The sequence below is a fragment of the Dasypus novemcinctus genome, chromosome 30 (assembly GCF_030445035.2).
Source record: "Dasypus novemcinctus isolate mDasNov1 chromosome 30, mDasNov1.1.hap2, whole genome shotgun sequence".
Lineage (NCBI taxonomy): Eukaryota > Metazoa > Chordata > Mammalia > Cingulata > Dasypodidae > Dasypus > Dasypus novemcinctus.
The window spans coordinates 45,406,084-45,478,172 of record NC_080702.1 but is presented as its reverse complement, the minus strand read 5'-3'; the positions used below and the strand labels follow the sequence as shown (position 1 = coordinate 45,478,172).

The following is a 72,089-nucleotide window of genomic DNA, read 5'->3' as shown; positions in this document are numbered from 1 at the left end:
GTCCATCTTTGGCTCTTAAAATACTTTTGCATTTAATGTGTATCTTGTCCAAAATTTGTATAGCTACTCCCACCTTATTTCAGTTTTTCTTTACTTGTAAGATATTTTCCGTCCATTCAGTTTCAGACTCCTTGAATCCCTGGGTCTAAGGTGTGTTTCTTGTATAAATCATATTGATGAGTTATATTTCCTTATCCATTCTTCCAATTTTTTCTCTTGACTGCTGAGTTAATCCATTAATAGTAAGTGTCATTACTGTCAGTAAATTTATGTATATTAAACATATTTTCTTTGGTTTTATCTATGTAATATATTGTTTTATTTTTATTTTTCCCTTATTTTTTTTCTTACACTCTCCTCCAATTCTCTCTCTCCCCTGTTTTCCCTTTCAATCTTCAGCATTCCCTTTATTATTATTTTTAAGGGCAGCTTCCTTATTGTTACACTCACTTAATTTCTGTTTGCTTTATACAGACTTTTTTATTGATATAGACAATCAGTGTTACAACCCAGAACATATTTATTGAATGGTGCATGCACAATATTGATTTTATTCAAAATAAAACAGTACTATCCTTGCTGTATTTAATTTAACTTGCTAAAACGGAATTAAAATATTAAAAGCAGAACTTACTTAAAGGATAGTGAAAATGATATAATGATAAAACTTGAAAACTAAATAACATATATTATACAGTGTTATTTGCTAATATGGACTTGCAATGTATGTCAAAACAATAAATTCATTTATTGACCTCTGAAAACAATAGATTACTAGAGTTAAAAGCTAAAGAACATATTTCCTTTATTCAGTGTTATTTGATTAAATGGACTTATAATCAGTGTTCAAGCATAGAACTTTCAATGAACTGTGCAAACACTATTGATGAGTTTTGAAAACTATATAATATTGCTTTAAGTTTTATCTACTAATACGGCCTTACAATCAATGTTATAACACACAGAAACATAATTAATAGTGAATACACTACAATGTTTACATCTGAAAAATAAATGATACTTAGTTTTTTCGTGTTTTCTTGAAAAGTGCTTACATTTTTAAAAGACAGAGCTCAGAGAACAGTGAACGCATCATCATTAGTGCTGCTAATTCAGTAAGCCATTTCCTTTACTCTGTTATCTGGTACTATGAATTTATAATTAATGTTTCCTTTCAAGTGTAACTATTTTATTTGAAATATGTTTGTCATTATTGCATGCATATATTTTAATTGCAATAATTTTGAATTTTATTTGTGTTATTAATTTTATATACCAATAGAAATATATAAATAATTGTACTAATAGAAAATTGTCCTAATTGCATTATTGGAAATTGTATTAACTATTTTATTGTCTATTTTTAAAGATACATAGACCACACAAAATGTTTCATAACCCATATACCCCACTCCCTATCCCCCAATCCTTCCACATCAACAACTTCTTTCATCCTTATAACGCATTCATTGCATTTGATGAATACATTTTCCAGCATTAATACACTGAATGTATTATAGTTCACATTGTCATTTCCACTCTCCCCCAGTCCATTCAATGGATTATGGTGGAGTATATTATGTCCTCCATCACCTGTCCCTGTAATATCATTGAGGACCATTCCAAGTCCTGAAAATGCCCCCATATCACACCTCTTTTTCACTCCCCCTGCCCTCAGCCTCTTCCATGGCCACCGTCTTCACATTAATGATACAATTTTTTCCATTGCTAGAGTCACAATAATTCTATAGTAGAATACCAGGAAGTCCCCTCCAATCCATATTTTAATCCTTCATCCTGAAGACATTGGAATCGTGATGTCCATCAGAATTAAGGGCCCATCACTGGGCTTTCCTTGTTCACTGCTCTTTGTGCTTTTGCTTGTGGGATTGTTGTTGTAACAGGGATTCATGGAGAGGGAGTACAACATTTCCTTAGTTGCCGTGTGAATCTCTACCCCTTATGTCAATACCCAAAGAACATCTAAACATATCTATATACCCTATATGCATGCCCTGGGGAACTCCCTCCCAATCATGGACTCCCCATAAATGACACCCCACTTCAGTGCTCCTCCCCTGCCATGGATGAACCTCTGTGTGATTCAAAATTTTTAAAAAATAGTATCTAATATATTGTAAAATTCAGTTAATAGGAAAATGCAATGGTAGTGGTAGGTATGAAGATTAGAATAGTATATATAACTATTTCAATAAAATAAAATAAAATAAAAAATAATTTGGAGTAGCAAATAATGAAAAATATCATAAGAAAATATTTTAGATGTTTTGCCTTACATCACTGTAATAGGTATTGCTCTGTATGTACGGTGACAAGATAATCTCTGTCATTTATTCCTCAGTGTCTGCATGCTTTTTTAAATTTTTAAATATTTTTGCTTTTTAATTTTTTTGTTATTAGTTGTTTTTTAATTTATTCCCCACCCCCCTAGGGACTTGCTTGCTGTCTGCTCTCTGTGTCCATTCGCTGTGCATTCTTCTGTGTTTTTTTGCTTGACTCCCTTTTGTTTTGTCACCTTGCTAACCTGGCTATCCATAGCACTTGCAGGCCGATGGCACTCTGCAGTGCAGGGAAAAATCTACCTTCAGAAGGAGGCCCTGGGATGTGAACCTATATGGGAGGTAGATGGGAGCCCAACTGATTAGCCACAGCTGCTTCCCATGTGCATGCTTTTTTTTTATCATGTCTTCTAAAACGTTTTAGGTCATAGTAAAGTAATATATCAAACAAAGAGAACTCACATATACTCAACATGAAACCCTTTTCCACCTTTCCAAGCAATGAATTCTTTACATGTGGATGTTATATTTTCTGCAACTGATGTACCATTATTGGAACATAACTACTAACCATGTTTCCATTATGGTTTACACTATAGTTGACATTTTAGACTGTATACTTTTATAAGTTTTTGATTATAGTGTAATTTACATCATGGCTTGCATTTTAGACTATACACCTTTATAAGTTTTGGTGATATTTATTTATTTATTTTTATTTTTTATGTTATTATTTTTAAAGTTACATGAATCTACCAAAATGGTACATAAAAAAAAAAGAGAGGTTCCTATATACCCTGCTCCCCACAACCTCCACTCCTCCCACAATGACAAATTATTTGATTAGTGTGGTACATTCATTACTTTTGATGAATACATTTTGGAGTATTGCTGTACAGCATGGATTATATTTTATGTTGTAGTTTACTTCACTCCCACTCCACTCAGTGAGTTATGAAGGATAAACAATGTCCTGCAACTGTCCCTGCACTATTATTCAGGACAACTCCAAGCCCTGAAAATACCCCCATATCACACATCCTTTTCCCTCTCTCTGAGCTCAGCAAACACCCAAGGCCACTCTCTCCACATCAATGATATAATTTCTTCCATTGCTAGAGTCACAATAATTCTATAGTAGTACACCAGTAAGTGTACTCTTATCTATATCTTTTTACTCCATCCTGCAGACCTTGGGATCCAATGCCCACTCCACCTCTCAATTGAGAGGGAACTTTAATAATCATGACCAGTGGATGGGACTATCATGCCCACAACTGTAAACTCAGTTCCTTGGTGTGTTGGTTGTCCATCCTCACCTCCCAGACAGTTTACCTGGGTAAGTCCAGTGAACTGGTTTCTTTCCAGTTTCATCACCAGCTTGTGCTTGGAAGTAATCCCTCAGTGTCAGGAAGGCTTATCTCCAGTTGTCCTATTCCCATACTGGGGGAAAGGAAATGCCTTTATATGCTGAGTTTGGCTTAAAGAGTGGTCACATTTGAGTATCATGGGGGCTCTCAGGATGTAAATCTTAGGCATCCTGCAACACTAGGCCAAGTTGAAATTTCAAGTGAAACAGGCCCCTAAGCAAAATCATCAGCATCAAGGACCTATCATTGGGGCTTCCTTCTTCACTGGTCATTGCCCTTGCACTTGGGTGATAATTCCTCTTCCATTTGGGATTGTTGCAGAGCTCCCCAGGATGGGAACCTGGCACTCTCATTGTCATGTGAATCTCTACCCACTGTGTCAATACCCAACAAACATCTGAACATATCTATAGACCCGATATGCATGCCCAGGCCAACCACCTCCCATGCATACCCCATCCATGACACCCCACACCAATGCTACTTCCCTGTCATAGTTGAACACCTCTCTGAAACAAATTTTCAAAAATGAAGCCTAATATATTACCAAATGTAATTAAGAGGAAAATGAAATAGTAATGATAGGTTTAAACATTAGAAATAAAATACATAGTGATTTATAAAAATAAAAATAAAGTAAAAATTTCAGGTATTTAAAATGAAAATTTTTATTTTTTTTTAAGTTTTGTCTTCCATCAATGTAATAGGTGTTGTCCTGTATATACAGTGGTAAGGCAATATCTTCCATTTCTTCCTCAGTGTATTACTCTTTGTTTTGCTTTTTTTTATATGTCTTCAAAAAAGTTTTCAGTCACAGTAAAGTCACATACAGAATATAGGTATCTCCCATATACACAACATCATGTCCCTTCCCCACTAATGATGTTTTTATATGTGGATTTTACTTTTGCTACAACTGATGTACAACTTTTGAAACACAGCTGCCAACCAAGAGAAGTTTACATTATGGTTTACATTTTAGACTGTATACGTTTATAAATTTTTCATGAAATTTAATATGGCCTGTATCCACCATTACAAGATCATGCAGAACACTTCCATTAACCCGCAATTACCCCCTCTTCCATCTATTCTATCTCTCTCTTCCCCTCCCCTTAGGTCCCACAGTGACAACCAAGTTTCATTGCTTGAAGGACAAGATTCATAAATACTTGCTACAATGCTGAGGGCTTGACACACAGGACTGTCCTCCCCCATTAGGAGCCACCCATGCTCTTGAGAGAACCCTCCCTTCTAACTGAGAACATCTATGAGTCCTTTCCATTATGGGTTTACAATTCCTGCTCATTGTATTGGCCTTCACCCACTGATATAACACACTGGGTTGGATGGTCCATGGAGTTGTGGCTGTATTGGGGGTGGAACAAGTGAACATGGAGGATTGGTGGGTATGTGGTTGAAATTACAATCTTGAGAAAACACTTTAGACAATATCATAAGGAAGAGTTATTGGTTTAGGGTATTAGATGGGGGGGCAGATGACACAGGGTGTATCTGGGGCATACTTCTAGGGAATGTGCATGTACTCATTTCTAGATATTTTAAAACTGTGAACAGTTTGAGAGGAAACACAGTACCTTTGTCTTCTCTTCATTCCCAGCATTTAGTTTAGGATTTACCATACAGAATTTCTCAAAAAGTATTCATTGAATGACTGAAAAACCAAATGGTTGTGTGGGTTGAACAGATATTTCTAACTATGGGAGAGAAAGGAGAAGCAGTGGGACAAGAGGAAATTCTCCTGAGAGTGGTGGCTCCATTCATGAGAATCCACTCCAGAGGAGAAAAATTGGGAAAAAAGGATAATTTAGTGTATCCAGAATCTTTCTCCAGAATCGGCAAGAGTGAAATTGGTGCAGAAAACCTGGCAATACTAGAGCCCACACCTTAGTAGAAGTGACCTCCTCCTGAGGTAGGTGTCCACAAGTATTAGAGATGAACATGGAGCTCCAAAGCTGTCACAAGGGACAAAACTGGAACAAGTTTGCATTGTTCTTTCCTTTCATATCTCCAGAGAATTAATTATCTCAGGGAATGTTGAGACAAAAGAATACTTCATTAATGTGAATCATGAGAATGGAATCCCTAATTGCTCAGAGACTCTATGTGCTTCCCCTTCACTATATGAAATCTACTACGCTAATCTCTGGTGAAGAGAAAACACAATTTATCTTCTGCAGACCTTATGACTGGTTCCGTCTCACTTTACTTCCTGGGAGTACTACTTCCACCTTCTTCCATCATTCAAGGAAGAACCTGAGTTGGTGAATGTAGACAATGTCTAGATAATTTCAGTGTGAGTGACAGAATCTTCACAGGTACTGGGGGGATGTATTTTGCCTCCATGGATACCTTTTATTGATAGAAGTTTATGACCATAGAGAAAGCTTAAAACACAAACCCCTGCCTTATTCAAAAGCCTGAGTGGAAATAACAGATAACACTAAATTTATTTTTCTATTCTGTCTCCTCTGACCTCTCACTATTGGGTCTTCCCTCTCTCAGAAGAATTTTTCCTTTTGATGGGGTTCAGAAGTGGGAAGAGTCTTGTACAGCAAGACTCAGACACATGAAGAAAGCACACATACACAGCAGTTGTATGCTTAAAGAAGAAGCCCCTTTTATTAGTTTTTCCCTCAGTATATATTTCTCTTGATTCTAACCTTGCTACAGAATTAATAATGAATTCATAACTCATGTATCTATTTTCCTGGTTATTCATATACATGTCTAACCTAGCACAGCTCATGATAAACATCTCATTTTGTGTTTCAAGCAGGCTATGTTCGAATCGTTAGAGTTGCTTTCATCAACTTGCATACTCAATAAATTTTCTGTGTACTACATAACTTACAAGGCTTCCTAGGATGGTGCCTGTATGCTCTAGGCTTTTCTGACAGCCAGGATTAGCTGTCTCAACCAAGTTGTTAGTACCTTGCAGAGGCAGCCTGGTTTGCCACTCGTTGTTTCACTCACTCTTCTTTCTCTACAATTGTTGAAAGTATTTGTTATCTGCATTAATTCAATTTTTTTTTCTTTTATCATTCAACAAATATTTAGTCACCAATTACTTCATGATGATCTGTAAATATTATTTTGGGCATAAAGAAATGAGTAAGAGTTTGTTCCTCATATTAAGGAGATTACATCCAAATGGGGTAATAGACACTGAAAAGAGTATGTCCGATATCCTGAGGTGGCTCTGGAATCCTGGTGAAATGGATCCTAAAGTACAGGCTCATCCTGTGGAGGTTAGGGGAGGTACTGCAAGGGAGATTTTAATTGTAATAAGACTTGAAGAAGGATTTACAGTAATTTCAGAAAGAGAAAGGGATAGAAGTACACCAAGAAGAAATGACATGGACACAAATGTGCAATTAATATGAGTATAAGGTGGTGAGGTTTAAAAAACAGTTCTTTAAAATAAAACAAATGAACTTTATATACATATTAATAAAGCATACAATTCCTCCAAAGTGTACAATCCATTGTATTTGGCATAATGACATAATTTTGCATTCACTACTTCAGTCATCATTAGAAAATTTTACTGAAAATTAAAAATTTTCCTTGCTTGTTTTTATAAATGGGCTATGAGGTTTTCTTTTAGAAAAAAAATGTATTGCCTTCTTTTATAAAGGTATGTAGAACACAAAAAAAGTACATTAAAAAATAAAAGAGGTTCCCCTATACCCCATGTCCCAATCTCCAATCCTCAACATCAACAACCTCTTTCATCAGTGTGACACTTTCCTTGTACTTGATGAATACATTTTGGAGCATTGCTACACAGTTTGGGGTATACTTTACATGGTAGTTTTCACTCTCTTCCAGGCCATTCAGTGTGTTATGGCAGCATATATAATGTCCTGCATCATTCCCTGCAATATCATTCAGGATAATTCCAAGTCCCATAAAAGCCCACATATCACACCCTCTTCTTCCCTCTTCCTGAACTCAGCAATTCCAATGGCCACTGTCTCCACTTCAGTGGTATAGTATTTTCCATTGCCAGAGTCACATAAGTGTGTAGTAGAAAACCATTAAGTCCACTCTAATCCATATATTTTTCCTCCATCCTTGAGGACCCTGAGATGGTGATGCCCATTCCACCTCTAAATTGAGAGAGGCCTTAGGTCCCTTATGGCTAATGGGTGGAATTTTTCTGCTTGCAGGTGTAGATTCTCTCTGTCCCCTGGTGTGGTGGTTGATCAACATTTTGTTTGCTTTCAGATGTGGAGATTACAAATACAGCTGCTGTAAACATTCATGTGTGGGGTTTTGTGTGGACTCCAGTTTTCATATCACACACATAAACATCTAAATGTACACTTGCTGGATTGCATGGTAAGACAATGTTTATTTTAACAAGTAACTGCTAAACTATCTTCTGGCAGAACTATTTTGTGTTTTCACTAGCAATGAATGAGAGATTTATTGCCCCACTTACTCAACAGCAATTGGTATTCTTAGGTTTTAGGTTTTTATCTCTTCTAAAAATCACATGGGCATTTGTCACTGTAGATTTAGTCTTGCAATTCCCTAATGACCAATGATGTTTAACGTTTTAGGATTTTAATGTATTTACTTATTCATTTATTTTTTAAAATTTTTAAAGTAAGTTTCAATTACATAAATGATACATACAATATAAGGGGGGAGGGAGGAGGCAAGATGGTCACTGAGTGAACTTGCCTTTGCGGTCTGTCCCGGGAGGAGATGGCTGGGCACGGCTGCAGGTTCTCCAAGGTGGGGCTTTTTTGGGATTTTTGCAGGGCAGAAGTGCCTGGACATCGATTGGGTGGAAAGGTCATGGAGAGGATTGGTCTAGTAGATATAATTTGGGTTCTATTGACCCATGCATGGGCTCCTCCCTATTGGGGGTGGGGGGAACCACGGTCCTGCCCGGCGGCTCCGCTTTTAGATGACTCTGAGGTGCTAAGGAGTTTGCGAGTTCTGGGCGAGCTGTTGGCGGGTTTATGTGACGGGTCGCCTTTGCAGATCTATTTGGGAAGATAGACGGTGTTTTGTTGTGAAGCGGGAGAAACTTTTGATTGCAAATACAAACAATAGCGCTTCTGCCTGAAGCCCCGCCCCCAAAAGGCGGGCAGCCGATCTCCAACTCAAATAGGCTGTAGGCAATAAAGAGACGTAAATGGAAAATTGTTTTAGGCTGCAGCAAGGGAGGGGGACACGTCTGGAAGCCGATTAGGGAATATTCTGGGAAGCTTGGGAATTCTGGTTTTGGAATCTGTTTTCGGCGTCACAGGCCGGGTTTTGGATCTGTACTAGTAAAGTGGCTGCGGTGTATAGGCGCCCTCTAGTGGCAGTGGTTTGGAATCACAGGACGGGAGCTGTCCAAAAGCTGAAGTGAGAGATACCCATACCAATGAGGCCAGCTAAGTAAGTGAATTGCAGGGTTCAGTCATAATATAGAGTTTGCGGATCTGACTTCCCCCATAGGGCTGGCACCCAGCTGTGGGGATCCCTGAGGGCTGTGTTAACTGCGGGGCTCCCAGGCTTCCTGTTGACCAGATTGGAGGTTGCCAGGTCTGAATTCCCTAAACTCTGGTGACCCAAACCACAGAGACTCACACCTCTTGAGTTCTCAATATCTCAGACTTTCCATCCCTGAATCCATCACGCACTGAGGACAATCTGAGGTCCTTAAATGCCCTAGCCTTCAACGTTGGTGTTTTTTCTTTATCGTTTCATTTTGTTTTGTTTTTATTTTCATTTTGACTTATTCTTTACTTTTTTCAATTTCCTGATTGCTAACACCACATTGTACCCTAGTCTTCTCTCACAGCGTATCCCCCAAAGTCTTTTTTTACTCAGTTATTTAAGGTTTTTTTTTGTGGTAGGTGCTGTGTAGTGGGTGTGTTAATTCTGGTTCGTGTATATCTGTTTTTTTTTTCTTTCCCCTACCTGTTCCCCACCTTTTGCCCACCCTCTTTTCCTTTCTTCCTCTCGTCCCTTCACCCCCCCTTTTTTTTTCTTTTTTTCTGTTGTCTCTCTCCCTCTTCTCCCTCATATTCTACTTAGTTTATTTTAACTCAATTATACAATAGGTGCGGCAGGAAACACCTCACATTCCCTAGGTTTTCTCATCCTCCACTGCCTCATTTCTGTGTGAACTGATTTAGGCTACCTACACTATCCTCTTTCCCCTACATCTTGATATCTGCCACCATCTACTGTCTCTCCTATATTCCACCTCCCACCTCCCTTTCTTCGATCCATGAAGGGTCTAAGTCTTAATTCCTAATACCTTTGTTTTGTTTTCTGTCTGTTATACACTCTTGAAACTATTACCTTTCTTTTCTCTTTCCCTTTCTCACGAAAACAATAGCTTTTTAGCTCATACCATATTCCCCCCATATTCAATCATCTACCTCATAATAAGTACTCTACCTACTGCTATAACTCCACACAATTTACATGAATCTAACCTCCATCCTCCCAGATCTCATATTCTTGCTTTGTTAACCTATATCACCAATACTACTTTACACTTTTCCCTTGCTTACACAATTGCCTTTCCCCAACACTAATACTTTCCTTTAACGTGAACTTAACCAACAACAAGAAATTAGAATAAGAAGAAAAAAGTGACAAAGAGAAGATATAACACCTATGCAGAAATAACAGCTAATTAACCTCCAAGAGTAGACAAAGAAGCTAAGGAACTGATTAAATCCGTCAAGATAAAGAGATGACCAGAAAGGAATAAAAATCCACAAACCAAACCAGTAAGTAGGAAAACATGGCTGAATCCATTCAACAAACCAAAAATCACGAAGGGGAGCAAAACTTTGCAAAAGCAATAAAAGATCTCAGAACATTTATCACCGACAAATTTGACGAAGTAATGAAAGAGGTAAACAACGTGAAGACATCACTTGGAGGGGAAATTGCAGACATACGCAAAAACATAACAGATATGATGGGAATGAACACCACAGTTCAAGAAATCAAAAATACACTTCCAGCAAATATCAGCAGACTAGAAGAGACAGAGCAGAGAATTAGTGATGTGGAAGACAGTACATCAGAAATCAAACAGTTAGTAGAAGTGGTCAATAAGAAGATAGAAAAATTCCAGTTAGGACTTAGGGACCTGAATGACAATGCAAAATGCTCAAACATACGTATTATAGGCATTCCAGAAGGTGAAGAGAAGGGAAAGTGGTCAGAAGGAGTGTTGCAGGAAATAATGACTGAAAACTTCCAAAATCTACTGAAAGAGACAGATGTGCATATCCAAGAAGCACAGCGCACTCCACAAGTCATAAACCCCAACAGGCCCACCACAAGACATATACTTGTCAAATTATCCAATGCTCAAGACAAAGAGAAAATCCTAAAAGCAGCAAGAGAAAAGAAAACCATCACATACAAGGGAAGCTCAATTAGATTAAGTGCTGATTTCTCATCTGAAACGATGGATGCAAGAAGGCAGTGGTATGATATAGTCAAGGTACTAAAGGAAAAAAATTTCCAACCAAGAATACTCTATCCAGCTAAACTAGCATTCAAACATGATGGAGAGTTCAAAATATTCGCAAACAGAAACTGAAAGATTATAGCAACAAGAAACCTCCCCTTCAAGAAATTCCAAAGGGAGTTCTGCAGGAAGAAAGGAAAAAACAGGAAAAGCAGAGTTGGAGAAGAGTATAAGAGCAACAACAACAACAAAAAAGACAAAAAAATACAAACAAAATATGACAAACACAAATCGAATCAAAATATGGCTAACACAAATAATTCCTTGAAAGTAATAACAATGAATGTTAATGGATTAAACTCATCTATCAAAAGATTCAGACTGGGACATTGGATAAGGAAATATGACCCATCCATATGCTGTCTACAAGAGACACATCTTAGACCCAGAGACGCATAGAGATTGAAAGTGAATGGCTGGAAAACAATCATACAAGCTAACAATAACCAAAAAAAGGCAGGAGTAGCTATATTAATATCAGGCAAAATAGACTTTAAATGTGAAACAATTGTGAGAGACAAAGAAGGATACTACATTTTAGTGAAAGTGAAAATCTGTCAAGAAGATCAAACAATCATAAATATTTATGCCCCTAATAAGGGTGCCTCTAAATACGTGAGGAAAACGCTGGAAAAACTAAGTGAAAAAATAGATACATCTACAATTATAGTGGGGGATTTTAATACACCACTATCAACTCTGGACAGAACATCTCAAAAGAGAATCACCAAAGAAACAAAATATCTGAACAGTATATTAGAGGAGCTGGATCTAATAAACATATATAGATCACTACACCCAAAGACAGCAGGATATACTTTTTTCTCAAGTGCACAGGGATCATTCTCCAAGATAGATCATAGGGTAGGCCACAAAGAAAGGCTGAATGAATTCAGAAAGATTGAAATCATACAAAACAATATCCCTGACCACAGTGGAGTCAAGCTGGAAATTTGCAAGGGACAGAAGACCAGATTTCACACCACGATTTAGAAATTAAACAGCACACTCTTAGAAAAACAGTGGGTCAAAGAGGAAATCTCAAAAGAAATCAATGACTACCTTGAATCAAATGATAATGATAACACAACATACCAAAACTTATAGGATGCAGCAAAAGCAGTACTTAGAGGGAAATTTATAACCATAAATCCAAAAATCAAAAAAGAAGAAAGAGCAAAAATTGAAGAGTTAACTGCACATTTGAAGGAATTAGAAAAACAAGAACAAAGTAACCCAACAGGAAAAAGAAGAAGGAAGGAAATAACAAAGATAAGAGCAGAACTAAATGAAATAGAAAATAAGAAAGCACTTGAAAAGATAAACAAGACCAAGAGCAGGTTTTTTGAGAAGATCAACAAAATTGACAAACCTTTAGCAAGACTAACAAAGAAAAAAAGAGAGAAAATGCAAATACACAAAATAAGAAATGAGAAAGGCAATATCACCACTGACCCCACAGAAATAAAGACTATCATAAGAGGATACTTTGAAAAACTATAATCCAACAAAAATGACAATCTAGAGGAAATGGACAAATTCCTTGAAACACATAAGCAGCCCATATTGACAAAAGAAGAAATTGTTGATCTTAACGAACCAATCACAAGCAGAGAGATAGAATCAGTTATTAAAAATCTCCCAACTAAGAAGAGCCCAGGGCCAGATGGCTTCACAGGTGAATTCTACAAAACATTCCAGAAAGAACTGACACCAATCCTGCTGAAACTATTCCAAGAAATCAAAACAGAAAGAACATTACCCAACTCCTTCTATGATGCCAACATTACCCTAGTACCAAAGCCAAACAAAGACATCACATGAAAGGAAAATTACAGACCAATTTCTCTAATGAAACTAGATGCAAAAATACTTAACAAAATACTTGCTATTCATATTCAACAAAACATTAAATGAATTATACACCACGACCAAGTGGGATTCATCCCAGGTATGCAAGGATGGTTCAACATAAGAAAATCAATCAACGTAATACACCATATAAACAGATTGAAGGAAAAAAATCACATGATTATATCTATTGATGCAGAAAAAGCATTTGACAAAATACAGCACCCTTTCTTGATAAAAACACTCCAAAAGATTGGAATACAAGGAAATTTTTTGAACATGATAAAGAGTATATATGAAAAACCTAAAGCCAATATTGTTTATAATGGAGAAATCCTAGACTCCTTCCCTCTAAACTCAGAAACAAGACAAGGATGTCCACTGTCTAAACCCCTATTTAACATTGTCTTAGAAGTACTTGCTCGAGCACTGAGGCAAGAACCAGAAATAAAAGGCATTCAAATTGGAAAGGAAGAAGTCAAAATTTCATTATTTGCAGCTGACATGATCCTATACATAGAAAACCCTGAGAGATCTACAACAAAGTTTCTAGAACTCATAAATGAGTTTAGTAAAGTCGCAGGTTATAAGATCAATGCGCAAAAATCAGTAGCATTTCTGTACACCGATAATGAGCAAGATCAGGAGGAAATTGAGAAACAAATACCATTCACAATAGTAAATAAAAAAATCAAGTACTTAGGAATAAATTTACCTAAAGAGATAAAGAACTTAATCACAGAGAACTATACAAGATTGTTCAAGGAAATCAAAGAAGAACTAAATAAATGGAAGACTACTCCTTGTTCATGGATAGGAAGTCTGAACATTATTAAGATGTCTATCCTACCAAAACTGATCTACACATTCAATGCAATCCCAATAAAAATCAACACAGCCTTCTTTAAGGAACTAGAAAAACTAACTATGAAATTAATTTGGAAAGGAAAGAGACCCCAAATAGCCAAAGACATACTGAAAAAGAAAAACGAAATTGGAGGAATCACACTACCTGACTTCAAAACATACTACAAAGCTATGGTGGTGAAAACAGCATGGTATTGGCATAAGGAGAGACACATAGACCAATGGAATCGAATTGAAAGCTCTGATATAGAACCTTACATATACAGCCACATAATATTCGATAAAGCCACCAAACCCTCTCAACTGGGAGAGAGTGGCCTATTCAACAAATGGTGTCTGGAGAACTGGATAGCCATATGTAGAAGAATGAAAGAGGATTACCATCTCACACCTTATACAAAGATCAACTCAAGATGGATCAAAGACCTAAATATAAGAGCCAAGACCATAAAAACCTTAGAAAGCAGTGTAGGGAAACATCTACAGGACCTTGTAATAGGAAATGGATTTATGAATATCTCAGCAAAAGCACGAGCAGCAAAAGAACTAATAGATAAATGGGACTTCCTCAAAATTAAAGCCTTCTGCACCTCAAAGGAGTTTGTCAAGAAAGTAAAAAGGGAGCCCACACAGTGGGAGAAAATATTTGGCAACCATATATCTGATAAGAAACTTATAACTTGCATATATAAAGAACGCCTATATCTTGAAAATAAAAAGATAAACAACCCATTTAAAAAATGGGAAAAAGACTTAAACAGACACTTCTCCAAAGAAGAAATACAAACGGCAAAAAAGCACATGAAAAAATGTTCCAAATCTCTAGCTATCAGGGAAATGCAAATCAAAACCACAATGAGATACCATCTTACACCCATAAGATTGGCAGCTACGAATAAAACAGAAGAATACAAATGCTGGAGAGGATGTGAAGAAAGGGGAACACTCATCCACTGCTGGTGGGAATGCAGAAGGATCCAACCATTCTGGAGGACAGTATGGCGGTTTCTCAAAAAACTAGCCATAGACTTGCCCTATGACCAACAATACCACTGCTGGGTATATACCCAGCAGAACTGAAAACAAGGACACAAACCGATATATGTACACCAATGTTCATAGTAGCATTGTTCACTATTGCCAAAAGTTGGAATCAACCCAAATGCCCATCAACAGATGAGTGGATCAATAAAATGTGGTATATACACACAATGGAATACTACTCGGCTGTAAGAACAAACACACTACAAACACATGTGATAACATGGATGAATCTTGAGAACCTTATGTTGAGTGAAGCAACCCAGACATTGAAGGACAAATACTACATGACCTCAATGATATGAAATAACCTAGCTGCCGTAGATAGCAAGAGACTGAACGATAGGCTTACAGGAAATCGGAGGGTGGAGGAAGGATGTGAGCCGATGTCTGCAGGGGTGGAATTTAAGATGAGATGGTGGTAAGTATGAACACAAAGAAGAGATAAAAGGGGGGCAAGGGGTTGCCTTTGGTTGGGGTTTTGCGGGTTTGAGGGTGCCTGGTGAGGGGCGGATGGGTAACATTGCCCAAAAGTGGGGGAGGGAGGGGTAGCATACGAACACAGGAGAGGGTCAGGTGTTGGTGGAGAGTAAAATGCTGAGAAAATCATATCAAAATATAATAAAGAGGGCTACCTGTTTAGAACGCTCGGAGGGGAGGGTCTGATGCAGGACGGGCCCCTGGGGAATGTCTAAATGCTCATTCTGCCAGAGTGGGTGACACCATGGGGTAGAAACCCAAGTAGTGAGAGTGGGGGTGGGCCCACATCCTGGGGAGGACTAATGCCATCAAATAGAGGGAACTGTATCCCTCGAGAGAAAGGGTGGCTTCCAGGGCATTGGGGCAGTTGAGGAAGTTAGGCCATGAACATTATTCCATCTATCTCTGGAAGTGGCTCCGTGGGAAACGGAGGTTGGCTGTCACAGTGGGCACCAAGGTGGAAGGGAAAATGGACGTTAAATGTGTGGAACCAAGGTAAATGGGGGTAAGAGAGGAGTTTTGTGAGAGTACACAAGGATGGATATAAAACATGTAATATTACACCATAACATATAGGAGATGACAGAATGATAATGTAAACCATAATGTAAAACAAAGGATAACTAAGAATGTAAAAAACTGTGTATCCTAAAGTATGCACCACAATGTAAGCACAGATGTCACCTTGTTAGAGCTATTGTCTCAGATTCTGTACATCACGTTAAGTAAATATGATGTGAATAGGGTGTAAGGGTATTGCTGTGGAAGGAGAAAGGTTTTGTGGTGGATGTATAGGAGTGCTGTATATTATATATATGCATTGCTGTGGTCTAGGGCTCCTGTGAAGAGAAGCTCAATAATTAGGGGGGAAAAAAAGAAGAAAAAGATAGGATGTAGAATTTTTTCCAAGTCAACACGTATTCTTTATCTAACCTTTAAACCCATCGCTATATGCCATTTCCTAGTAAGGGACCCTGACATTATATTGGGCTTCAAATTCCAGGGAGTTCTGGATCACAGAGTTGTTCAACAATGGAAATGGTGGGATACTGGTATAGGATACCATTGACAGGTGATATATGGCTGACAGGGAGCTGTACAGAACATAAGTCCAGGGTGCATGGTAATGTTTGTATATACTCATAGTGGCAACAATTAAAAACCACATCAAGGGGGGTACTGGGTTCTTGGCCAGTGGTGCTCTGTCGTGGTCCCTAGGGAAGCAGCGACAGTCTCCCAGGTGCAGCAGCGGGGACCGGGAGGAAGTGAGTGTTTAACAGTGAGCCCCTGACGCTAATGACTGCTTGTGAGCTGATAAGCCTAAAATAAGAACAAGGCCTAGAACAGCATTGTGCCTGGGAATTTTCTCCTGTCAGCCTTCATGTTACTCAAATGTGGCCAGTCTCGAAGCCAAATTCAGCATGTAAATGCAATGCCTTCCCCCCAGCGTGGGGCATGACACCCGGGGATGAGCCTCCCTGGCACCGAGGGAACACTATCAACTACCAACTGATGATGCAACTGGAAAATGACCTTATACAGAAGGTTCAATGCGGATCAGCAGAATATCCCTGTCTACATAAAATAACATGACTTTAAAATGATGTTTGACCTAATGTAAGGGGGAAATGGAAAGGAGAAATGAGTTTATATGGCTACGAGTCTCTAAAAAAGAGTCTGGAGGCTGGCAGAAGGATTGCCCTTATGCACAACAGAGCAGAGTCTGAGAGACAGATAAAGCAGATACAACCCCCAGGTATTGGTTCCTTTGAGGGCTAAAGAGACCCATGGGAGTTATGGTCATGGCTGATGGGGTTAACTACCAGGTCAAATGGCCCCTCTTTGGAAATGGTGTTTATGTGTGATGAATCTGGACTCAGATGGGATCTCTCTTCATAAGACTTTCATGCTAATGTGCTGGAGGTGCAGTTAGTGTTGGGGTTTAAGATATATTTAGGGGATTTGAATCTCTGAACTGACAATGTGATAGCCAGGTCCTGAGCCTCAACAGACTCCAGCACCTACAATCTGATTCATTGGACTCACCACACTCAGCTAAGATGGAGTTGAAGAAGGACAACCACCACACCATGGAGCCTAGGGTGATTACAACTGAAAGTGGGAGGATTGCATCCAGCATCCATGTGGAATCTGAGCCTCCTCTTGACATAGAGGTGCAATGGACACAACCAATCCAATGTCCACATAGAAAAGGTGGCATTGGATTGGGAAAAGTGGACATGGTGGCTGATGGGTATTGGGAAAGGCAGGAAGAGATGAGAGGTGGAGGCGTCTTTGGGACATGGAGCTGCCCTGGATGGTGCTTTAGGGGCAATCACCGGACATTGTAAATCCTCACAGGGCCCACTGGATGGAATGGGGGAGACTATGGGCCATGATGTGGACCACTGACCATGAGGTGCAGAGGTGCCCAAATATGTACTTACCAAATGCAATGGATGTGTCATGATGATGGGAATGAATGTTGCTGGGGGGAGAGAGGTGGGGTGGGGGTGGTGGGTTTGAATGGGACCTCATATATATATATATATATATATATTTTTAATGTAATATTATTACAATGTCAATAAAAAAATTAAAAAAATATATATAAGGGGGTTCCATATACCCCACCTTTTTTCTCTCCCATTCTTTCCCATAGTAACAACATTTTTTATTAGTATGGTATATTTGCTACAAATGATGAACACATGTTGAAGCAGTGCTACTAACCGTGGACTATAGTTTACCTTAAAATTAACAGTCTGTCCTGCACAATTTTAGGTATTGACAAAACTTTAATGGCCTATGTTCATCATTGCAATGTCATGCAGAACAATCTCAATGTCCTGAACATGCCCCATTGTTACACGTATTCTTCCCTCTCCCTCTCAGAAGCTCTGGTGGCCATGGCCTTTGACTCAATGATAAACATTCTTCCATTGCTTAAACAATGATAAGTCTACTTTAGTCCACTGTTCATTCTCCAGTCTTGAGGATTTTGTGATGGGGCTGCCCATTCTGTTTCTAATTGAGAGGGGGCTTAGATCCTCTTAGAGGGGTCTTAGATTATCATGCTTGCAGTTGTAGACACTCTTTGTTCCTTGGGGTGGATGTTGTCCATTATCATCTCCTTTTTATTTGTTCTGGGTAGGTCCAATGAAATGTAGAGTAGGTATTGAAACTCTGTTTAGATTCACAAGTCAACTGGCCCATAAACAGATCAAAGATTTAAAGCTCTGGGACACATATTTAACAAGTGTAGTGCCAACACATGGCTCCTATATAAATAAAATGTACAGAAGTATCACATGTTGGCGATCTACAAATGAGTCTCTTTTACAATGGGGAGCATAAATTCCAAAGTAAGATCCATTGAAGTGTGTCAAATTCTGGAGATTCCCTGCACTGCTTACAGCGTCTAGATGTCTCCAGAACCATCAGGAGCACCGCTATTTGAGGTACTGTTTACTGCAGCCCTCAGATACTGCTGAGAGGTTCATAAGTATAACCTGTGGAATGACCTTCACACTCACTTTGCAATATCTGAGTCATAAAACCCATCCGTATTTAATATTTCCCCCTTTTGGCCAAGATCTTTTTCCAATTGCATTGCTTGCTAGCACTTGGTAATAATACCTAGGTGCCAGAGAGGTTGAATTTCTTTTTGTATGCTTGTTTGGGAAATGTATATATTCTTATGGCAAGATTTTGTTCAGTTTTTTTGCCCATTTTTTAATTCAGCGTTTGCTTTCTTATTATGTGATGTTAACAGTAATTTTTACATTTGTATACAAATCATTTAACACTTATGTTTTGTAAATATTTTTTCCAAAACTATAAATTTTATTCACAAATTCTCATCATTGTCTTTTACTGAGAAGAAAATTTACATTTGAATAAAAACTAACATAAATTTTAATCTCTCATGGATTATGCTTTCATTGCTATATCAAAAAATTCAATACTATATACTGCAAGATCCTAGATTTTCATTTGGTTTTAGTGTAGCACTTTTTAAATGCATTTTACTTTAAGGTGGTATAATTCATTTTCATTTAATTTTAGTGAAATGAATACAATCAATGCCTAAGTTCCTTTTTGATTGTCATGAATGTATCCTATTTTTTCACCACCACTTTTTGAGAAAACCATACTTTCTAAATCAAATTGCCCTTTTGCTCTGTGAATCATCAATGGATCCATTTGTGGGGGTTCATTTGTTCATTTCATCAATAAGATTCCTTTTAATTACTGTGTTCTAATACTAAGTGTTGCAACCAGGTAATATGGTTGCTACAACTTTGTTTTACTTTACTATTTGGTTACATGGTACAAAACACTGGTTGTAATGTTTGTTGTTTAAAATAAAATCTGAGAGAATTTGTAATTGCAAATATTGCCTTGGAAAAGTTTTTTCTATTATGGATAAGAATATCTATTCAACAAAGTCATCAAGGAGAAGTAAGAATGTATGTTTTTCTTGATATTTTTGGATAATGGTATATATATATATATATATAATCCATAAAAATATTAATGTATTTATAATAAAACCATACCGTTTATTATATTTTTCTGATCATTACTTATGGCTAAAATTGCATGTCTTTGATATCTCTTCCAGGAAAATAATCATCTACATGGAAACAGAAAACCAAACTTATGTTTTAGAATTTATCCTCCTAGGGTTCTCCGAAGATACAGACGTGCAGTCCCTCCTCTTTGGGCTGTTTCTGTCCATGTACCTGGTCACCTTAATTGGAAATCTGCTCATCATCCTGGCTATCATCTTGGACTCCCACCTCCACACACCCATGTACTTTTTCCTCTCCAACTTGTCTTTTACAGATATTTGTTTCACCTCCACCACAATACCAAAGATGCTGCTGAACATCCAGACAGAGAGCAAAACCATAACTTATGAAAACTGTCTCAGCCAGATGTATTTTTTCATGCTTTTTGGACTAGTAGATAACTTCTTCTTAGCTGTGATGACCTATGACCGTTTTGTGGCCATCTGTCACCCCCTGCACTAAACGGTCATCATGAACCCCCAGGTCTGTGTCCCCCTGCTACTGGCATGCTGGTTGTTGGGTGTTTTGACTCCCCTTTTGCATGATTTAATGGTTTTGCGATTGTCTTTTTGTAGAGAGTTGGAAATCCCTCACTTATTCTGTGAACTTAGTCAGGTAGTCAGGCATGCTTGTTCTGACAACTTCCTCAATGACCTAGTGATGAATTTTGGAGCCGGAATTCTGGGTGTTATACCACTCATTGGGATCGTTTTCTCTTACTATAAGATTATATCCTCCATTTTGAGAATTTCTACAGCTGGAGGTAAATGTAAAGCATTTTCTACTTGTGGGTCTCACCTTTCAGTAGTAATCTTCTTTTATGGTACAAGTCTTGGAGTATATCTTAGCTCTGCTGCTACCCAAAATTCAAGGGCAAATGCAATAGCCTCAGTGATGTACACGGTGGTCACTCCCATGCTGAACCCCTTTATCTACAGCCTAAGAAACAAGGACATAAAGCAGGCCTTTAAAAACCTGAGAAACATTCTGTCTAAAAAAGGATACATTGTCTCAAGTTTACAAAAGTGCCCGTGATTAGCAGAGGTCAAACACTAGGAGATCATAATCTAGGGACTTTATAAGTGTATTGGGAGATAATCTGTTATTTGCCTAATAAAATATTACATTTCTTTAATTTTTGTATAATAAGGATACCTGTATTTTTGTATTATTTTACAACATGTGATCTCATTTTATTACCTGGAATCAGGATTGAACACAGAAACTACTGCCTGGATTTTCAGCAGTAAATTCTTTCATCAGGTTGTTCCATATAAATAAAATTATAGCATGTGTTGGAAGGATAAAGGTGTACTGCAGTCTCTGTCAGATCAAAGAAATTGCTTGTGCTTTATGGTTTTAGTAAAAAGTAAGCTTTCATACCAAAAGCTGTGTACCAGCTACCAAGATTTTTGTTCCTTGGTTCCTGAAAGAGGTCACATCCTGAACTGGAGATATCATCTGATGAATTTACAATAATCCAATTCCATCTCTAATGTGCCTTTTTCTTGCACAGTCCAAATAATAAGTCCAGTGACGTTGTAATCAATAACACAATGCCTGATTCTTTAAACAATGATGGTAGCAATAATTTCTATCATTCTTCCAGTGATGTAAGATTGACCTTTAAAAATTATTTTCATAGTTAAGGATATAACCTGGAAGTTTCTTTCAGCATTTCCTACAATAATAGCCCACATTTACAGATCATAAAATCAATGTTGTGTTTTCCCCATCTTCTACTATATCTTATTCTACTATTAAACACATTTATTAGGACATAATTTCAGATTTTTATGTAGACATACTGTTTTATTGCTGATGTAGACTAAGGTGAATTCTTCATTCAATAACTGATTTCTGTGCCATCACTACAAATGGGAAACCAGAGTGGCTTTTTGGAATTGATGATTTCTCTGAGCTAATGATCATTCTTGAAAATTTTAATAATTGGCTATGTATTTGTATTCACTTCATGTTCTTTGGGAAATCTGTGAATTCATTTAAGGATCCAGCCATTCTGGAGGACAGTTTAATGGTTTCTCAAAAAACTAGCTATAAATTTGACGTATGACCAAACAATTCCACTTCTGGGTATATGCCCAGCAGAACTGAAAACAAGGACACAAACTGATATATGCATTTCAATTGTAATTTTTTTATGCAAAGGTTCAAAATCTGATGTGAGCCATACACACATCAGAACTGGAATTTTGAGAGAAATTTCATTTATGGGGTATTTTTTTAAATGTCTGTATTTTGATTGCACCATAATCTGAGAATTAAAATATCCTTACCTTGTCATTTCATTCTGAAATTCTCTCCAGTGCAAGTAAATGTCCCATCCTAGTACACATTACTTGAATTAGGATTCTCATTAAAATGAGAATCACATAAACCAGTCAGTTGGTCAAAATTTTCCTAAGTATTGTCTTTAGATATTCCTGCAACAATATATTGTTAATCTTTTTTTTTGAAGGTTCACAGACACAATTGTGTACACTTATCCAGTGGAAATAGTGTCATTGGTCTTCTCACTCCCAGGAATTTGATGTATCAATTCCCAGACTGCTTCCTTGCAAGACTGTTCTTTTGCAATCAGCTCTTGTACAAAATACTTTATAGGGAAAGATTATTTTCAAGCAGAAATCTATTTTCAAATAAAAGCTTTTCAAGAATTTTGCCCTTAGTCCACTTTTCCTTATAAATAAGTAAGGTTATGATTACTTTATTATAGGCATTATTCTAGCAAAGGAAATAATTTATCACTGACATAAAGGCAGTGGCCACCAGAGGATCTGTGTGGAGGGAGATGGGAGAATAGGCATAATATGAGGACATTTTGGAGATATGGGAATTCTGCATTACATTGCAATGATGGAAACAAGCCATTATACATTTTGTCATAACCTATAAAATTGTGTGAGACAGGGTAAACTATAATCTAGACTATATTCCATGGTTAGTAGTAATGCTTAAATATGTGCTCATCAACTGTAACAAATGTACCACACTAATGCAACATGTTAGTGTGGTAAAGTGTGGGATGGTGAGGGGGTGGAGCATATGGGAATGCCCTATATTTTTTATGTAACATTTATGTAATCTAAAGCTTCTTTAAAAATAAGAAGTTAAAAAACAAACAGAATTTTCATAAAAAACAATAAGTATGCATACTCATCTTCTTGAAAAAGATAGAATTATGTCTTTCAATAATTGGAAGTATAGAAAACACTGAAAAACAGGCCAGATAGAAAGTTGATATTTCTGTCATAATGAGGAACACTGTATAATCAAGAAGACTCCACTGAAATTTTTGGCTCCACAAATATGTCCCCTTTCTGCATTCAGGTAGAAGGAGGCTCATGCCATTATTATTGGTTAATAGGCACCATCCCTGCAATGTCCCATCTTCTGGAGGACAGAAACACAGGTCAGAAAGAGGGAGAAAAGGCTACTAAGAGCCATGTACCCTACTAACTTCACACCATACCATGGAGACTCCAAGGTGGATGACATTCTTACTTAGAGTTTGAGTGTAATTATGGAGAGAGGGTGAGCATATATCTTTAAAAATCCCTTACGACCTTCTCTGATGCTTTTCTAAATCCTTAGCTAGTACATTGATTCAAAAGATAAGATTTTTATTAAGCACAAGTGATGGAGACTTTTCAACTCTGTTATGTTATCTCTGAAGAGACAACTCTTATATTCTCCTACATTCTTACCAAGATCTTTTCTTACTCCCCCATTCCTGCATCTTCTATTTTTCTCTCAAAAAAAAGTTTTCTTCTCTAGGACCCTAAAATATTTGGAAACAATATGTATGATATTAAGCATGTTTGTTTTGTAAGTTCACAACTTTTACTACACACTTACTGTTTATGTATATTCATGTATGAACAATATACTTCAATTGTTTTTAAAATGAAAAAAAAATCACTTTATATTTTTAATAAAAGAAACAGTAATGATTCACTCTAAACTGAGGATATAAATTTGTTCTCATGGAAAACTAAATTTATTCCTTAAGAATCTCTAAATGGCTAAAATAAAAAGAAAACATCATATTATCGGTTATCGGTGAAACTTAAGTGCAGTGTAGGGTATTTTTTTTTTTAAGGGAAAACTTGAGGAGAGAATGTAAAAAGATTTCAGTTAAAGACACTTCCATAAATTCACTGAGAGATAAGCACCAGATTACAGAAGGAAATACTTGTTTGTTTTTTTCCTGAAGAAGAGAGAAACTTAATTACTACCTGTACACCGTGAAATGTATGTTATATAGAAGGAGGACAAGGCTCATTTTGAGTGAGCTCAGTTCTGTTCACTTGTATTATGTTATGTGAGTTGAATCATTATTTTGCGACCCTGTCATGAGAAATTCAGAAAAGATGAACATTGTCAATTGATGATTAACTGTCCAGAGTGGGGGAAGTTAGAATAAATGCTCTCAGTTTCAAGGAACTTCATTTAAACTAAGACTCAGTAGAAAATAGTAACAGAGCCCTTACCTGTTATAATGCATCATAACAATGTAGCCAGTGTCTAAGTGAGTATATTACAAACATAGGTGCAATGATTCATTCCTCCACTTTCCAAGGGCCGAGTTTCCAATAGAAGCAAATTCTAGAGTAACAATATTAAATAAGGAGGTCCTGGACTTCTGGACATCTAAAAAAAGTATTGAATAAGGAGATACTGGACATGTAAAAAAAAAAAACAACCACACTAACACACGGGATAACATGAATGAATCTTGAGACCTTTATGTTGAGTGAAGCAAGCCAGGCATTGAAGGACAAATACTACATGACCTGTATGATATAAATTAAGCAAATCCAGCTGTCTCAGAGAGTTAGAAGTTGGAAGATAGGCTTATTGGAAAGAGGGGGTGAGAGGAAGGTTGTGAGTCATCACCCACAGTGGTGAAATATATGATAAAATGGAGGTGAGTTTCATGATCTTGTGGTGATGGATGTACGCCATGTTAAATTTTACCAAAAATGTGTAGAAGTGTATGGTCTAAAATGTTAACCATAATGTAAAGTAAAAAATTTATGAAAGGTGCAATCTAAAATGCAAACCTTAATGTAAACCATAATGTAACCATGGTTGGTAGCTAAGTTTCAATAGTTGTACATCAACTGTAGCAACTATGTCATCCATATGTAGAAAGATCATTGCTGAGGAGGGAGGAGGAGGGGGAAGATGTTGGGTATGTGGGAGCCCCCTGTATTCTATATGTTACTCTGCTGTGACCTAAAACTTTCTTGAAGACAAAATTTAAAAAAAAGATGCAAGACACTGAGGAAAAATGGAAGAGATTGCCATGCCACTGTACATATAGGGCAACACATATTACAGTATTAAAAGGTAAAACATCAAGAAAATTTTTATGGTATTTTTCATTTTCTCAATACCCCGATTTATTTTTTTACTTTATTTTAGTTTTTCCAAATTAATAGGTATTTTATTTCTAATCTTAAAACCTAACATTAATATTACATTTCTTATTAATTGAATTTAGCAATATATTAAGCTTCATTTTTGAGGAAGTTTGGGATCTCAGAGGGGTTCAACTATGGCAGGGGAGTAGCAGTGGTGCTGGGTGTCACTGATGGCAGATGCATGGGTGGGAGGGAGTTTGCCAGGACAAACATACAGGGTATATAGACTTGTTTGGATGTTCATTGGGTATTTTCATAGTAGGTAGAGTGACACATGACAGCTGAGGGAGTGCTGATTTCCCATCTTGGGGAGCTCTAATGCATTCCCCAATTTAACAGCAACAAACCTCCAAGTACAAAACCAAAAATCAGTGAAAAAAGAAGGTCCAATTATGGGCCCTTGATAATAATGACAGTGTTTATGAGCCTTTGTGCTTAAAATTTCAACCTCGCCTAGAGATGCAGAGTGCCGAAGAATAACTTGCTGAGAGCCTGCATGTTGCTCAAATGTGGCCACTCTCTAAGCCAAACTCAGCACGTATATACATTACCTTCTGCTCAGCGTGGGACGTGGATCCCAGGGATGAGCCTCCCTGGTGTGGAGGGATTACTACTAATCACTAACTGGTAATGCAACTCAAAAAAGACCTTGAATAAAAGGGACACATGAGTTATTTGGCAAAGAGTCTTCAAAATTAGTCGGGAGGCCATCAGAGAGGTTACACTTATGTATGTCTCAGCAGGAACTCAGAGACATCTAAAGTAGATACAACCCCAGGCAGTGGGACTCCTGAGGGCTACAGAGACACCCAGGTCCTATGGTCATGGCAGATAGTTATGGAGTTCCGAGTATTGCCAGTGGGGCTTACTTTGGAATTTGTGCCCCTGAATATGATGGAGTTGGACTCAAATGTGACTTCTCTACAAATGCCTCTTCTGTCACTTTAATGAACCTGTGGTTAATGCTGGGGTTCTTGTATGCCCATGAGACTTGAATCTCTGGACTGTCCACGAGCCAGTTGGGACTTGACCCTCAATAGAGTTGCAACACTTATTCTCCAGTTCTTTGCAATAACCCATGTCAGCTACCAAGGAGGTGAGGATGGTAAACTACAACACCAAGGAACCGAGAGAGTCTACAACCACAAGCAGGAAAATCCCATCCATCAGCCACATGGAATCTAAGTCCCCTTGTGATCGAGAGGTGAAATGGACATCACCACACCAGTGTGCTCAGGATGGAGGAATAAAATATGGATTAGAGTGGACTTACTGGAATTTTTCTATAGAATTATTGTGACTCTCACAATGGAAGACATTATATCACTGTTCTGGAGACAGTGGTAACAGGAGTTGCTGAAGGCAGGGAGTTGGAAAAAGAGGTGATATGGGGACATTTTTGGGAATTGGAGTTGTCCTGAATGGTATTGCATGGATAAATGCAGGAAATTATATATCCTGCCATAACCCATTGAATGGACTGGGAGAGTGTAAACTGCAATGCAAACTGTAATCTATACTGAGTAGCAGTGTTCCAAAATGTGTTCAACAAATGCAATTAATACATTTGGAACAGGGACAAAATGAAAATGTTAAATGTAGGAAAGGCCACAGATATAAATTGTTTACTTGCAATTTCTGCTTGTGCCATTTTATGTAATTTTATTTAATTGCAATATTATTTTTAATTTTCTAAAATTCATTGTAAAGTATTGTTTCATATTCTCTGAATAATTTAAAATCTGAAACATTTAAGGCCTTTTATTTCACTGTCTGCTTTTTTTAAAGATTTATTTATTTATTTCTCTCCCCTTCCTCCCCGACCCCGTTGTCTACTCTCTGTGTTCATTTGCTCTGTTTTATTCTGTGACTGCTTCTATCCTTATCAGCTGCACCGGGAATCTGTGTTTCTTTTTGTTGTGTCATCTTGTTGTGTCAGCTCTCTGTGTGTGCAGCCCATTCCTGGGCACATTGCACTTTCTTTTGCACTGGGCGTCTTTCCTTACAGGGTGCATTCCTTGCGTGTGGGGCTCCCCTACGTGGGGACACCCCTCCGTTGCAGGGCACTCCTATGCACATCAGCACTGCACATGGGCCAGCTCCACATGGGTCACAGACCTCCCATGTGGCAGGCGGACACCCTATCCACTGGGCCAAGTCCACTTCCCAGCACTGACTGCTTTTCTCTGGCTCTTAGTCATGGTAACATGTTTTCTTACTGCCTATACTGATTTATTTTAATTAAAAAAAATACTTAGATTGCACAAATGTCACATCAAAAAGATGGTGGATTCTCATATGACACGCTCCCCATGCCTCCACATTTTACTACAATAACAACATCTTTCATTGGTGTGGTATATTCATTAAAATTGATGAACACATTTTGGAGCATTGCCACTAAGTATGGGTTAAAATTTACATTTAGTTTACACTCTCTCCCACCCATTTCTGTAGGTTATGACAAGATATATAATGAACTGCATCTGTCACTGCAATGTCTTTCAGGGCAATTCCCAATTCCTGAAAATGCCCCCGTATTACCCCTGTTTTTCCCTCTCGCTGATCTCATAATATAATATTCAGTGATCACTAACTCCACATTCCCTATACACAGCTTTTCTGTACTTATAGTTGAACCCATAATTAGCAGTAGAGTTGGTGTATGTACATCCAAGAGACTCAAATCTTTGGGCTGTCCATGTACCAGCTGGGGACTGAGCCTCAGCAGGGTTGCAAAAACCACTCTCCTGTCCATTGTCCTCACCCAGGACAACAGGGAAGAGGTGATGTTGGACAACTTCCACACCAAGGAATCGAGAGTCTACAACTGAAAACAAGAGAGTCCCATCCATCAGCCCTAATGGATCACAGCCCCCTATCAATTAGAGTTGGAGTAGACATCACGATTCCAGAATCCCCAGGATTGGGGAATGAACTATGGACTGAAGGAGATTTACTGGTATCTTACTATAGACTTATTGTGATTCTAGCAATGGAAGAAATTATAGCATTGATATGTTGATTTTTAAAATTGTGATCTGTTTAATTTGTTGAGCCCATATTTGTGTGAATTCATGGAGGTCTCAGTGGAAAAGAGAGGATTCACATTTTACATTATTTTGAATTTGGCAAGCTAAAACCATTTAATGTTAAATTGTGTACCTAGAGCCTTTAAGGCCACACAGGTGCTGTGATTACAGACAGCATGCTGGATCCTCATTCAGAGGGCTTTCCCACCTGTAGCTCCATGATCATGAGCAGTGTGCCTTTGATACCTGTAATTGATTAAATTTTTGTTTACTGTTAACATTTACAATGCCACTATATTTCCAAGGATCTGTCTTTTATACAGGAATCTTTTACAAAAGTTTCCACTTATGAGAAATTTTTAGTACATTTTCTTATGAAACCTATTCATTAATATAGAATCTCAAATTCTTCAATGATGGCAGTCTCTCAAAACTGCAGCTGGCATTTGAAATCCAGTACATATCACACTCCATATTATTATATTGTAGATAAAACAATTCATTCTACTAGGCCACATTTGGAATATATTTAAAAGATTCAGTGAAATTTAAATGTGTGAATCCTCAGTTTAAAAAATAACACATCAATAGTCTACAGATTTTTGGGAAATAGAAAAAGAAGGGCAAACTGGACTTAAATCTTGTGTAAGGAAGGAAATAATGTAGATTTAAGTGATGAGAAATGAAATAGAGTATAGAATAAGACAATTAAGTGAACCAATGAAGTTGTTTCTAGGAAAAGATCAATAAAATAATAAAGGTTCATTTAAATTGAAAAAGAAAAAATGAAGAGGATAGATATTACCAAAATCAAAAATGAAATCGGGGATGTTGCTAGATCTTGCTGACATTAAAGAGATTATGAATAACAACTGTGAACAATTGTCTCTAACAATCTAGAAAATGTAGAAGAAACGGAACAATTCCTAGAAACATGCAATATATTTAAGTTGACTGAAAAGAAATAGATCTCAACAAAGATATAACAAGTAAAGAAATTCAATTAGCTATCAGTAACCTCCCAAAATAAGAAGTCAAGGATCAGACAGCTTCCATAATGAAATCTATGAAATATTCAAAGATGTATCTACAATATTTCTCAAAACTTCCAACTTGAAGTCAAGATAAATATAGCTTCCAAAGTCATTCTATTAGGCAAAAGTTATTGTGATACCAAAACTGCATAAGAGATAACAAATTAAAAAAGAAAAATGAAATATCACTTTCTCTTATAAATATAGAAGCAAAAACCCTCAAAAAAACTAGCATGTAAAATTCAAGAGAATATTAAAAGAATTTGCCCACCAAGACAAAATGTGATTTATCTCAGCATACAAGGATGTTGGACTTAAGAAAATCAATGTAACATAACCCATTAAACCAATGAAGATGAAAATCACGTAAAAATCTAAATTGATACTGAAAGTGTGAGTGATAAATTCCATCACATTTTCATGATATATACACTTATAAAAATAAGAATAGAAATCACCTCCTAAGCAGGATAAATCAAACCTGTAAAAAGACATGTAATCTTATCCTCAAAGCTGAAAGGTGAAAGCCATCCCCTTGAGGTCTGGAACAAGACAAAGATGACTGCTTTCAACATTGCTATTCAGTATTGTACTGGAAATTAATAAATTAGGCCATAAAACTAAATAAAATGTACCCAAGTTAGAAAGGAAGAAGTAAAACGATCTCTTTTAAGAGATGTGATGATACTTTATATAGAACATGACAAAGCTTCCCCAAGAAAACTCTAGAGCTCATAAATCAATGGATCCAAATGAAACCTAAGAGATCAAAGTGCAAAAATTTCTTGTGTTTCATATACCAGAAAGAACATTCTTAAATGGGCAATTAAAAAATCCATTTACCATATCATCAAAAAGAACAAAATACCTAGGAATAATTTCAACTAAACGGGTTGCACAATGAAAACTTTAGAAAAATGGTACAAGAAATTAGAAAAGAGCTAAGTAAATGACAAGGCAATCTGTGTTAATGATTAGAGAATTAAAATTGCTAAAATGTCTGTACAAATTAAAGTTATCTATAGCATCAATGTAATTCCCATCTACATCCTAAGAGCCTTTTTAGCATAAATGGAAAAGCTGATCCTGATTTATATGGAAATGCATTTCAGGAGAACTCCACTTCCATCTCATGGTGTTGCATTTATTTATTTGCTTGTCTTGCCTTATAAAGACTGAGCAGTTTCAGCAAAACAAAATATCTTACTCTTCCATTCATTCCCAGAACATAGCTTACAATTTTTCATACAGTATTGTTGAATAAATATTTCTTGAACGAATGAGAAAAAAAATGATTGAGTGAGTCGAACATATATTGCCATGGTTTTGGGAGAATGGAGAAGTAGTGAGAGGAAAGGAAATCCTGTTGAGAGAGGGAAGTCCCATGACTTCAGAGGAGACAGATTGGAAACAATAAGATATATTAGAGTACACAGAATCTCCTTCACAAACAGTGATAGAGAAACCATTTTGGGAAACTTTGTATTACTAGCATTCACATCTCAAGAAAGGTGACTTCCTCCTGGGAAGGAAGGTGTTCACTGGGATAAGAGATAGAAATGGAGTTCCATGTCTTTCTCCAAAGGGCCAAAACTGGCACAAATTTGCATTGTGATTTTCTTTCTTACCTCCAGAGAAGTAAATATCTTATGGAGCAGAGAGAATAAAGAATATTTCATTAATGAGGTTCATGGGAATGAAATCCCTAAAGGCCTGTGTGGCAGGTGGATATTATTTATAAATTTTAAAAAAAGAGATCTTTATCAAGTTATGTTTGTAAACTGGTCTGTTTCTCTGCATATTATATCCTTTGACTGATTTAAATTCAATGATTTTACACTTACTTGATTACATCAAGGTTAGGGCTTTGATTGAACATATCATTAGTAGGACTCAGCATTGAGTTCCTGCCCCCTTGGTGCCCTGTATAAATGGACACTCACTCAAGAAGATACACAGAGAGATTCATAGATATAGAAGACGAGAGAATTTCATCATTTTGATTGTGACATGTGACAGAAAGGTGAAAGCTCAAAGGGAAAAGATCCGGGAAGAGAAATCATCCTATGCCCATCAACAAGTGAGATCAGAAGAAGCTAGAACCATGGAAACTTAAGAGGGGGGTGGGAAGGCTGAACCCTCACAGAGATCAGCCACCGTCTTTGGTGAGATATTAGCTCTTTTAGTACATTGAATTGTACATTTAGGGCCTGATAAATGTAAGCTTTTACTCTAAACACAATGATTTATAGAATCCAACAGATTTCTTGTACATTGCATCAACACCTGTTTGGCTGACAAATAGAATATGGAGTCCATCTATTCAATACCTCTTTCCCCCTCCCCTCAGGGCCCACAGTGACAGTCAATCTTCATTGATTGAAGGGACATGTTCAGAGATACTTGCAACAATGCTGAGGGCTTGACATGCTCGACTGCCCTAAAGTACTGGGAGCCACCATTTCTCTTGAGAGATACAATTCCTCTATCTGAAAACATCAGTCCTCCCCAGGATGTGGGTATACCTTCACTCTCATTATATGGGTCTCTATCCAATGATATAACATACTATTACAAAATGAGCACTCACAGTCTCTAGAAGCCTGTCCTGTGTCAGATTATCCCTTTTAAGCATGTTAAATAGGTAACCTTCATTATTATATTTTTGAAAAAATTTTCTCAGCATTATACTCTCAACCAAATGTCTGACAATCTCCTATGTTCATATGGTCCCCCAAACTCCCGTCAATTTATTGGGCAATATTAATCCCTCCTCCCACCCCTAGACCCCTTCAAGCCCACAAAGCCCCACCCAAAGGTATCTGTATGCCCCCATTTTATGCCTTCCTGTACAAATACTTCCCTCCAGCTTATCATAGAATTCACCCATGTAGGTGTCAGCTTACATCCTTCCTCTACCCCCCAATTTCTTTTAAGCCTATCATCCATTCTCTAGCTCTCTGAGGCAGACTGGTTTACTTATTTCATATCATTGAGGTCATGTAGTATTTGTCCTTCAATGCCTGGGTTGCTTCACTCAACAAAAGGTTCTCAAGATTCATCCATGTTATCACATGAGTTTGTAGTGTATTCATTCTTAAAGCTGAGTAGTATTCCATTGTATGCATATACCACATTTTATTTAGCCAGGCACCTGTTGATAGACATTTGGGTTGATTCCAACTTTCGGCAATAGTGAACAATGCTGCTATGAACATTGATGTGCATATATTGGTTTCTGTCCTTGTTTTCAGTTCTACTGAGTATATACCCAGCATTCGAATTGCTGGATCATATGGAAAATATATGGATAGTTTTGAGAAACCTCCAAAGTGTCCTCCAGAATGGATGGTTCCTTCTTCATTCCCACCAGCAGTGTATGAGTGTTCCGAATCCTCCACATCCTCTCCAGCATTGGTAGTCTTCTGTTTTTTTCATAGCTGCTAATCTTATGGGAGTAAGATGGTATTTCATTGTAGTTTTGATTTGCATTTCCCTAATAGCTAGAGATTGGAGCATTTTTTCATGTGCTTTTTTGCCATTTTTATTTCTTCTTTGGAGAAGTGTCTGTTTAAATCTTTTTTCCCATTTTTTAAATGAGTTGTTTGTCTTTTTATTTTTAAGATACAGGAGTTCTCATATACACAGATTGTAAGTCTCCTATCAGATACATGGTTAACAAATATTTTCTCCCATTGTATAGGCTCTCTTTTCACTTTCTTGACAAACTCCTTTGAGGTGCAGAAGGCTTTAATTTTGAGGAAGTCCCATGTATCTATTTGTTCTTTTGCTGCTCGTGCTTTTGGTGTGAAGTTCATGAAGCCATTTCCTATTACAATTTACTGTACGTGCTTCCATACACTGCTTTCCAAAGTCTTTATGGTCTTGGCTCTTATATTTAGGTCTTTGACCTATACTGAGTTTATTTTTGTATAAGATGTGTGTTGGTAATCCTCATTCATTCTTTTACACATGGATATCCAGTTCTCCAGGTATCATTTGTTGAATAGGCCTTTTCTCCCATTTGAGAAGGTTTGGTGGCTTTATCGAATATTATATGACTGTATATATAAGGATATATAGCAGAACTCTCAATTTGGTTACATTGGTCAGTGTGTCTCTCCTTGTGCCAATGCTATGCTCTTTTCAGTACTGTAGCTTTGTAGTATATTTTGAAGGAAATTAGTGCATTTCCTCCCATTTCATTTTTCTTTTTCAATATGTCTTTGGCTATTCGGGGCCTCTTTCCTTTCCAAATAAATTTCATAGCTAGTTTTTCTAGTTCATTATAGAATGCTGTGTTGCTTTTTATTGGGATTGCATTGAATGTGTAGAACAGTTTTGGTAGGATATACGTCTTAATAATATTTAGTCTTCCTATCCATGAACAGGGAATATTCTTCCATTTATTTAGGTCTTCTTTGATTTCCTTGAACAGTGTTGTATAGTTTTTTGTGTATAAGTTTTTTATATCTTTAGTTAAATTTATTCATAGGTATTTGATTTTTTTATTAACGATTTTAAATGGTATTTGTTTCTTGATCTCCTCCTGAGTTTGCTCATTATTAGTGTACAGAAATGCTACTGATTTTTGCACATTGATCTTATAACCTGTGACTTTACTAACTCACTTATGTGTTCTAGAAGCTTTATTGTAGACTTCTCAGGGTTTTCTATATATAAGAGCATGCAATCTGCAAATAACGAAATTTTGACTTCTTCCTTTCCAATCTGAATGCCTTTTATATCTGGTTCTTGCCACAGTGCTCAAGCAAGTACTTCTAAGACAATGTTAAATAGAAGGGGTGATAGTGGGCATCCTTGTCTTGTTCCTGATCTTAGAGGGAAAGATTTTAGGATTTCACCATTGTAAATGAGGTTGGCTGTGGATTTTTCATATATTCTTTATAATATTCAGAAAATTTCCTTGTATTCCGATCTTTTGAAGTGTTTTTTCAAGAATATGTGCTGTATTTTGTCAAATACTTTTTCTGCATTTGTAGATATCATCATGTTTTTTTTTCCTTCAAATCGGTTTACATGGTGTTTTACATTGATTGATACTCTTATGTTGAACCATACTTGCATACCCGTTATGAACCCCACTTAGTCATGGTGTATAATTTGTTCAATGTGTTGTTGAATGCGGTTAGCAAGTATTTTGTTGGGCATTTTTGCGTATAGGTTGATTAGAGAAATTGGTCTCTAATTTTCCTTTTTTTGTGGTGTCTTTGTTTGGCTTTGGGACTAGGGTAATGTTGGCATCATAGAATGAGTTAGGCAATGTTCCTTCTATTTTGATGTTTGGAAGAGTTTCAGCAAGCTTGCCGTTAGTTCTTTCCAGAATGTTTTGGAAAATTCACCTGTGATGCCGTCTTGCCCAGGGCTCTTCTTAGTTGGGAGGATTTTATTGACTGATTCTATTTCTTTACTTGTGATTGGTTTGTTGAGATCGTCACTTTCTTCTTTCATCAATAGAGGCTGTTTCTGTGTTTCTAGGAATTTGTGAATTTTCTCTGAATTGTGTTTTTTGTTGGAATGTAGTTTTCTAAAGTAACCTGTTAATGATTGTCTTTATTTCTGTGGGGTCAGTGGTGATATCTCCTTTCTCATTTCTTATTTTGTGTATTTGCATCTTCTCTACTTTTTTCTTTGTAAGTCTAGCTAAGGATTTGTCAATTTAACTGATCGTCTCAAAGAAATAGCTCTTGGTTTGGTTTATCTTTTCAAGGATTTTCTTATTTTCTATTTCATTTAGTTCTGCTCTTATCTTTGTTCTTTCTTTCTTTCTTTCTTCTTCCTGTGGGGTTACTGTGTTGTTTGTTTGTTTTTTACTAATTCCTACAAATGTGTAGTTAGTTCTTCAATTTTTGCTCTTTCTTCTTTTTTGAAGTATGAATTTATGGCTAAAAATTTCCCTCTCAGTACTGCTTCAGCTGCATCCCATAAGTTTTGGGATGTTGTGTTATCATTTTCATTACTTTAAAGGTAATTATTAATTTCTTTTGAGATTTCCTCTTTGACCCACAGTTTTTCTAACAATATGCTGTTTACTTTCCATTTCTTGTTACGAATTTGGGCCTCTGGCCCTTGCAGATTTCCAGCTTCACTCTACTGTGGTCAGAAAACTTATTTTGTATGATTTTGATTTTGCTGAATTCATTGAGCCTTTCTTTGTGGCCTAGCATATGGTCTATCTTGGAGAATGATCCATGTGCACTTGAGAAGAATATATATCTTACTATATTCAGGTGTAATGATCTGTATATATCTATTACGTCCATCTCCTCTAATACACTGTTCAAAGTTTTTGTTTCTTTATTGATTCTCTTTTGAGATGTCCTGTCCAAAGTTGATAGTGGTGTATTAAAGTCCCTCACTATAATTGTAGAGGCATCTATTCTTTCACTTAGTTTTTCCAGTGTTTGCCTCACATATTTGGAAGTGACCTTGTCAGGAGCATAAATACTTATGATTGTTCAGTCTTCTTGAAAGATTATCCCTTTCACTAATATGTAGTATCTGTCTTTGTCTCTCACAATTGTTTTGCATTTAAAGTCTATTTTTTCTGATAATAATATAGCTACTCCTGCCTTTTTTGGTTATTGTTTGCTTGTAAAATTGTTTTCCAGCAATTCAATTTCAACCTCCTTGAATCCCTGGATCTAGGATGTGTTTCTTGTGAACATAATATAGATGGGTCATATTTCCTTACCCAATCTTCTGAAAGTCTGAGTCTTTTGACAGGTGAGTTTAATCCATTGACATTCAATGTTATTACTTTCAAGGAATTATTTATGTTACCCATATTTTCTTTGGGCTTCTGTTTGTTAATTTTTTTTCTTCTCTTTTGTCTTTTTTGTTGCTCTTACACTCTCCTCCAACTCTGCGTTTCCTGTTTTTTTCTTTCTTTCTGCAGAACTCCCTTTAGTTATTCTTGAAGGACTGGGTTCTTGTTGGCATACACTTTTAATTTCTGTTTATCTGCGAATATTTTGTACTCTCCATCATTTTTGAATGCTAGCTTATCTGGGTAGAGTATTCTTTGTTGGAAATTTTTTTCTTTTAGTACCTTGACTATTTCACACCACTGCCTTCTTGTCTCCATGGTTTCAGATGAGAAATTAGCACTTAAACTCATGGCACCGCCCTTGTATGTGCTGTTTCTCTTTTTTTCATGCTGCTTTAAAATCTTCTCTTTATCTTGAGCATTGGATAATTTGACAAGAATATGACTTGGATAGGCCTATTGGGATTTATGGTGTTTGGGGTGTGTTGTGCTTCCTGGACATGTACATCCATCTTGCTCAGTAGATTTGGGAAGTCAGTCTTTATTTCCTCCAACAGCCCTTATGTTCCCTTTCCCTTCTCTTCTCTTTCTGGGGTGCCTATAATACATGTGATTGTGTGTTTTGCATTGTCATTCAGGTCCCTAAGACCCAGCTGGATTTTTTCTATCTTTTTATTGATCAGTTCTACTATGTGTTTTGATTTCCGATGTACTGTCTTCCATGTCAACTAATTCTCACCTCTGCCTCTTCTAATTTGCTGCTTTTTGCTGAGAGTGTATTTTTGATTTCTTCAACTGTGGTGTTCATCACCATCATGTCTGTAATCATTTTGTGTATGACTGCAATTTCTTCTGAATTCTCTCAGTGTTTTCTTCATTTTGTTAATCTCTTCTTTTACTTCATTAAGTTGGTCTCTAATTTATTTTTTGAGAGCTTTAATTACTAGTCTGATGTTCTGCTCCTCTTCCTGGTTTTAGTTTGTTGATTGGATTCGGCCATGTTTTCCTGATTATTGGTTTATTTTGTAGTTTTTTTGTTGCTTTCTGGTCATCATTTTATCTTGATGGGTTTTTTCAGTTCCTTAGCTTCTTTATTTATTCTTGGGGATTAATTAGTTGTTGTTCTATCAAAAGTGTTATATCTTCTCTTTTATACTTTGTTCTTCTTACTCTCTTTTCTTATTCCTGGCTAAGTTCACTTTGAAGGAAAATATTAGGGCCAGGGAAAGCACATTGAGTAAGAAAAAATAATGTATAAAATGATACTGGTAATAAATGTTAACAGGGCAACAAGGTGAGATCTAGGAGAATGGATATTATTCTCATGTAAGTTGTGTAGAGTTATAGCTGTAAGTATAGTACCTATAATGAGACAGTCAACTGAATATGGGGAGGAACATAGTATGAATTGAAAGGCCAGTGTTATCATGAGAGAAGGAAAGAGAAATAAAGACAATAATATAAAGTGTGGATAAAACACAGAAAACAGAACAAAGGTATTAGAAATAAAAAGTCAGACAATTTGGGGATCAAAGAAAGTACAGTGGAATGTAGGAGAAAGAGTAGATGATTGAGGATAGGAAGATGTAAAGGAAAGGGCAGAGTGTAGGTGGCCAAAATCAATACACACAGAAAAGAGGAAATGGAGCATCTGGAAACACAGCAAATGTGACGTGCCCCCTGCAGAACCTAATATATAAAGAAAATAAAATAAAAAAAGAAGAAAAAGTGGGAAAGAAGAAAAAAGGGGGGGGGGGACAAAGAAAAGGGGATGAAGCAAGCAAGCAAATATAAAAAGAGAAAAAAAGTCAATAAATGAAAAATGACCTTGGGGGATAAAATGGAAGAAAAGACCATGAAACAATGCAGCAGTAGCAACCACACCAAAAAAAAAAAAAAAAAAGAAACAAAGTTTCAAGCTAGGATTTCTCTTTGCAGTTAAATAACATGCTCAGGGATCTGACATTCCCCTTTTTTCCCTTCTTCACTTCTCTCTCTCCCAGGGTAGCAGGAAAGCTGCATGAAATGTCCAGTAGGAGACTCAATTGGGTCCTTTTTGAACCAACTCAACACAGAAGACAATGACTCGTTATTTCCAGCGTGAGAGCACCTACACCTCAGCAGAAACCCCAAACATGCTATTGGAAGTTTGTATAGCACGTCCTACAGTCCCTCCCCCTTAGGTGTGCTAGGGGAGGTCTAATTGATTTTCTGACTCCACCTTCTCCTAGACAAGTTTCCTATCCCAGGACGTTTAGGAAATTGGGCTTTCTCAGCAGATTCACCTCTCCTTTCTTCCCAGACTCTCCCCAAGTCAGCTGGTACACTGCTCCAAGCTCAAAGAGAAAAAAAAAAAAAAGAAACAGAAACAAAAAAACGTGGAGGGCTAGGGTAATCAAGGACCTCAGACAAACCTCAGGGCCCAGTGGATTCAGGAATGGGAAGTCCGTGGTATTGCAGACTCAATGTATGTGAGTCTCTGCAGCGTGGGCTACCAGGGTTTAGGGGATATAGACCTCGGAAGCACACATCCAGTAAACATGGGGTACTTTCCTTCATTTACTCAACATAGATGATATTAGTATCTTTAAAGTATTGTGTTTTGTGTATATATATAAGTGAATACAATAGATCCTCAAGCTGTCTTCATGAATCTAGTCGAAAAGATGATTGCATGGCATTGTACTGTGAAGGGAATTAATGGTGCAATGAGAGAATGAAGGGGAATGTGTACACCTGGTTATAGCAAGTAGGGAAAAAGGAAAACAAGAGAAGGTACCTGGAGAATGAGCAGGAGTAGTGCAGAAACTGGCCCTTAGGAGTAGGCAAGGGAAAGGGGAAGAGAAGTAGAAAAGATATTTACAAACATTGTGATACCCTTAGCAAAGGCCCTGAGGTTGCCAGGTACAGGGTGGAAATAGAATCACCGGAAATGAATTAGGAGGGAGAAGATGTGAGATGAGATAGTCCCTGGTCAGATTGAACTGATGGTGTAGTTAACTTACAGCTTTGATCTTTATGCTAAGAACAAGGAAGGCCATTGGAAGATTGAAAAGAGGACTGGGAGCTGTTTGTTAAAAAGGCTGTCATTTTGGTAGCACATTATTTAGAGGATAATTAACAGCAGTGAATTATATAGGTAAAAGGCAAAACTTTAGGTTGCATAGGTTATTAGTAAAAAATAAAAGTAAATATAAAAGATTTTATGATAACATGAAACACAGTGAGCTTTTTTTAGACAAAAGACTACAATTAATAATGCAAGTTTAAGAATGTTCTTTCATGTATTATAGCTAATGTATGGCATGTTTTATAAAAGGTAATTATAGGCTGCTAATAATAATAACCATTGGATATATTTCACAGGCATTTTTATTGGGTGTTTTAAATGGAGTAATTCATATAATTTGCTTATTATGGTGTCTAGAACATAGACTCCTTCATTAAATTCTGTCTACTATTGTAAAAATATAGGACATTATACAATGGTGCTATCATCAGTTGTAATCAATGTTTCATACCAATGGGAGCGTTTGGTGGTGGGGTGCTATAGTGAAGTCCTGTATTTTCTGCATGAATGTTCTGAAAAACTACAATTTATTTAATTTAAAAATTCATCTTATATATTCCCCAAATGTAATGGATGTGCAACAATGATGAAGGAGTTTGTTGATATGGGAGTAGTGGGGTTGGCGAGGTGTGGGATATGTTGGAACCTCTTACATTTTTCAAAAATTTTATTTTATTTAATTTTATTTATTTATTTATTTTTGTCTTTATATATTTTTAAAGTTACATTCAAAAAATATGAGGTCCCCACATACCCCCCTCACCCCACTCCTTCCCCTGTAACAACAACCTCCTCCATCATCATGAGACATTCACTGCACTTGGTTAATACATCTCTGAGCACCAATGCACCTCATGATCAATGGTCCACACCACAGCCCACATTCTCCCATAGTCCACACAATGGGCCATGGGAGGACATACAATGTCTGGTAACTGTTCCTGCAGCACCACCCAGGACAACGCCAACCCCCGAAAATGCCCCCACATCACATCTCTTCCTCCCACTTCCTACCCTCAGCAGCAACCATGGCCACTTTTTCCACACCAATGCCACATTTTCTTTGATTACTAATCACAATAGTTCATGTATAGAATGCACAAGATAATACAATTGAACAGAACAGAGATCACTGACAGTGAGTCTTCTCCTCCTTCTATCTAACATACATTTCATGGCTTTCAATCAGCAATCAAGTCTCCCACTTCTCCAGCAAAAATAAAATATTTCCCTCTGTAACCTGGTGCTTTTCCTTCACTCAATTTATAGAAGTTTCCTTAGCAGAAATCAATATTCAAGGACTCTCTTCAAGTTTTCCCTTAAACAAAACATTAAACAGTACTTAATTTTCACAGATAGAAGACAATTTGCTGATTTCTATTTCTTGAAGCCATTTATAGATTCTTCAGTAATAAATTTAGATTTTGATGAGAGCAGATTTATACTCTCAGCTAGATTGAATCATTATTGTTTCCACATTTTTTAGGGTCCTGGAGAAGAGCATCATTCTACTAATAAAACTAGAAAAATCCTTTTTTTTTCTGAGAGAAAAATATGAGATGCAAGAATTTTGAAGTAATTAAGATCTAGAAGAACATAGCAGATTTGAAACAGTCTCCATCACTCACTCATAACATATGCTTATTTTTTTTTCTTATGGAACTATGAACCAATGAGGTATATTAGTAAGGAAACAGAAAAGATTCTTAGGAGATTTGTTAGAAACACAATCACCCTCTCTCCTTAATTACACTCAAAGTATAAGTAAATTTGTCATCCACCTTTGTGATTACATGATATGGTGGAAGGTCAGTAGGATGGGATGGCTCTTTTATTTTATTTTATTTTTTGTCTTTTCAATTCTTAATTTTTTTAAAAGACACTTCAATTACATAAAACATTACTGAGAATATATAGGGGATTCCCATATGCTCTACTATCCACAGACCACATTTTTTCCCATATTAAGAACATGTTCCATTAGTGTGGTACATTCATTGCAATTGACAAATGCATTTTGGATCATTGACACTAAGCATGGATTAAAGTTTCCATTGTAGTTTACACTCTCTTCCATTCAATTCTGTTAGGTTATGGCAAAATACATTATGGCCTTTATCTGTCATTATAATGTCATTCAGGACAATTCCCAAAGTCCCAAAAATGCCCCCTTGTTACACCTTATTTCCTTCTTCTTGTACTCAGAAACGCCAGTGGCCACTGCCTCCACATCGTTGGTATTCCTTCCATTCTCTCTCTCTTAGCATGCTTTTCTCCCTCTTTCTGGTTTGTGAGCCTGTACTCCAGAAAATGGGAAACTAGCAGGTATCATGCCTATTAACTAGTCCTCAACTAGTACTAACTGATTGCAGAAAGGGGGCACATTTGTGGAGTCAATAACTTCAGGGGAGTCTTCCTGAGCACACAGTGTTCCTGATGATAAAAGAATAATCACCTTTCTAAGACGGCATGTTTTTCAGTGTTTTCTATACTTCCAATTATTTGAAAAGCATAACTATAACGTCTTCAATACAATGAGTGTGCAAACTTACTATATTTTTTTTCTCAAAATTAAAAAAAAAGATTTCTGTTTTTTTGGACATTTCTGCTTAAAGAAAATAAATCATACAGGTGGACATTTCTACTTTAAGAAAATAAGCCACACAGGTAAAATTTTTGGTAAATGAACTGATTGCAAAAGAACTTTCCTATAGGATAGAAATCTGGGAATTTATCAAATTGTTGGGAGTGAGAACATCAATGGATAAACATAAACCTCTAGTGCATGTATAACTTGGAAAAATATGATTTATAATATATTTTCCCATGGGAAAATTCGATTGTTTATTTGATTAAATGAAAATAAAATAAACTGCATAGAAACAATTTACAAGTCCAAAAAGACATCAACTTTATATTAAAGCTGCAGTGGCAGGTAAAACATTTCCTTGCTACCTTCTCCTGCCTGTTCTGTGGCACACAGTGATGCATTCAGAAGCCTGTTTACTAGCACAGGAGTTTTTTTTTTTTCAATCCATTTCCATTGGTTCTTGACCTGTTTGCAGCCTGTCAAGTCTACAGCCTGCGGTGTAAAATTTAAGACTTCAAAGTAAAAGCCAAAAAAGAAGTAAAAAGAAAGCTCACTCATCCCCCAAAAGATCTATTTTTCCTAAATGTGAGGGAAATAATTTCACAGTACCCTCACTTTTCAACCAAATTGGTGGGACCCATGTTGAATCTGCATTACCTGCTTTAAAAAGGGTAGGAGTGAGCTAACACCCAGACGGCCTTATAACGTGGTTTCAGTGGCCATAGGAGTCATTCGGTTGGTGCGTATTCCCCACATCATATCTGTCTTGGACATATTAAAAAGCAAAATGTTTAACTTAATCATTCTATATTGTTTGCAGTAACCTGTAAAGATAGTGCCTAAGAAAGATTTTGAAAAACTGGTTTATGTGATAGTTTATTTTGCTGGGACACATGATTCAAGAAATGTGGAGTGAGCTGGGTCTTTTACTTGCACAGGAGATACTTCCAGACAGAGATGACAAGCTGAAGATTTTTAATTCTCAGATTATGGTGAAATCAAACACAGAAATTTTATAAGCCTGCATGAATGAAATATCCTTCTTTGAATATTGCAGTTCTGATGTGGATATGACTTAAAAAAAGCAGAGCCTGAACCTGTGAGCTAATAAATTACAAAAATGAGACTGAATTCACAGGTTTCCTAAATAATGTGAAGTGAATACAAATTTTTCCCCAAACACTGCCCCCAGCTCAGAGCAATCACAAATCCCAAAATGGCATTCTGATTTGCCAGTTGTAGTGATGGTCCTTGAGTCAAGAGATGGATGAAGCATTCACCTTAGCCTTTCTCCTAAAGAACAAAGTAGGTCTACATAAAAACTTGAAGTTATGTCTTACTATCTGGGTTAAATAATTGAAGAAAACATAGTTGTAAATGGGGAAAGCATGCATATTGCCTTTTATGATCCATAAATGTGCACTGTTTTTATAGGAAGTGCCAAGAGAAATTTCCTGGAAATTTCCAGTACCTATGAAAATAACTTTTAAAGGAAAATCTTAAATTCCTGGAAGAATCACATAAATTATTGAGACCATCAATTTTTGAAGAATCAGGGACTGTTAAGTAGAGAACAATTTCACTTATTGCATCATTGGAAATGAGCAGAAGAAAGGAGCAAATTGGAGTTGGAATGTGATTATTGTAAACCAAATCAGATGATGTCTCCATTTCGGGATGTGACATCTTTCTGGAGTAAATGATTGAAAATTCTGGCATCTGCTCCACAGCCTGTGGTGTAAGATTATTTTTCACAAAATCATATAATACAATGAGTTGCTTTCATCCTGTAGTGACTTCAGTACACCTTCATCCCTCCAGAACCTGCAATAATTGTATATGTATCAAAGTATCTTTGCTAAATATTTTACTCCTGAACATCCAAGCAGCAGTTTCTGCCTTCAATACTGATTCCAGGGAAAACAAAGAAAGATCTCAGGATGTAAAATAATTCAGAAGAAACAGGTGTCCTTGATATACAAAAATTAAAGAAATTGAATTCTGAAAATCAGGTAAATAACAGATTATCTCTGTAGTCACTTACAAAGTTTCTAGGTTTAGACCTCCCAGTGTTTGACCTCTGTGTTATGAACATTTTTGTAAACTTTACATAAAGAGTCCTTTTATAGAGAGAATGTTTCTCAGTTTTTTTTAAGCCCTGCTCTATGTCCTTGTTTCTAAGACTGTAGATAAAAGGGTTCAGCATGGGAGTGACCACCATGTACATCACTGAGGCTATTGCAATTGACCTTAAGTTTTGGGTAGCAGCAGAGCTAAGATATACTCCAAGCCCTGTACTAAAAAACAAGGTAACTACTGAGAGGTGAGACCCACAAGTTGATAAAGCTTTATACTTGCCCTCCATTTGTTGAAATTCTTAAAATGGAGGATGCAATCTTAGAATAAGAGAAAAGGATTCCAATGAGTGGAATAACAGTGAAAAGCCCACTTTCAAAATACAGCACTAGTTCATTGAGGAAAGCGTCAGAACAAGCAAGTTGGACCACCTGGTTAAATTCACAGAAAAAATGGGGCATTTCCAACTCTGTACAAAAAGATAATCACAAAACCATCAAGTCATGCAAAAGGGAGACCAAAGCACTCAATAACCAGGATGTCAGCAGCAGAAGGGCCAATGACCTGGGGTTTCATGATGACTGTGTCGTGCAGAGGGTGACAGATGGCCACAAAGTGGTCGTAAGCCATTATAGTCAAGAGGGAGATTTCTAATTGCCCAAAAAGCATGAAAAAAAAACATCTGGCTGAGGCAGTTTTCATAAGTTATAGTTTTGTTCTTTGTCTGGATGTTCAGTAGCATCTTTGGGACAGTGGTAGAGGTAAAACTGATATCTGTAAAAGAGAGGTTGGAGAGGAAGAAGTACATGGGTGTGTGAAGGTGGAAGTCAGTGATGATGGCCAAGATGATTAGCAGGTTCCCAAATATGATGACCAGGTACATGGACAGGAACAATCCAAAGATGAGAAGTTGCAATTCAGTATCATCTGAGAGACCAAGAAGGACAAATTCTAAAACACGTGTTTGGTTTTCCATGTACCAAATGAAACTCCTAAAAGAGTCCAGAACAATGAGAATATAGCCACAAACAATGACCCACAAATGACCATAAATTCTATGAATATGTATATATATTAAAATCATTAATTCCTCATATATATATATATAGAGAGAGAGAGAGGGAGATCTAGTTTACTTTAATGGAAAATGTCAGAGAAAACAAATTTTCCTACTTCTCCTTAATAATTTTGGGGACTAGCTCTCCTTGTCCATAATTGGAAATATATACTCATGGCAGTATTTTCCACTACAAATTGTCTTAGAATTTATTTTATTAAGCATACATTTTAACCAATAATTTTGTACCCTTTGATGAAAATGGTTGAAATAATGTTTGTTGGTAATGGTAGCATCACATTCACATGAAATTAATATTATCAAATTTTACTGAAAAAAATGTGGTCAATGTCAATCATACATTTATAAGTCAAATGAAAAGTATAAAATTTCTGGAATAAGATATACAGAAAATCTAGGGACCAGGGTTTGGAGATGAGAGTTTTGATCCAATAGCCAAATCATGAAAATAGAGAGAAGAAAATGTGTAACTTTGGCTTTATTGAAATATAAAACTGCTACTCTCTGAAATAATTGATGAGGGAATGAAAAGAAAATCAACAGCATTAGGGAAAATACTGAAAGAACACATATCTGATAAATTCTTTGTATTTAAAAATATAAATACCTCTTAACACCCAACAACAAGAAAGCAAATACACAATTTAAAAATTGGCAAAAGTACTAAACAGAATCCTCACCAACAAGATATAATGTTGGCACATTAAGCATAAACAAAAAGAGGCTCAACAACATTTGCCATTAGGAAATTGCAAATTTGAAACCACAATAATATTTCACCGCATGCTTATTAGGATAGTTAAAAACCTAAACACTAAAAATAACAATTGTTGGTAAGGGTGTGGCACAATATAATCTCTTGTTCATTATTAGTGAGAATACAAAATGGTAGAAGCAGAAGACAGTTGAACTGTTTCTTGTAATACTAAGTATCATCTTACCATACAATTCTGCAATTGTGCTCTTAGGTACATATGTGGCTTACATGAAAACTTAAGTGCACACAAATACCCATCGGTGGATGTTTCTAGCAGACATATTCATAAACTCCAAAATCTGTAAACAACCAAGAAGTCATTCCATAGGTGAATAAACAGTGTGCTATACCTATACAAAGCAATATATTCAGAGTTAAAAAGGAAATGTTCCATCTATCCACAAATGGGAGGATGAATCCCAAATGACTGCTGCAAATTGAAGTAAATGAAGGTAAAAACATTACATAGATGTGATATAAACCAAGATACAAATTCCCCTCTGGATAAGACAAAATAACCCAGACTAATCAATGATCACTTGTTGACAGGGTTTAGTGAGAGGAGAAATGAGGTGAATACACGAAGCACAGGTGATATTTTTAGAGCCGTGAAAGTACTCTGTATAACACTGTAATTGTAAACACATGACATTATGCATTTGTAACACAAAGAGTGAAAATCGATGAATACAAATTAAAAATTCATTTAGAAGGTTAAGGGAATCCCAGGATGGCATGCAAAATATTCAAAGCCATCTAACTGTTTTACAATGGATGACATGCCCTCTCTTCCGGGGATGTGAGAAAGCTGCTGAAAGAAGTAATACTGGACATGAATAGCATCTGATAAAGGAAATCAATGCACACTGTACATAAGCCCTGTACTCTACTTGATAAATTTATATGCCACCGGAGTATGGGTTAACAGTTCTTTTACTTTTGTGTCTGTGTCAATCAAAGAAGCAAATGGGTTGCAGGTGAGGTAATATACTTCCAATTGTGGAGTGGAAGTTTACAGATAAGTAAAGAAGGGAGGCTAGACTTTTCTCTGTGATAATGATTTAGAGGTAGATACATAAGTATGAATGCACGTGTAGGTTAATATAGATCAAGGGGATTGCATGTAGAAATATGTATTCATATGTTTACATGCACACATATTTCCTTAGTCTTTCAACAGAGAAGCCCTAGATGTCCCAGAATTAAAGAGCAAAATTTATTATTTGACTATGGACAATATTATTATAACCATGGAAGAACTCTTATCATTGATGTAAAGGCAGTGGCTGCCAGAGGTTCTGAGGGATGCCAGAGGGAATAATAGGTATAATATAGGGGTATTTTCAGGACATTGGATTTGTCATGCATGACACTGTAGTGACAGATACAGACCATTATATATTTTGTCATAACTTACAAAATTCTGTGGGACAAAGTATGAACTAAAATGTAAGCTGTAGTCCATGGTTAGTAGCAATGCTTCAGTATGTTTTCATCAATTTTAGTAAACATACCACAATAATGAAGGATGTTGTAAATGTAGAAAATTTGGGGAGGGAGAGGGAGTGATAATATAAAAATCGCTTCTACTTTTTCAGTAACGTTTTTGTAATCTAAAGCTTCTTTAATATAATTTTTAAAATATATTAAATAAACAAAGGAGTAGAACTTCGGCCTTGCTTTTTAATGCACCGTTCTACAGTACGAGGTGCCTTGGAGAAATGACTGATTCTAGTACTGGGGAAAGGCATATACAAGAAGAGCCTGGAGCATCTTATAGTACCAGAAAGGAAGTAGGTGCTAAAATAGTACTATCAGTAACAAAGTACATCAGAGAGACACAGGGCATAGTTGAAAGAGCTCCCACGGGGAAAAAAATTTGAAAAAATAATGAATGGAATAAATAAAATAGTATTACTGCTCACCCAAAGTATCAAATGAATGTCATGACTCCATCCTGATACAAATAAATTATTGCCTAAATAAATAAAAAGAAACAAAGCTCTTATGGGGAAGTATTCCAATAATTTATGCATATATTCCTCTCTCAAGGAGGTGGAGCATACCTCCCACTCCTCGAATTCCTCTAGTGATGTCTTACCAAAGGTGACACCTGGGAAGGCAGAGACATTAGGAACTTTACTCTGGAGGAAACTCATAACACTGTTGATCACAGTCAACATCAACTGTGATACCTGACATTAATAGGATGCATCGTGGATATGATGTGATGAAAACTGCACTTCACACCTGGTGCCTTCCTCTAAGCACACATAATCCCATTCTAGTATGAGAAAAATATCAGACAAATCCAAATTAAGATACATTTTACAAAATGCCTGCCTGCACTTCTATAAACTATTTAGCTCATCAGAAACAAGGATGGTTTGAGAAACTGTCCCTATAAAAAATAGACTAAGAATTTATGACAAATAATTTTAAAACACTATTCTGGATGGGTGTTATCAATGAAGGGGAAAGTGCATGCATGGTTTTGGAAATTCTCTGTACTATCCTTGAAAATTTTTGTAAATGTGGCAGTTTAAAGAGTTAAGTTTATTAACAAGCAGAATTATTGGTGAAATGCAAAAGAAATAATAGTGAATTATTCTATACATTATTATTCAACCTCGCACAGTTTCACTCCCCACACCTTTCCAATATCCACTGTGTTATTTCCATTGCTAATTATCTCTCCAGGAATTTGAGAAGAGGAATAGTCACAATGACCCAGAGTGAGCTTTGTAATGAGGAAGCCATTTCATGAACTTCTCTAAACCCCGCAATGACTCTCCAATAACTTTAAATATAAATATCCCTTTTGTGAACAAAACACAAGGATCTCTGTTATCTGGTTACTGCCAATCTACCAAGACTCATGTTCCACTTGTCATCTCCTGCCTCTCATTGTTCACAGATATTAACAACTATTGCTAAAACCTACCCACATCTTATGGTTATTTTGATGCCAGCATCTTGTCCTTATCATTTCTTCTTGGTGTGCTTCTACCCCTTTCACCTCTTGGAATTACTCCACTTCCTCCTTCAAGCCTCATTACAGTTACCAGGTCCCTTGTGAAGCTCCACTATCCTCCATAGGATGAGTTCTAATTTTTGGATATCCTTCTGGAGCATTTCAGAGCCACCTCAGGATATGTCATGTGCTCATTTCTATTTTTTTAAACCCATTTAGATATAATCTCTTTAATGTAAGGAACAAAGTGTTGTTCATCTCTTTGCTCCTAGAATATTTAGTGCATATCATGAAGTATTTGATGAATAAAAGTTTGTTGAGTAACTAACAAAAAAATGGATAACACCATCAGACTATTACCACTAATTATGGTCTATAGTGTACTTTGGTTTACTTTTTTCCATATCCCCTTATTATTAACAAAATCTGTAACAGATGTTTTACAACAATTTAAGGTGATGTTATGGAAGTGTTGTAAGGGAATTCTTCACATTTGCTTGCTTGCTTTATAATTTCACAACTTCTCTAATAAAAATACTATATATATATATATGTATATATATATGTACACATATGGATGAACATGAAAAACCTGATTTCCCTAAAAATTATAGAGAAAGAAGTTGCAGGAAAACAAGGGAAGATGTTGCCAGGACAGGAAAGCACCATGATTAAGTTCTAATAAAAGAGGTGACAGATAGTAGAAAAAAGATATTTTACTAGACCACTATCTAATTCCACTCAGGCTTTTTAAATAGGCAAAGCTTTTTATGATCTTTCTTTCTTTATGTGTATATCTTGTTACACTTCTCAAGCTAACACCAACAAAAGGGATACTTTAAGCTATAACACATTACCCCAGTACCTGTGAAGATTCTGTGATTCACCTTGAAATGATCAAAGAAGAGTTAGATTTCTCCAATGTAGATTCTTTCTTGAATGACAGATGAAGTCGGAAGCTTTGCTCCCATAAAGGGCAGAGAGATGGAACCAGCTACCAGGTGTCCAGAAGGCACAATTTTGTTATTTCATCATCAGAGATTAGTAAAGTAGACATAGATAGTGTAGTGGAAGCATTTTGAGATTCTGTGCCTTTAGGGATATCATTCCCATGAGCAAAACTAATGAAGAATTCTTTTGTCTTTTTTCTCCCTGAGATATTTAGGTACCTGGAGGAAAGAAAGACAACCACAGTGCAAACTTGCCTCAGTTTTGACATTTCAGAGACAGATTTGAAGCTCCGTGTTCATCTTTTAGCCCAGTGGAAGCCTTCCTCCCAGGAGGAGGTCACCTATTTTTAGTTGTCTACTGTAATATTGCAATGTTTCCTATAGTGATTTCCCTATCACTGATCCTGGAGAGAGATTCTGGATACAATAAAATATTTTCTATCTCTCATCTGTCTCATCTGTCATTGTCTTTCATTAATGAGACTGTCCTCTCTAAACATGATTTTCTCTTGTCTCATTGCTTCTGTTTTCTTCCCCATAGTTAGCAATATTCTTTTACTCACTCAGCTCTTTGATTTCTCATTCATTCAACAAATACCTATTCAGAATACTGTATGATAAGCACTAAACTATGTACTGTGGGAAAAGAAAGAAGTAAGATACTGTGCATGGTCTCAAAAAACTCCCAGTCTAAACAGGGGGAAAGACATGGAAATAAATAAATACAATGTGCTAATGTGGTATACTCAGTCCTGGTGAAATATAATTCCATATGAATGAGGATTTCCATTTCTGCTTAAACAGTCTCCTGGGACTTTGAGTGATGTGATGTGAAGCTATAGTTTAATATGGGTAGTAGTGACATCTTAATAATTTGATTTCTTCCTATTCATGAACACAGGATATCTTTAATTTGGGTGCTTATATTTAGTTTTATTGCCTAATTACTGTGGAGAGGACTTCCAATAGTATTCTGAATAGCAATAATTAAATCAGGCATCACTCTTTTTTTGGATACTGGAGGGTAAAGTTTAAACTCTTTCACCATGCAATCAAGATTAGTAGGGTTTTTACATAAATGCCCTTTAGCATGTAGAGGAAATTATGTTCTATTCTTTTTTTTTCCTGAAGATTTTTGGAAATAGGCATTGGATTGTGTCAAATGCATTTCCGCCTAAATTAAGTTTATCATATGATTTTCCTCTCCACTATGTTAAAGCAGTTTATTAAACTTATTATTTTCTGATGTTGTATTGATGGATACTTCTCTTAATGTTCTGGTGGATTCTTTTTTCTACTTTATTTTAAGGTCTTTTGCTTCATATTCATAAGGGAAATTGGTCCTTGGTTTTCATTACTTGATACATCTTTAAATAGTTTTGGTATCACAATAACATTAATTTCATAGAAGAAGTTATGAAGAGATAGCTCACCTTCAATTTGGAAATTTTGGGTAAGTGTTCAAATTAATTTTTCTTTGATTGTTTCCTGGAATTCACCTTTGAAGTTGTCTGGATGGGCTTCTCTTTTTTCAGAGGCCTTTTCTTACTGATTGAATCTGATAACATGTCATTCATTTGTGGTGATCTTCTATTTGTTCTTGGATAATTAGATATTGTGTGTTTCTATGAATTTATCCATTTTTTTCTAGCTTATCTAGATTGATGATATACAATCGTTCATAGTATTCACTTAAAATACTTTAATATCTGGAAAATTTAGCAATGTCCCCAATTTCATGTGGGATTTTAGCAATTTTCATCCTCTCCTTATTTTCTTTTTCAGTATTACTAAATCTTTGCAATTTTCTTGAACTTTTCCCAGAATCTAATTTTAATTTCTTTGGTTCCCTCAAGTGGTTTATATTCTTTATTTCATTTCTCTCCATCTCATCTTATTATATCATTCCTTCTATTAGATTTAGGTTACCCTTCATTTTACTGTACCTCCAGATAAGTAGTGATGCTATTTATTTATAATCTTTCTCCTTTTTTAATATAGACATCCAGACCTACAAATTTCCCTTCATATTAAAATTCCTCCCTAACCTAGCCTGACATATGGAATTAACCACACACGTCTCTCAGCCAAACTCAGCATAAAAATGCCTTACCTTCGCCCCAGCATGGCACATGAATCCTGGGGATTAACCTCCCTGGCACTGAGGGATTACTACCAAGTATGAGCTAGCAATGCAGCTGGAGAAAGTGGGTCAGGGGGTCATTCCAGAGATTACACTTACGTACATCTCAGCAGGATATCATTAACTGCCAAAGTACATATTGCCTAAAACAAGTGGACAGAGCACTCTTAAGTGCTCTGGAGACATCTGAACAGTATAGGCAGTGCAGACTGCTCAGGAGTTTGGTGCTCTGCCAATATGGCCTCCTTTGGAATTTATGCTCCCAGTGTGAGATAGAGGCAGACTCAATCATGGTTTAAATATTCATAGCTCTTCTGCACGTTCTATTTGAACCTATAATTAGTACTAGAGTTGATAGTTGTTTGTCCAAGAGACTTAAATATTTGGGATAACCATGTGCCAGCCGGACCCTAAATCTCAACTGTTTTACAACACTTACACTCCAGTTCATTGGAATCACCCAGGACAACTAACAAGGAGATGATGATGAACAACAGTCATCTCAAGCAAATAGACAGTCTGCAACTGCAAGCAAGATTTTTCCACCCATCTTCCCAATGGAATCTAAGCTCCCTCTCAATTAGAAGCAGATTAGGCATCAGAATCCTCAGAATAAGGGAATGAACAATGGACTAGGGTAGATTTATAGTTATTCTACTGTAGACTTATTGGGATTCCAGAAATGTAAAAAGTTTATTATTTCTGTGAAGGTAGTGGCCAATGGAATTTCTTAGGGAATGGAGAGGGAAAACAGATGTATTATGGACCTTGGGAATTGTCCTGAATGACATTGCAATGAGAGACAAATAAAGGCCATTTTATATCCTGTAATAACTTACAAAAATATGTATCAGAGAGTGTAAACTACAAAGTAAACTTTAATCCATGCTTGGTGGCAATGCTCCAAAATGTGTTCATCAATTGTAACCAATATAGCATATAAATAAATTATGTTGTTAATGTGGTACATGTGGGAGACCTTGGAAGTAAGACATCTGGGAATCCCCTATATTTTTTAGGTAACATTCATGTAAAGGAAGTATGTTTTTTTAAAAAATTAGAAAGTATATTAGTATATTATAAAAATTCAGCCACAAAATAAGCAATAATAGGACTTTCTTAGTAAGGGTAGCTCAAATGCCAGCTGTAGGTTTATTGACTCTCAACCCAGAAGAGCTTGAGATTCTGTATTAATAAAGAGAGTTTATATTAAGATGCATCCCAAACCTCAGTCAAGTGAAAACTCTGGTAAGACATTTCTGGCTAAAAGTGAGATCCTTAGGATTATAGATGCATTCTAAAGCTTAAATAGGTATAAGCACTCTAATCAAAAATTGGTATCAAGATACTTATTTGTACTCACCTTATTGCTACTAGATGGGAAAAGTCCCTGAATGACAAGCAAGAAGGCAGTCTGAAATCACAGCACCTAAATAGCCATAAAAACTCTAGGTATAAACTTAATATGTTTTCTGGCTTGGTAATGGCAAAACAAAATCAAATTAAATCCTCTCTCTTCCACCAAGGTCTCCAAGAATTCTCATAAATATGGGCCCAACAAAATTAATGGACATTATTAAAAAAAAAAGAACAAAAAAGCAAACCAAAGATATAAACATTGTGTAATTGGCCTTTGCAGACAGGAGAAAAGTGTCTAATCATGCAAAAAATCCTGAAAAGTGTATCTGGCTTAGGTAGCTTCCATAAGTAATGTTTTTGATTTCTGTCTGAATGTTCAGCAGAATATCTGGGACAGTGCTGGAGGTGAAACAGATATCTGTAAAAGACAGGTTAGAGACGAAGATTTACATGATCATGTGGAGGTGGAAGTCTGAAATGATGGCCAGGGTGGTGAGCAGATTCCCATTGGAGGTGGCCAATTACATGGACAGGAAAAGCCAAAGAGGAAGGGCTGCATTTCTGTATCCTCTGAGACAGGAGGGAAAATTCTAAAATTTGTATTTGATTTTCGGATTCCATGTAGACAATGCAACTTCTGGAAAAGTGACCACAGCAAAGCAAAGTTAGCCAAAGAGGTACCACCAAATTAATATAAATGCAATGAAATGAACTAAAAATATGTTAAATTACTAATTTATTAATTATATAGAGATGTTCTACTCTTTATGTGAAAATATCAGGGAAACCAAATGCGTCTCCTTCACCTCGATTCACTTGCTCTGGAGTTTTGTCAGCGAGCCCTACTTTAGTGTTTGTGGTTCCAAGTGTGACAGAGTTTGACTCAGATATGACTTCTCTACACACACCTTTTCTGTCCCTTTTATTGAGCATATAGTTGTGCTGGAGTTGTTGGGTGTATGCTCAGGAGACTTGAATCTTTGGGCCAGCTTGGACCTGAGCCTCAGCAGTGCTGCAACATCTACTCCATAGTTCATTGCACTCACCTAGGACAACTTATAAGGAGGTAAGGCTCAACAACCAATGTAACAAGGAACTGAGAGAGTGTACGGCTACAACAATGAGAATCCCATCCATCAGACACATGGGATAAAAGTCCCATCTCAGTTAGAGGTGGACTGGGCTTCACCATCCAAAATCCTCAGGATTTGGGAATAAAATATGGTTTGTAGTGGACTTACTGTTATTATACTATAAACTTACTGTGATTCTAGAAATGGAAAAAATTATATCATTGATGTGGAGACCTTGGCCACAGGAGTTGCTGAAGGCAGGAAATGGGAAAAAGAAGTGTAATATGAAGGCCTTTTTGGGACTAAGAATTTCCAGGATGACATTGCAAAGACACATACTGAACATTATATATATTGCCATAACCTGCTAAATAGAATGAGAGAGAGCATAAACTACATTATAAATTATTATCCATGCTGTGTAGCAGTGCACCAACATGTGTTTATAAATTGCAATGCATTTGCCACACTAATGAGAAAAGCAGTTAATGTGGGAAAATTTGAGATGTGTGGTATGGGGAATATAGGAATCCTCTGTAGTTTAATATAACATTATATATAATCTATGTATTTAAAAATACATTGAAAAAAGCACATGAAAAGATGTACAACATCACTAGCTACCAAGGAAAGTTAAATCTAAAGCAGAATGTTATATCACATTACTCCCACTAGACAGGGTGCTATTGGAAAAAAAAACAACAACAGAAAACTTCAAGGGTTGGAGTGGATGTGGGGAAATAGAAACACTCATCCAATGCTGGTGAAAACGTAGAATCGTGCAGTCACTCTGTAGGATGGTTTGATGGTACATCAGGCATATAAGAAGAGAATTTCCATATGATCCAGAAATCCCACGATTAGGATAATATCTAGAAAAACTGAAAGCATGTTTGGGAACAGATATATGCATACCAATGTTCATGACAGCATTATTCACAATTGGAAAATGGGTGAAATTTAAATACAAAAGAGTTTTCATGGCTAAGAAAATTCAGTGTGAGTCAGGAGGTCATTCCAAAGATTACACTTAATGCACATCTCAGGTGGATTTCACAAATGTCACTGCGAACAAAGCCTCAAACATGGGTGTACTTGAGGGTTCCAGAGACATGTAAGCACTATAGGTAGTACAGACAACCCTATGTAATCAGCACTCTATCAATCGGTTTTACCTTGGAATATATGATAGCCTATCACCCCAATATCCCAATGTAAAAAAATTAGACTCATTTATCGTTTCCCTACAGATGATTCTTCTCCTTTTATTTTAATCTATAATTAGCATTATGCCCACTGAATATATGCCCCTGAGACTTAAACCTTTGGTCTGCTCATATGCTGGTTGACCCCTAAATCTCAGGAGACTTGCATCCAACACTTAAATCTCCAGTTCTTCAGACTTGCTAAGGAAAACAAACAAAATGAGGATGATGGACAATGCCCATACCAAACAAAAGAGAGTATTTACAACTGCAAGCAAGACTGTTCCACCTAGGAACCCCATAAGAACTAAGCACCCTCTCATCCTGGAGCAAATCAGGTATCACATCCCCAGATCCTCAAGTTTAAGGAATCAATAAACGTAAGTGCGGGTTGCAACTATGGACCAAAGTAAACTTATTATATTAGTAACAGAAGGAGTTTTAACTTTGATATAGCAATAGTGGCTACCAGAGTTTCTGAGGGGAGGGAGAGGGAAAAATAGGTGGAACAAAGGGCATTTTTAGGGCATTCTACTTGTGCTTCATAGTTTTGCAATAATACATATAGACCACTATACGTTTTGTCAAAACCTTTAAAATTGTGTGGTACAAAGTATCACCCAAAATGTAAACTGTAGACCAAGTTTAGGAACAACGCTTCGAAATGTGTTCATTAATTATAATGAATATACCACACATATGTAAGATGATATTAATAATGGAAAATATGAGATGGGGAAGAAATATAGTACATGGAAATCCCATATATTTTCAATGTAACTTTTCAGTCATCTAAAACTTCTTTAAAAACAAAGTTAAAAATGAAAAAAAAAAAAACCCTACAATGTGGCATCCTTTCACATATATCAGAATGGCCACTATTAAAAAAAAAAAAAAAGACTACAAGTGTTGGAGAGGGTAGGGAGGAATAGGAGCACATGGTCACTGTTGGTGGGTATGTATAATGGAGCAACCACTGTAGAACACAGTTGGCAGCACCTCAGGAAGCTAAGTGTAGAACTGTCATATGATAATCCCACTACTAGGTATAGAGTCAGAAAACTGAAAGTAGGGAAGTAAACAGACAATTGGACACCAGTGTTCATACCATTCACAACTGCCAAAAAATGGAAACATTCCAATTGCTTATCAAGAGATGACTAGATAAAACTTACTATAGATTATTATTCCACTGTAAGAGGAAATGAAGTCCAGATGCATGCAACCACATGAATTTGAGTGAAATAAGTCAGACAAAAAATGGCAAATATCATACGATCTCACAAACGGAAAGTAAATAAAATAAAATTCATGAAGTCCACAGGCATATTATAGGTCACACATATGATAGAATGAAGGTAGGAAAGGGAGAGCTGATGTCTGCTTTGTGCAGAATTTGTAATATCGTAGATTGTAAATAGAGTTGAAGGAAGCTCATTATCATGAGTGTAATTAACAGTGTTGATATGCGGGCATGATTGTGATTGAAAGGGAAATTTAGGGTCATGTATGTCAATAGAGGGAAAGCTGGAGAATGAAAGAGAACTGTAAAATGTAGTGACCTCTGTTGTGGACAGTGAGTGTGGTCAATAATACAAATATAGAAATGTTTTCCATGAATTAAAACAAATGTATGTTGCCATTACAAGGTGTTAATAATAGTGTGCTGTATGGTCAAAAATATAACTAAAACAACCTGTAGATTATAGTGAGTAAGAATATATTAATATTCCTCCAAAATTAAGCAAATGTTTACTAAGTGAAAAGAGCAGACACAAATTACTGCGTATCATTTCACTTCATTTATTTAAAATGGAACCAGAAAAATGAAAGAGAAGCTGTTAAGTTCTTAATGATCAGGTGGTATTTGGTTAAAATACAAATAATGCAAATTATGAACTATAGTTAATAGCAATATTTTAATATTCTTTCAGGATTTGTAACAAAGGAACTACACCAATGTTAAGAATGAATAATTGGTGAGTATAAAGTACATGGGAATTTTTCTTTTTGGAACAATGAAAATGTTCTAAAATTGATAGTGGTTTTGAATATACAACTCTGTGATTAGAATGGGAGCAATTGCTTGTACAATTAGGATAGATTATTTGTTGTGTGACTATATTTCAATAACAGGGCTTTAAAAATGTAATTACAAAGCATAAAACATCTTGAATAAAAGATTCCAGAAAATGTTTTGGAGATGGTTTGGAGATGAGTTTTAGATACATTACCTAAAGCACAATCCATGAGATAATAAACTTTTTAAGTCTGACTTTATTGAACATAAAACTCCTGCTCTATAAAACTCAATGTAAAGAGATGAAAAGAAAATTCACAGATTTTGTTAAAATATTTGTGAAGATAATATCTGATACATGATTTGTATCCAAATATTCAAAGAACTCTTAACACCCAAAAATAAGAAAGACAACATACAATTAAGATTGGGCAAAAGATCTGAAAGTAAGTATGGAAAATGATGCTCAACATTATTTAACATTAAATTGCAAAACAAAGCTGCAATGATCTTTAAATATTATGACATTACAGTAATACAACTTGTAATGTGATAATGGAAAGTGTTGGGAAAGGAAACAAAGAAATTCATTGTGTGTACATATACAATCATACTCATAATGAGAAAGTTTCATGACTATTACAATCCTTGTTTCTGTAACTGGTCATATGTTCAAAGTTCATATTTATCATTACTTTCTTCCACTACCTTTTCCATCTTCCAATTACCTTCAGCAAACAGTTCATCTGGCCATGGTTCTTTGCATTTTGGACTAACCCAAACTTTCATGCCTGAAGATTCTGGGCCATTATGAGTCCTGTTTGGATTGGGTTGTTGTGATTTTTCCATTGACTTTTATCACAGGACATGGCATTACTAGAAGACACCTTAGAGAATCTCCTGTAGGTCAGGCAAACTCTTCTTTACTCTCATTATGTAGATATAGTCTTATTTCACCTTGATAGTCAGGATCAATCACCTCAGCCAGTACAGTAATTTCCTCCTTTGCCTATTGATTCAGAGGTAAGAGGGGCCCAACGTGACCATGTTGCAATCTTACATTCCAATTCAATGGAATTGTTGTGTCCCTGAGGGCAACATTCCTCCTTTGGGGATTAAGATCTGTAAATATTTATGTCCACTCCCACTATATATCAAGAGGCAGCTTAGATTCCACATGGAAAATGGATACAATTCTCCTGCTTCCAGTTGCAGGCACTCATGTTTCCCTTTTGTGGTGGCTGACCTTATTCACCTCCCTGTTAGATGGGCAGGGTAAGTCCAGTAAACCAGATGGTAGGAGTTGCAAGTCTGCTGAGGCTCAGGGCCTGGCTGTCTCATGGACAGTCCAGAGATTCAGGGCCTGGCTGTCACATGGACAGTCCAGAGATTCAGGTTTCCTGAGTATATTCCAACCCCAGTGCCAACCAAAAGTAACAGAGCCAAAAGTAACAGAAGAAGCATGCAAAGAAAGGTAATATCTGAGTCCAACTCCATCACACTCAAGAACACAAACTCCAAAGTAGGGCCAACTGACATGGCACTGAACTCCAGAGTCATCCCAGGGTCCAGAGGATGGAGGAAAAGAGTATGGATTAGAGTGAACTTACTGATATTCAACTATGGGACTATTGTGATTAGTAATGGAAGAAATTGCAGCATTGATGTGGAGAAAGTGGCCATGGTAGCTGATGAGGTTAGGGAAAGGCAAGAAGGGATATGATGTGGGGGCATTTTCAGGACTTGGAGTTTCCCTGGGTGATACAGCAGGGACAGATTCTGGATATTGTGTGTTCTGCCATGGCTCACTGGGTGAACTGGGGGAGAGTGTAAACTACAATGTAAACCATTAACCATGTGGTGCAGCAGTGCTCCAAAATGTATTTGCCAAATGCAGTGAATGTGCCAGAATGATGAAAGAAGTTGTTGATGTGGGAGGAGTGGGGTGAGGGGGGTGGGAGTATATGGAGACTTTATATTTTTTGAACGTAACAAAAAAATAAAGAAGGAAACAAATATGAACCCTTAACTCTGCCCTTTGCCATGTCTTTTATTTGTGAGTCTCTACCCACCTAAGTGTGGGGACTCAATGTCTTACTGGCACAAGAGGTTTACATGATTACTTAATCAGGCAAAGCTCTGAATCCAATAAAACCTAATATGCCCAGTGAAAAAGATCAATTTACCAACATAATCCAATATTTCTTTTTGGAATTCATCCATAATATCCAACTGCTGCACATCTCAAGCCAAAATATAAACAATTGCCTTGAGTCAGTCCTCATATAGATAAATTATTGACTAAATAAATAAAATGTGGCAAATATGCCATGTAGAATAATTCCAATAATTTGTGCATCTCTTGCTGTCTCGAGGTCATGGGGCAAATTTCTCACTCCTGAATGTGGGCTTCACCTAGTGACTTCTTTCAGAAAATGGTAAATGTAAAGCAGAGAAATAAGGAACTTTATACTGGGGAAAACTCAAAACCATGTTGATCATGTCAACAACAAAAATGATAAGTTAAGTAGACAGGATGTACTCTGGATAGGATGTAACAAAAATTGAAGTGGCACTTTATCTCTGGTGTCTTCCTCAGAAAAAAACACAAATCCAGTCTAATCATGAATAAAATATCAGGTAAATTGCAAGTGAAGGACACTTTATAAAATATCTCACTTGCATTCATCCAACTATTCTGACCCTCAAAAACAAGGAGAGTCTGAGTACATGTCATCCTCCAAAAGGACTGAGAATTATCACAAATAAATGCAATCTGATATTCTGGATCGAGGGTGTTTAAACAGGGAAAGTGAGGGCATGACTATGGAACCGCTCTATCAGCCTTACAATTTTTTTTTAAATTTTATTCATTTTGTAAAAATATTACATTAAAAAAATATGAGGTCCCATTCAACCCCACCACCCCCACCCCACCACTCCCCCCACAGCAACACTCACTCCCATCATCATGACACATCCATTGCATTTGGTATGTACATCTCTGGGCATCTCTGCACCTCATGGTCAATGGTCCACGTCATAGCCCATACTCTCCCACGTTCCAACCAATGGGCCCTGGGAGGGTTTACAATGTCTGGTGATTGCCCCTGAAGCACCATCCAGGGCAACTCCAAGTCCCAAAAATGCCTCCACATCTCATCTCTTCCTCCCATTCCCCATACCCATCAGCCACCATGGCCTCTTTTCCCACACCAATGCCACCTTTTCTCTGTGCACCTTGGATTGGTTGTGTCCGTTGCACCTCTATGTCAAGAGGAGGCTCAGATTCCACATGGATACTGGATGCAATCCTCCTACTTTCAGTTGTAGGCACTCTAGGCTCCATGGTGTGGTGGTTGTCCTTCTTCAACTCCATCTTAGCTGAGTGGGGTGAGTCCAATAAATCAGAGTGTAGGAGTTGAAGTCTGTTGAGTCACAGGGCCTGGCTATCATTTTGTCAGTCCAGAGATTCAAATCCCCTAAATATATCTCAAACCCCAATACCAACTACAATTCCAGTAAAGTAGCATGAAAATCTTGTGAAAAGAGATCCCATCTGAGTCCAGTTCCATCACACAGAAACAACAGCTCCAAAGAAGGGCTATCTGACATGGCAGTGAACCCCATCTGCCATGACCATAGAACCTGTGGGTCTCTTTAGCCCTCAAAGGAACCAATACCTGGGGTTGTCTCTACTTTATCTGTCTCTTAGACTCTGCTCAGTTGTGCATAAGGGCAATCCTTCTGACAACCTCCAGACTCTTTTTTAGAGACTCGTAGCCATATAAACTCATTTCTCCTTTCCTTTTCCCCCTTACATTAGGTCAAACAGCATTTTAATGGCATGTTATTATATGTAGACAGGGATATTCTGCTGATCTGCATTGAACATTTAATTCAAGGTCATTTTCTAGTTGCATCATCAGTTGGTACTTGGTAGTGATCCCTCGGTGCCAGGGAGGCTCATCCCCGGGTGTCATGTCCCACGCTGGGGGGAAGGCATGCATTTACATGCTGAGTTTGGCTTCGAGACTGGCCACATTTAAGTAACATGAAGGCTGTCAGGAGGAAATTCCTAGGCACAGTGCTTCTCTAGGCCTTGTTCTTATTTCAGGCATATAGGCTCACAAGCATATTCATTAATATCATGGTCTCACTGTTGGACCCTCATTCCTTCCTGGTCCTTCCCGTTGCACCCGAGGGACTGCCGCTGCTCCCCAACAATTGTTTTGTAAATCTAACACTTGTAAAAAAATTAGGTTTACAAAAAGTAAAAGTCTTCGTGAAATGCAAAAGCCTAGGAAAAATGATCTTTTAACCTCATTCTACATGGGATTACAATGATCACACTGATGTAAATAGCACAATCATCATCCTTTAAATGGGAATAGCCAAACTAATTTTATATAATAATTGATAGAGTTAAATAAAATAAGGATTATATAATGTCCTGCATTTTGCTTAGTATTGACAGTGAATATTTTACAAGTTATGATTCAAAACAACACAGATTCACTCCCAACATCTCATCCATCCCTCATCGTCTCCACAGTATCTTGATTATAGCAATAGCCAGATTGACCCAGAGTGAACTTTCCAAAGGCCTAGAGTTTTCAAGAACATCACCCTCCATAAACCTGCACTGACTCTCCAATAACTTCAAACATCAAGGTCCACCCCTGGACACTAGCATCTCTGTTATCTGGATGATGCCAGTCAGTCCAGGCTCATGCCCCACTTTTCACATATTACCTCTCATTGTTCAACAGAAATTAAGACTATTTTTAAAACCTCACCATACCTTACAGTTACAGTGATCCCACGTATGTGTCTCTGTCAACTCTTTTTGGTGCACTTCTACCCACGTCTCCTGAAATTACACCAATTCTTGTTCAGGGTTTAGTAACCATGGCAAGCTCCCTTGCAAAGCCTTTGCTAATCTCCACAGGATGTGTCCATATGTCTGGGTCCAATTCATCAGGATTTTAGAATGATCACAGAATACTGCTTGTACTCATTGATATGACTCCTGCCTTTTTGATGGAATGTCTTTAAAATGAGAAGCAATGTCTTATATATTTCATTATTTCCCAAATAATATTGAGTGCCTTATGAAGTAATTAATGAATAAATGTATGTTGAATGACTGAAAGAGAAATGAATGAAAGTGAATAAACAGATAATTCAAATAATTGCAGAGATAGTGGAAAGAGTGAAGTAAGGATAAATGCTTCTGAGAGAAACAAGCCTCATAATTAAGTGTTAATGTCAGAGGAGGCAGATTGGAGAAAGACAGTTTGGTGTACTCATTATCCACCTCTACTCAGGCTAGTCATTTATGCAGCACTTCGCATTTTTAAGCAATCTTTATGTCTGTATCTTCTTACTGGAGCAAAAGTTACAAGCAATTAAAGCAGTCCATGGAGCATTAACACATTCCCCCAGCTCCCATAATGATTCTGTGACTAACCCTGAAATTATAAAGGCAGGATCTGTGTTCACCAATGTAGATTATTCTTTTGATGATGGGTGAAGTTGGAACCTCTGCTACAAAGAAGAGCAGGGTGATGGAACAATTCACCACATCTCCAGAACACAATTTTGCTGTCTCTTCAGGAAAGTTTAGTGAATTAGTCCTCAGAGTCTGTAGGAGAAGCATTTAGAATTATCATGCCCATAGGGATTAATGAGCCTCATTAAAGCAGTATTCTTTTGTCTCTATATGCCATGAGATATTTAGTTCCCTTTGGAAAAAATGCAATGCACATTGGTAAACTTGTGCCAATTTTGACCCTTGGGAGAGAGCTTTGGAGCTCCTTGTTCATCTTTTACCCAAGGGGACTTCTTCCTCCCAGCATGAGGTCACCTGCTTTAGGCGTGGGATCTGGCGATACAGGGTTTCCAATATGATTTCCCTGTTGCTAATTCTGGAGAGTAATTCTGGATACACTAAAATATCTTCTGTATACAATCTGTCTCCTCTGGAGTTGGCTTTTGCTAATGGGGCCACTCTCTCTATATAGGATTTCTACTTTTCTCACTGATTCTCCTCTCCTACCAAGAGTTAACAATATCCATTCTACTCACTCAACCATTGTTAATCAATTATTCAACAAACAATCAGCCATATTGACTATTAAGCACTAAACTCTGAACGAATGGTAGGATATTGTCTTAATCATTTGGAACTGACAGTCTAAACAGGTCAAGAGACGTGGACATAAATAAGTCCATTACCCTAAAGTGTACAGCAGTCCTGTTAAATTGTTATTTCATATGAATACAGGTTGGCTTTTCTATTTCTTCCCATAGGCTCATGGCATTTTGTTAGGGATTACATTGAACGTATAGGACACTCTGGGTGCTATTGACATCTTAATAATTTTTTGTCTTGCTATACATGAACAAAAGATAGCTTCCCATTTACTTCAACTATCTCTAATTTCTTTCAGCAAAGTTTTGTTGTTTTCAGTGGGCGAATCCTTCATCTCTTTAGAAAAAATAATATTCTTAGTTATTTTATTCCTTCAGAGGCTATTGTGAATGAGTTCTTTTTAATTTCCAGTGGAGAATATCCTTTGCTACTGTACAAACCACAACTAGTTTTGCATGTAAATCTTGTAACTTATATTTGGCTAGATTCATTTGTGCGCTCTAAATGTTTCTTGTGAAAGATTTGGTAAACTTCTTATATAAAGCATCATGTCACTACTTAATACAGATTCTTTTACAATTTCCTTTCCTATTTGGATATCTTTTATGGAGTTTTTGCATAATTTCTATTGAAAGGACATCCAGCAAAATACAATTCAGCAATAGTGAAATCAGGTATCCTTGTCTTGTTCCAGACATCAATTTGAAGGTGTTTACTCTTAAAGCATTAGCATTGAGTATTTGTATTCTTGTGGTTACACACACACACACACACACACACACACATACATATATATGTACAAGGTGACTTACACATGATAAAAATATTATGTGTATACACATGTATATATGTATATATGTATATATAATATTTTTTCATGTTGTGTAGGTCACCTTGTATTCATATTTATTTACAGATTCTAAAGAAGAAAGGGCATTGGATTTTGTCAAATGCATTTTCTTCATTAATAGAGATTTTCATGTGATTTTCTCCTTCAGTTAGTTAATGTGGTCTATAACATTGATTTAATTTATTATGTTCAACACACTGGCAAACTTGATAAACATCACTTGGCCATGGTGGAGAATTCTTTAGTATTCTCTTGGATTTTATTGGCTACAGATTGTTGAGAGTTTTTCAATCAATATTTTCAAAGGAAATTTGTCCTTGGTTTTCTTACATTATGTCCTTATGTAGACATAACAAAACCCAAAATTGAATGCATAATTCACCAGTAGTAGATAATTGGATGATATTCTGGTAGTCATATATACCTTCTTCAAGAGTAAAATTTAGATTTCCATGAGAACAGAACTATACCTTCAGTTTAGAATGAATCTTTATTGGTGCCACTTATTTTAAGGGTTCTGGAGAAGATTAAAATTCTTATCATGAGTCTAGAAAGGTTTTTTTTTTGGAGACAAAAGTAGAAAGAGCAGGAATGGTAAAGTAAGTAGAGGTCTAGGAGTATAAGGCAGAGTTGTGATGGTTTGCATTGCTCAGTACATTTTCTACAAACATATTCTCTTAAGAATCAATGAAACATCTACCTGTATTAGGAATCAGGATAAATACTCATGAGTCTTGAAAGAGCTACAATTGCCCTCTCTCTTAAAATACTCAAAAAGTGTAAGTTTGGAACCCAAAATTGTGTCTCCATGATTTGGTGTTAGGTGGTAGGAAGGACTGGCTCTTAGTAGTCATTTCACCCTCCTTCTGGTTTGCACTCCAGTACTCTAGAGGATGGCAAACTAGCAGGTGTAGTTCCTATTTAACCAATACTTATGATAAGAGTGTCATCCGACGAGGATTTCAGGAAATGTTGTATATTTTTGGTGTCACCAAGTTGAGAGAAGTCTTCTTGATTATACAATGTTCTTGAAGATAATAGATAAAAACAAATTCCTTAGTTGACCTGTTTTTCACTGTTTTCTACTTCCATTTACTTGAAAGATATACCTCTAGTTTCTTCAATAATATTCAGAGTACATGCTTACCAAGTTTGTTCTCAATATTCTAATAGAGTTTTGTGATTTTATTTGTTTTTTTGTTTTATTTATTTTTAAGAGTCTGTCTAAATAAAATCAGGCATACTGGTTAACTATTTGATACAAAAACTGATTGTGCAAACACAGATTTTCCAGGCTAGGAATCTGGAAATTGAAAAATATGTTTTTTTGTTTTGGGTGTGAGAACAAGAATGACACTATTTCCATTGGATAACTGGACACCACAAGCATATGTATAACACTGGATAGTCTCATTCACAACGCATTGCTTTCACACTCTCTTAAAGACAGCAGGTAGAAAAAAATTGATGTGTTGACTTGTTTATGTGATAAATGATAGTATTTTCTGATTATAAAGTCTTTGGTAGAAAAAGGAGAGGATACGTTGAAAAATTGGAAGATCATATTGAAAAACTCAAAACAAAAATATCATGCAGTAAAAGTAAAATGAAAAATCCTTTCACTCAAATCTCCTAATTATGAGAAGCAGAAAGATTACCAATTTTATGAACAAAAACAGAGTTGAATATTAACAATTCGCATAGGAGATGTACATGAAGTTATAACTGGAAAATATTTCATCCTATTATTATTGCCTGAAAGTGAAATTAAAAGAAGATGTCATCTTCACTGAAGGATTTAAAAGTTCTTTTTTAAGAAAGTATTAACACAAAATTCTACTGGGTTGGAAAAACTAACAGTTGTATACTGCTACAAATAAATAATTGGTCTTCTGCTCTGGGATGGAGAATTTAAATGAGCCCACAGTTCTTTTGTAAGTAAACCCATATTTGCCAATAGCCAAGGTAAAAAAAAAAAGTTCAACAGGCTTCTCTAAATTGTTAAAAGTGATCTCATGTAAGTTGTAAAATTGACAATGTTATTGAAAAAATTTCCACAACACAAACCTAGCATAGGGGGAGCTGAAGCCCAATAGTTAAATGACCTAATCAAACTGTATACTTCTTGGCCATATCTGAGACACAATGACAGCATAACTGCACTCAGCTTCCAGGGATTGAACTTGATCCTGACTGACCCATAAGCCAGCTGTTCAGTATATGCAAAATGATAGGTATGCCACTGCGGTCACCCCTCAGGCTGAAGTGTGGTTTGCTGGCCTGGCGGGGGAGCAGCCGCGGCAGGCCAAGCCGCTGCCCCCATAATAGGGTGGCTGGTCGGACTCACCACCACCCCTGAAGGAAGCTCGGCATGGGCGCAGAGTGCCCTCGGGTCTCCCCTTCTCGGCAGCCATGCTTCCGCGGCCGCCCCTCCTCCCGGATAGCGCCACACAATGCCTTGTGGGGCAGCACCCTTCTTCTTCTTTCTCCCTGCGCAGGCCCAGGGCGGAAGATTCCAGTCTGCCCTTTTCCCCTCCCCCAACAGCAGCAACAGCCAGGCGTGGGCGGGAAACTCAAGTCTGCCCTCCACCCCAGCAACAGCAGCCACCAATCCCTAAACCCTGCCCCTTCCCCCAGCAACAGCGACAGCCAATCCCTAACCACCACCCCTCCCCCGTCCAGTACCGCCCACTGACCTTTCGCCGGCAACCAATCAGAACAGGGCATGGCTTCGACCAATCAGCCTTCCCCAGCCCCTATAAAACTGTTGCCTATCCCTCAGTAAAGTGGACTTGCGTGTTTACCTTGTCTCCGCGGTAGTTCTTCTGCCGTGCGCCCTCCAGTCCTGAGAGCCCCCGACAAGGGCCTGGCCTCCCTTGTCCCCAGTTCGTCGCCTGCTTGTCCAGGTGACCCCTTCGTCGCCGGCTTCGCCGGGCGACCCCGTCAGCCGAACCACGCAACCCCTTGTGAGACCGATCCCTCGTCTGCTGCCGGACCGACCCCTCGTCCCAAGTGGGACCGACCCCTCGTCCAGAGCTGGACCGACCCCTCGTCCGCAGCCAGACCCCACCTCTACCGACCGAGCAAGCCGCCGCAGCTGGCGCCCAACGTGGGGCAGAGCACCCCCACCGCCACCGACTGAGCAACCCGCCGCAGTTGGCGCCCAACGTGGGGCAAGGCAACCCCACCACAGCCTCACTCCATAACCTGGCGGCTCCCCCCCCTCCTCTCTTCTCACCTTGGGACTTCTCTCATGCAACATTGCTGCTACCTGAGCCTTGGCTACCTCATATGATCCACGGCGGTCTGGGAGAATCGCTGGATGGCTTTCTCCTTCCATGTCGGGGGTTTATACCGACCCGCTATGATTAAGAGGAGCCTTGGATTTCTCGGGAGCGCGCGCTTGCACGTCTGAAGTAATCCTACCACAGCCCTACGCCCTCCTCTCTTCTCACCTTGGGACTTCTCTCGTGCAACATTGCTGCTACCTGAGCCTTGGCTACCTCATACGATCCACGGCGGTCTGGGAGAATCGCTGGATGGCTTTCTCCTTCCATGTCGGGGGCTTATACCGACCCGCTATGATTAAGAGGAGCCTTGGATTTCTCGGGAGCACGCGCTTGCACGTCTGAAGTAACCCTACCATAGCCCTACGCTCTCCTCTCTTCTCACCCCTATCTTTTCGCTCTGCATTGCTGCTCCTGAACCTTGGCGACCTCATACGATCCACGGCGGTCTGGGAGAATCGCTGGATGGCTTTCTCCTTCCATGTCGGGGGCTTATACCGACCCGCTATGATTAAGAGGCACCAATAAAACTCTCAGGAGCGCGTGCCTGAGCACCTCCACCCCTGCCTTCACCTCTGCCTCCTCCCCTCTGTGCTTGCTCCCCTTTGCCTTGCTCCACTGCTCGTCGTCCCGCCCTCCCCTCGTCAGGGCCTTCTCTTGGCCCGCGACCACCGTCGGAGCCCCACCGGCTCCGACCCCTCGTCTCACCGCGCACCTCGGCTCCCATCGCCGCGCTCTCAAGGTAAGGGCCCCTTTTCTTATCGGCTCCAAAAGGCCATTAGCAATGGGTAACATCCTATCTGCTAAGCAAGCCCCACAAGTTCGGGCTCTCGCCGGTCTCCTAGACACTCACCGGTGTAAGATCTCTTTCAAACAGCTTCAAGTATATTGGGACCTTTTTCTCCCCTTTAATCCGTGGCTTACCACGTGTCGGCTCTGGGACCCGGACACCTATACTCGCCTTATAGATAGGGTCACTTTTGCTGTGGAGCAGGAAGGTAAAAGATTCCCTCCTGGCTTATTACAGGCAACATGAAGTCCACAAGAAATCTTGAAGGGTATAATCTATGATATGCTATATAAAAAAAGATTTAAAAGGAGCTATACCAAGAAAGTAAGAATTATGAGTCAACTGTAAATAAATTATATATTTCTGTTGATGTGTTGTAATTGTTCTGTGTTTGTCTGTCTGTTCGTTCAATGTCAACGTATATTGTGATACCTCCGGATGGTAAATATAAATTACTAGAAATCTTTAAAAGAGCTCTATTCAAATGGCCAAAAATTAAATAAGCGCTTATATTAATACTTAAGTTTATTATATTAATACATAAGTTTAAATGTTAATAAGATATCTACAATTAAAAAAATTGTAAGTCTTAATTAACAAAATTAACTGTACGTCTTCATAAAAAGTTGTTCTTGCCTGGATTAAAATGAATAACTTATTTTTCTTCACAGGATAATATAAAGAATGTAAAACTTATATGAATATTAAAAAGGTTAAAAGTTTGTAAAAATGCTAACGGAAATGTAATAAGTTTTGCAAAAAGACGTATTTTGTCCTAAAGTAGGATGGCTAATTTTTCATAAACTCTTGAAACTTAATTTGCATGCGGCAAGTGTAAAAGGTATTGTGATAACTTTACGTGGGGGAATGTGTTCTGTAAAGATAAAATTTATCTTCAATAGTTTACATTAAGGTATTAAATGGCTAATTCCAAAAGGTCATTCTTAAATATATATATAAAACTAAATTGATGATAATAATAATAAAAGGTAATTTTATAACAGCTGGCGCCCAACGTGGGGCAGAGCACCCCCACCGCCACCGACTGAGCAACCCGCCACATGCCACTGTAAGAGTCAATCATATATTCTGATACTGGTAACATAAAAGCAGCTCCTGTGTAAGCAGCGGAGTGGAGAGAACAAATGAAGCTTAAAGGAAAATTAGAGAGAGAAAGAGCAGAGAAATTTGGAAAAGAGCATGGAATATCTCAAAATGCATAAACTCCCCATGGATCCACATGCCTTCTTCTTTGCAAATGGCCCTGACTCCCCCCACTATGGCAAACGTTCAAGGACCCAAAATTTGGCATAGTCAGTAGGAGGTTCTGGGCGTGGCAAGGGGATCTTCAGCCCAGGTGAACCTGACTGTGCATGATGGGGGTGGGTTTTGTCCCCCTTCAAGTCTTTGGTATTTGGTAGAAGTGATTCTCCTGTAATGGGCCACTGGCAAACACATGGGAAGTGCATGGTGCCATAGGGTTCTGGTGTCAACTGCGGAAAGGGGCAGAACCCTGCTCTTCTCTCATTGAGCAACAGTTAGGGGTAGTATAAAGCCACCCTTCAGGTCTATGAAGTGCTTACAGGATCACAATGAGTCCTAGTATGAACCTCCCTCCCTGTGGCAGGATGGTACTTTCATTGTTGAATGCCCCCAGAACTTGGGTGACTCAGATGACCACAATCGCTAAGTGTGGTTTATATCTGAAAGAGCAGTCAAAGTTGAGTACTAACCCCCTGTCTTCAGAGTTGCAGGAAGTATTAGGACAAATACAGTGTTGATTTGACCCCTCAGGCAGAGGGCTTCCTGGTCCCCAGGCTTTAAATTGTAGCCCACACAAGGATGGAATGAATGCTATACCTGCTGATATCTGGTATACAAATGGGTCCAGGAAAGGCACAGTGATATCTTGGGCCACTGTATGTATCTGAGTAGATACAGAAGATATCTGATTTTAAACCAGATTTTTTCGAAGCAGCCAATGGTTTGAACTGAGAGCCATGTGGCCAGTTATAATGCATGAACAGAGCCCCATTACTGTGTGTACAGATATTTGGGCCATGTACAAAGGACTAACTTTTTGGCTGTCCCAGGGGAGTGGCAAGAATGGATGATTGCTAAAAGACCTCTCTGGTGACAAAATTTGTGTTAGGACTTGTGATCCAAAGGACAAGAATGCAGCATTACTGTTAATCATGTTGTAGGACATAAACCTCTCATAAGCCCAGAAAATGACTCTGTAGAATCTACAACAAGTAAGAACTTTTTACCATCCAAAAGATGGATGGACCACCTGGTTACATAGACACATGGGTCATGTGGGTTTTCGAACCTTCCTGCAGATAGCCAGGTGATATAACATCCCATTAACAACTGCAGATGCAATGAACATGTTAACAGCCTGTGAGTTATATGCTAAATAATACTCATGCAGAAATTGGGTTCCCCTGCAAGGAGTCATAAAGCAAGGAGACAGAACTCCTATAATTATGGCAGCTAGATTATAGTGGATCCCTTCCCTCTGATAAAAGATATAATTTTCTGTTCTCAACTGTGGATAATAATACAGGTTTAGTTTTAGAAATTCCATTCCTTATAACCACCCAAAAGTATCATTGTGGTATTTAATATTTTAAGTGCCCAGTATGGGCGTTCTCTTGAAGTATAGAGGGACAGAGGACCCAGTTACACAGGTTCCAAAGTGCAAACCGGTATAAAAATGAAGGCATTGATTGGCATTTGCATGTCCCATATTGAATGCATGCTGCAGGCATAATTAAACAGTATAATGGTTTATTAAATTACAATTTCACATGAGGTCTATGAAGGAGCTGACCTTGCAGGTGTTGGCTGCCCATCAGTTGTGGGCAGTAGACCTCATAAATAAGCAGCCATGTCAAATGGGGCAGTAGCCCCTAGACTTGGTTGTACAGGGATGTGCTTTATCTTTGCATGTAATAATGACCACATCAGTATCTCTAACTTTTCCTAAAGATTTAGATGGAAATTTGGTATTGCCTAGCCCCCCTGTCTAGGGGTCTGGATAGAGTGGTGTGGTGTGGATATGGCCATGGACTGTTGTAACTGAAGACCACACTTGGAAAGCCATCCTGTTCACATTTGGAAATGATATGGAGAGGGGATTGATGATGACACCAGGGTTTCTAAATGACCATCTGAGGTAGGAGTTGCACTGCCTGAAAACTCAGGGGGAACCCTTCTGAGGGGAACTTTTGACTTGCAAATGTGGCCCATACTATGGCTCTCAGTGGAGCTCACCCCTTTGTGATCAAGTTTGGTGTGGGGAGACAAGGTATGGAAATCCAGACCAGGGCAGCCACCAGAGCCTGCCACAATTCTGTCCCAGGATGAAAGCAGGCAATAATGTAC

General features: G+C 37.4%; 2 pseudogenes; one reads left to right on the top strand and one right to left on the bottom strand.

Moving 5' to 3' along the window:
• Nucleotides 1–20,080: 20,080 nt before the first annotated feature.
• LOC139437911 (olfactory receptor 7A10-like) lies at nt 20,081–21,049 on the top strand (annotated as a pseudogene).
• A 22,939-nt stretch (nt 21,050–43,988) lies between these two features.
• On the bottom strand, nt 43,989–45,032 carry LOC139437910 (olfactory receptor 7A17-like; annotated as a pseudogene).
• Nucleotides 45,033–72,089: the final 27,057 nt, after the last annotated feature.